Source organism: Serinus canaria, chromosome 5 (genome assembly GCF_022539315.1).
Source record: "Serinus canaria isolate serCan28SL12 chromosome 5, serCan2020, whole genome shotgun sequence".
NCBI classification, from domain to species: Eukaryota; Metazoa; Chordata; class Aves; order Passeriformes; family Fringillidae; genus Serinus; species Serinus canaria.
In genome coordinates this window covers 48,399,175-48,471,263 of record NC_066319.1, presented here as the reverse complement: position 1 = coordinate 48,471,263, position 72,089 = coordinate 48,399,175, and the positions used below count along the sequence as shown (strand labels likewise).

The 72,089-nt window shown below is 37.8% G+C and overlaps 1 protein-coding gene across 5 annotated transcripts; it reads right to left on the bottom strand.

The window, feature by feature from the left end:
- Nucleotides 1-33,273: 33,273 nt before the first annotated feature.
- On the bottom strand, nt 33,274-64,216 carry VRK1 (VRK serine/threonine kinase 1). 5 transcript variants are annotated; one of them, XM_050975172.1, is made up of 14 exons: nt 64,063-64,164; nt 63,555-63,682; nt 58,676-58,831; nt 57,140-57,195; nt 52,728-52,797; nt 52,243-52,330; nt 50,724-50,832; nt 50,490-50,582; nt 49,355-49,487; nt 48,136-48,256; nt 47,091-47,149; nt 46,072-46,250; nt 42,071-42,164; nt 33,274-34,919 (listed from the first exon to the last, which is right to left on the bottom strand). In XM_050975172.1, exons 3-14 carry the CDS (start codon nt 58,824-58,826, stop codon nt 34,843-34,845), a joined length of 1,230 nt encoding a protein of 409 aa, XP_050831129.1. In that variant the 5' UTR covers nt 58,827-58,831; nt 63,555-63,682; nt 64,063-64,164; the 3' UTR covers nt 33,274-34,842. The 5 variants fall into 5 exon arrangements, with proteins under 5 accessions (XP_050831129.1, XP_050831130.1, XP_009100010.2 ...); XM_050975173.1 differs by having other exon boundaries at nt 64,099-64,138; XM_009101762.4 differs by lacking the exon at nt 63,555-63,682 and having other exon boundaries at nt 64,099-64,216.
- Nucleotides 64,217-72,089: the final 7,873 nt, after the last annotated feature.

The following is a 72,089-nucleotide window of genomic DNA, read 5'->3' as shown; positions in this document are numbered from 1 at the left end:
TTCTCCTCATCTGGAAATTCTATTCAAATATAACAGTATTTCCTAACCATTCTGCTGCTTTCAGTTGATATTTAGTGCAAACTGACTTTTTTAAAAAAATCATAAAATCATTAAGGTTGGAAAATATCTGAGAGACAATCTATAGAGATGCTTTGAACAAAAAATGCTCTGAACATAGAGCTTGGAAAAAGGGGCAGCCTTAAAAGGAGTGGTTAGCTTGATCAGGCTTAGAATATGACCTGACACAGCCTTCCCAAAGCACCCCATGTCTGTACCCTGTGTTTTACCTTAACTTTCTAAGGAAAGCTGCTGTGAGCTTTTAATGCACCACAAAGGTAGTTAACAGTGAGCAGTAGTTCCAGAAAATATTGTCCTACCTAGGAGTCAGTCTGTGATGGGTGGCCTGCCACGGTCATCTGAGTTCAGGAGAGAACATACCAATCATCTGAATTTAGTTCTTTTATAAGGCCTAAATTTTCAAAGTCTTAGGGACGTTAATCCTATAAAACTACAACTAAATTTATAAGTTTTCTCATGTTCCTTCAAAAAACTTATTCTGTTTTAATTAATTAAGGCACTCAGAAATAAAACATTGTACAGCAGAAATAAAATGGCACAAAAGCCTCAACAAAGACATGCCCATACAGGGAGCTCAAATGAAAAGGAAGATAAAGAAAAGATTTGCTGGGGCAAAGGGGGTAATAAAGAGAAAAATGATGAGATGACCATAGGCCTCCATGGTCTGATGTGAATGTTACACAGAGCTCCTGCCCTATGAAACAGCTCTGACCCAAAATACAGCAAATATTATTATTAAGATTACAAAAAACACTGGAGAGATACAGATATACTTTAGTCAAACAATAAAGATTTTTTTTTTTAGCAAATATAGCTAAAAAATACAGCACACATTTTGTATACCACTGGCTGCTTCAGTTTTTCTGAATATCATAAAGGTACTTCTCACTCTACAAAATACTTTTTTAGGAGAATTGATATGTAAATACTGGTAAATGTTCTTTTGTTCAAGATTTTCTATTTTCCATAGCTCAGTTGATTTACAAGTAGAGAATTAATGATGAGCCTCACAGAGAATGCCCCAGAGATTTCCTTAAGCCAGGTGACAGTTTACCTGTAGTGTTTAGCAATGATAAAGGATGCATCCCTTCTTTGTTGAGGAGTGGCATTTAAAATCAGGTGATTTAGTATTTTTTTTTATTAGCAGAGTTTTATTCATGTGAACTACCCTAAAAGTGAAGTTCATATTAATAAAGCTGGTTATTTCTGGTTAACAAAGATGGTTATTTCTTCTTAGACCTGACCTAGTTCTAATAATTTGCCATTCAAAAGATGCAGAACTTAGATCTTTGCAGGAAGTTGTTACAATTCACTGTGAACAGTGGCCTAAAAGGCTTGCTGTACGCAGTCAAATACATTGGCACAGTAGGGAAATGTGATCTTTTCTAAGGCTATTATTCTAATCATTTCATCTAGTCCCTTGTCCAAATATGATATGCACTAGCACAAAGTTAATTTAATTTTTTTTTAATCCCTGCAACAGTACAAAAACCCATGACAAAGCAGGGTGTCAAACATGTGCTTTTAGGAAGTCCTTCATTGCCTGTTAATTGTGGATTGCAATTGTGTCAAAGTGATCTAGATGACATTGCTCTGCTGACTGTTTTGTGGTGGTGCTTAATAGCTGGAAGGCCAAATGCAGTACCTGGCATTCACTTAAAATATGCCTTAGTGCTGAGTACAGCTTCACACCATGAAACACATCTCAGTCATGAACAGCTGATTGTACCTTTATACACACTCTTTTTTCCTGTTTTTTTTTAAATAATGTCTTGGCCCTGATCCTGACAACAAACTTCACCCTGGCTCTGCACGAGTCCCTAATGCAGTAGTGAGCATTTCAGCTGGAAAGCTTACCAGGGTGCCTTCTCAGGCTTGAATCCACTGCAGCACAATGGCCCCAGAACCAACTAATGAGATTGCTGGGCAGATTCTAAAAGTAGTGTCTAAATCCCCCAGGCCAAACTCTGCCCTGGTCTCACATCAGCAACCACAGAAGAGAACACAACTGGCTGTCCTCTCCTTCCTCTGCTGCTGCTCATGAAGAAAAGGAACAAAGCTTTAGTCTTCTAGCCTCTCCAGAAGGTCTGATATAAGAGACCCACAAGGGCAGGATGAACCAGTGCTCCTCTTTCTCCATCCTTAGCTGGTGACTAACACTAATGCTGAGAGCCCCAGGATGTGCATGTGCTCAGCAGCCGTTTCAGTGGGACTCAGGCACTCAGAGACACCAGCAGTCCTGGCCCATGTACTCACCCAGCATTGTCTTCAAGGCTCCTGGCAAACTCCTCACACATTCCTGACAGGTATCCCTACCTGTATTGTCCTGAAGGGAAAACAAAGGGAGGTAATTAGAGCCTTGTAATGAAGTAACATCTGAGACCTGCAGCCCAATCTGCTATCTGGGTCAATAGATAGATTATGTCCTTAGACTGACTAATTGTAGGCACCTAATTGTATTAACACAGAAGCAGTGATTCAGGCAGTGGCAAAGAAGTGTTCACCCAGCAGTCCTTCCCTCTTGGAAAATTACGTCACCCCAGGGCTCTGATTCATGATCTCTGTCAAATTTAACTGTGCCAACTAAAGAAACAACTGCTGCTCCTGTCACAGCTAAGTCTGAACACCCCTACTAAGGAATGAGACAGCAAATATTCTCCCTTATTAAGGACAAAATATAGCATTGCACATTATCTTGGAAAAACATTGTAAGCACAAAAAAATGGGTAATACGTTACTTTCATTATGTGCAAGAAGATGGAACCAATCACTGCCCATTTCTGCCTCAGTTTCTCTCTTTATTGAAGAAATTGTTAAAATAGGACTTAAAGGATCAATAAATGTTCAACCCCATCCTGAGCTGGTGGACTGAACATTGATTGGCTGGACACACAGAGCAGCTTGGGAATTCCAGCCTTGAAGTCAATAAATGTTTGGGGGAAAAGGAAATTCCACTATCATGCTTCAGACTTACTACTGTGAGAACTGGTCTAAATAACTTCAGCTCAGATAAGCAGATTTTAATTTAGGGATTCTATCAGAATTTATTTCTTTGCTGATATTTTTAGCCAAAAAATATCTATTTTATGAATGGAAAAATTCTAATATTTTTGAGGCAAATGTCAACAAATTAAAATATTGGCCAAATAAGAAGGTTCTGAAATTGAAGTCCACAGAAATGTGTATTGTGATTTTTTTTGAATCATTGTGTTGTGTGGAGAAAGATTGCAATTGCCTGAAGGACTAAACTTCACCAAATAGCTCTTGACAATAACTAAATGCATTCTCCTATAGGGAAGATTGGTTCCATTACTATGCACTTTATGCTGGAAAAAGTCTTTTCAGCCTCAAGTGTTTAGGACTTAGCTTTTTTAATTATTTCCCCTTCCTCCCCAACTTATTATTGCAGTCTTAGAAGTCCATGTGTCTTTTACTGACTTTGAAACAATGTTTAGGGACACAAAGGAATAAAAAAAATCACCCACCAAAACAAAACCAAACCTCAGGTATTACTATCTGTCTCATAGGCTGAAATGCAAAGCAAGAGCATTCCATCAGAAATACATGCTTTCCCTCCTCTCTTACAGCCACTCCTCAGAATAAAAATTCTGTTGGTAAAATTTAGACAAGCACTACATTCTGCAGACCTGAGCTTTAACAGGGTAACACGATGAATTTCAGAAGCATCAGCATAAACATGAGTGCAGATTGCCTGGGTTTCTATGCAGCTACATCCATCCTTCAAACTTTTTTTTTAACCTACCTTGTGGCTAATGACCTCAGGTGGGAATATGAGAGTATTGCATTTAAAAACCAGGAAACTTACAGGCACAAGCCAAATATAGGTTTTCTGCAGTTCGATATGCTCTGAAGGGACAGACCAAAATCAGAAACCTAATCAGGACACCTTCCACTTATTTTTGCTGGAGCTGAAGTCAGCAGAACAACAATTGCATTTTTGATTTTCCATCACAGAAGTCTGACAAAAGCAAAATACAGTGTTGGACACTGACTTCTAAAGCACTGTAGAGGGTGAACATTCTGCAGTTGATCTTTGCTCTTTTAGAGAGGGCTTTGACACCACAGCCCTGTGAGAGACAGCTGGAGAAGGATCCACACTCTGCTTTAGCAACACCTTTCATCCCAGGGGCCCACTCCAACCTCAGGAGGACCTGGAGCCTCTGAAGAATGCCAGCTCCCACCAGGAAGCTCATGGCCAACAGCTACTAATGAACAGATTCATCAGCTTTTTCTTTTCTGCTAAACTTTGCCAACCCAAGAAACAATGGTTTTCAAGTTGCTTTGAGATCAACTATCTTTAAGCACTGGGAAATAATTCTCTGACTGAGAGTTCACCATTAAAGATAGTAAATTGATATTATATTAAAAATAGTAATAAAAGCCCCTTACATAATTTTGCATTTTTATACACTTAAAGAATGTCAATTTATTGGGAAAAAAAAAAAACAGTCCACTTACATCCAGCAGAGTGAGCCAATAATAATGATGTATTTTACAATGTATGAACTTTGCCATGTGCTGTAGAGGTATCCAAAAATCAATACAACTAAATTGACAAGTTTGTCAATGATTGAAATTAATTTCCTTTTTTGTGGTACTTCACTAGACTGAATTCCACAGTGTCATATTAATTAACATCCCACTCAGATGGTCTGTCTAGATGGAAAATGACTAGGTTATCTCTGGGCAATTTCAGTGACAATTTTGTATTATAAGCACAATAAAACAGTGGAAGATATTCATACAGAGACACAAATTATTTTTTTACTAATGTAATTGCTAAAGCAATTGAAGCAATCAAGGTTAAAATTTCTAGAAGATGCCAGTCAGTTTCAGCTGGACTCTAAGGACCCAGTGTTTTCTGAAAATGTATATTTATGACAGTCCAGAAAATCCATGTCTATCTGAGGCAGAATCACAGTCTTTGACCAGAAGAAGGCTGTAAGACCCAGTAATTAATTTCTAAAGTTACCAGCACACTGACTAAACTGGGCAGCTGTGTTTCATGGAACTCAGAGAATTAAAAACAAACAAAAAAAACAAACCCCCCCCAAAACAGAAACAAAACTTAAACAGGGTCACAGAGGAAAGCCCTTTGCAGTTTCTGAATACAAACTTGTGGAGGTGTTCAGTGTAAGATTAAAAATGTGTAAGATGAAGTTTAGAGTGCTGGACTGCAACTGGTTTGAAATCCTATGAAGATAAAAGGGATCAGAACTGTTAGCTGTGATATGAGGTTGTCGTTTTGTTTTAGGGAATTTGGAGAATTTAATTTGAAAGACGCTTTGGTTTTTCTCCTTTTTTCCTGTTTACATTCCAGACAACAAGAAGTATGGGGTTTTTTTTCAGAGTAAATATTTGTTATTTGCAGTTATGTTTCTGCAGCTGAAATCAAGCAGCTGGGTCAGAGTTCCTCTGAGACAGATGCTAAGGACCATGTTCTTCACCTTGGTCTTTTGGGCCATGCCCCTAATTGGAGCTTAGTGTCCCATTAATGTTTGTGCCTCCTGGGATTTTTATGACCATTTCAGGAGTGCAGTTTCTGCCTAATGTACTGCTGAACAACAAAGAGTCCTTGTAGTCATATCCCAAATGCCCCCCTATTAAATATACAGCAGTTCTCAATTAACCTGAGGTTTTAAACCACAATAGCTCTAAAGGCTATCTGCTTTGCAAAGCCCCTGGTCTAAACTGATAGCATTTAATTTTCCCCTAATGCAATTCTGTCCATATGCAAAGACCAGCTTGCAAGTGACACTAATATTTGACTTTGTGCTCTGTTGTGACCAGGAGAAGGGATTTCTGTGTCCATGAGTATCAGTTTCAAGGCATTAGGATACTGAAATTAACCTTGATTGGATCTCAGAGTTCAAAGTAGCTGCAGGTTTAAAGAATAACCACAAGTTCCTATAAAGTTTAAGCCACTGCAAGAACTGTGTAACAGCTCTTTCTGAGATTGGGAAAGTGGATTTTAAAAAAGGGATAAATTCACTAATTTTAGCAGCAGTGTGAAAAGACAGGGCTGAAATGATTCCTTTCTTAGGAAAATGAATTCTACTGTCTGAAACACTGTGACAAGTCAAATATTAACCAATTATTTAACCACAAAAATACACAGACAACTATGTTAAAAAGTCAGCTTCCTAAGGTAAAAGTAGGTTTTAAGTAAGGAAATTTATGCAAGCTGTTATTAGTTTTACATGCTCAAAAAATGTATTTTCTGAGCTTTCTAAAACACTTGCTACAACTTCAGTTTCAAAAAGGTCTGATGACATAGACACAAAGAAGTGCATTTAGCTGCTGATCCTCTGAATTTACTGTAGCAAGTAGAGATAAAATACATAAAGTCTGCACAGGCTCAAAGTAAATGGATCAGCAATAGATATATATTTGCACATGTCTAGGACAGGAAATTAAACTCTTTCCCTTGTTTCTTACCTGAATTTCTGAGATTTAGGCTCCTAGCATGCTCCTAGAATGCTTCTAGGATTCCTTCCTTGCTGACTGATTCTCTATTTCAACTGGAAAACCATATTAATGGGAAGAAAAATCTGGTTTCCTGCAAAACACAGAGAAAAGTCTGCAAAGTTATGGGAGAGGAAAAAAAACACAAAGAAAAAACAGACATGAAAGCAAACAGTGTCCATTCTTCATCTACAACCCCACCATTCAGCAGTACCTGAGATTTCTCTCTACCCGCTGCTGAAAAACTTCTCCTGAGCTTTCAAAAAGTCAAAGTAAAATTTTAAAAACTGGAAGTTTAAATAAAAGAAAGCCAAAGAAGCAAAACAAACAAAAAAAATCTGTGAAAATTTTTCTGTAATAATGCAATTTGCTCCCAGAGAGAAAGCTTTTAGCAAAAGGAAAACAGCTACCAAGTACTCAGCCAAGGGAGAGACAGGCATAGTGGCCTCAGCATTGAATTAAGTCTCTGGAGATACCAGTTCAGAGCAACAGGTTTTTTGTGTGAGCCCAATGTCAAAAACAGCAGCTACTAGGAGAACATGAAGATCAGAGGCTTTGATTTCCTTAAATATCTAAATTTAGTTCCTGCTACTAAAGTATAAGTCTAAAGGAATATGCTAAGGGAAGCAGATATTGAAGGGGGTGAGAGGGAGCAGAAATTACATTAGTTTTGGGCTGTGATTTGCTACATTTCTATGAATAGATTAACTCTGAAATTCATTCCACTAAATAATTCCCTCCAGCCAACAGCTTTCTGGTTCTGATTCATCATCCCAAAGCTATAACAAATGATAAGGCTAATTTGAGGTCCTTCTCCATAAATAAGGTCCAGCTGAGCACAGAGAGGTACAATTTGTTGCAGAGAAGGAACGACTGAGCCTGGCCATACAGAATGGAATGTTACTCATCACTGATGGCTGGAAAGTGCCTCCTTAGGAGAAGGGGAGTCCGGGTAAAGGTTATCAACATCTCCAAGATGTTAAGAATACATTGCTCTGGTTCTTAACACTTTTTTTCTGGTTCCTTAACTGTTGTTTGAGCACTGCTCAAAATAAGCCCAGTCAAACAACAACAGCCCAAAACCACAAATACTTCCCTCTTTCTTTTTCTTTGCCGCTCCTTCTGCTACAAGTCATCTAACATTTTTCTATATGTTTACAGCTTGCTGACTTAATTCATCGACCCGGCAAGGAGATATGCCATTAACATCTCTGTTGGTGCCATGGACAGTGGGATCAAATGCACCTTTAGCAAGTTTGCCAATGACACCAAGCTGTGGTGCCATTGATTCAATGGAGAGAAGGGATTCCATCCAGAGGGACCTGGACAGGCTTGAGAGAGCTGGGTCTGTGCAAACCTCATGAAGTCCAACCAGGCCAAGTGCAAGATCTTGCACCTGGGTCAGGGCAATCCCAAGCACAAACACAGGCTGGGCAGTAGTGAATTGAGAGCAGCCTTGAGGAGAAGGTCTGGACATGGACAGGACATGAGAGGTTGGACATGACCCAGAAATGGTGCTTGGAGCCCAGAAAGTCAATTGTACCCTGGGCTGCAGCAACATGAGTGTGACCAGCAGGTTGAGGCAGGTGATTCTTCCCCTCTGCTCCTCCTTTGGGACCCCATCTGCAGTACTGGGTCTATCTCTGGAGCCCCAACATAAGGAGGAGGTGGACCTGTTGGAGTGAGTCCAGAGGAGAGAAATGCAGAGAGAAACCAACTCAGCAAAGAAATACTTACTTTGTTATTGTTGTTGTTTTCATTTCTGGCCTAGTTTCTGAATTTGAGTGAGCTAAACTCAAACACCCAAAGACTTGAGCCAAACCCATCCCAAACTAAGAAATACATGTGCAGTTCTAAGCTGGACTAGGAGTTAGGGTACAGGAGAGTTAAGCCCCACTCCTTGACCATGATGATCTAATACATTGGCTCAGATGTCCTGAAAATATGCCTTGCAACACACGAAACTGAAATTACTCCAATGAAAACTTTGGTGAAATTATACCTCACCATCATCAAAGGGAGGTCCCACTAAGCCAACTAAATTGATGATTCAACAGGAGGCAAACCATGAGAAGAAAAATGGATTTACCTAGAATAAAGAGATGACTTAGCACAACAAAATAAAGAATAATTGTCAAGTTAGTCCATGGGAGAGGACCGGAGTCCTCACACAGCATGAAAAAAAGAGGTGACAAAAAAAGCAAAAGTTACTAGTCATGGTTTAGAGATTCACCTGGTGCTTTCATGCTCGCCCACCTCTTATCTGGATGCCTGCAGCCACCCCAATGCATTTCATTAACTTCTCTGTGAAGTAGCTAAGATTTCCTATGTCTTGCAGATGGTGAATCAAAACAGAGTACTCAAAAAAAATAAAAATCTTCCTGGAATGTGAACTAAAGATCTACCATGTTCTCTGTTTTTAACAAATAAGGACAAGTTTCTCCTGGTTCTGAAGACAATAAATGAAGAAGATAAATAATAGAACTTACATCAAAAATCCACACTCACCACACTCCTTACAGAAGCCTTGATTATTCAAGGCATACTGTGTTCCTTCACAATGTTTGTATTATTAAAAAAAAATTGTAATGTTAAAGATTTTAAAGAAAAAAACTTCAGTTAGGTACATTGAGAAAGCAGCAAATGCACTTCAAGCAGAAAGCTGCCTTTATCATTATAATAATAGTGTGGAAGAGCTTTATGGAAAAAAAAATTAAAAAAATAAAAAATCAAGTGTACAAATTATCCGACATTCATTCCATGACATCCTGAGAGCTATGTTAGTCCTGATAAAAATATCCAGGAGGATGGCACATTGCAGATGGCACTTCATAATGCGCTCACTTAAAAGCAGTCATTCCCTACCTCAGAGAGAGCGCAGCTTGATGGAGGCCATAGGACACTTGGTTCAGCCAGTAAAAGCTGCTTGATGAGGCATCTTTAGTTAGTTAGTTAGTAACTTATTCATTCATTCATCTTATGCAGAAAAATTTGATGAAACTTGAAGAAAAAATCATAGCCTTGCACCTTCTTTGTGAAATTCAGAATCCAGAATCTTGTTCAAATAATGTCTGCTTCTCTGAAAATTACAAGTGTGAAAAATGGGTTAAATTGCCCTAGACTTTCACCTCTGGAAGCATGAGCTCAAACCTTACTTCCTATAGGATACCACTGGAATGACTGACTATTTGTCAGTGCCACAAAGCCAATAAATTACTGGGCAACCTGATAGGATTGATTGTCAAAAGATGCCCAAGAATGGAATATCCTGTCCAGGATGAGGTGCCTAAGCAAAACCTTGTAAGTGACCTTCAGGAGCAGTCCATCTCACAGCCCACCCTGCTCTTATCTCCATTCTGCTTTTCAAAAGAAAACCAGTTTGCCTACAATATCATACAGAAGAAGATGTTAATAAATACCAAATATAAAATATAATTTTCTTTGTAAACAAGATGTCAACTCAACAGCACAAATGTCATATTTACATTCATCTTATTAAGATTTATACCATTTAATGCTGGGCTTTAAGAATTACACTATAAATGGAATATAATTTTCATATAAAAGGGACAGTATATTTTTAAATCAAGCCTGTAGAAACTCACTCATCAGTGGTTTATGAAACTTGAGTACACTGATGCTTCAGTACTCAATTAATGTCAGGCAATATGGATTTCAATCTGGCTTGAAATATATTTAAACAAATGAAGTAGATACAAATGCTGGCTCTTTGGCCAGCCAGAGCTAAAAATCCATTTTCTATCCCATTTATAATAAGAAGTAATCTGAATGTAATTTATCTAAAGCACAATATGTTTCCCTAATTTTTACACGTAACCATTACTTATAGTTTAAGTAATAGTTATATCCACAGATCTTAGTGCACTTAATTGAAAATGCATGGTATTAAAACATAAGGCTCCATCCTTCAAAAATAAAAGCATTATCCTAAGGAATAATTGAAGTGGGGGAGCAGGGGCTGGGGAAAGGCGAAGGAAGGGAACCTTAACAAAAATCCTTAAATGAAAACATTTCTTCCCATTTATGTTATATTAGGATTGGTTTTGAATAAAATTAGTCTCTCTCAGCCCCGTATTTCAGTTTAGATTACAAAATCCTCTCATCTGATTGTCACATTTTACGCTGAAGTCAAATCCTTCTGCAGCAGAGTGACATGTCAAGGGTGACAATGACAAATTGTCACTAAGTAAGGAATAACACATGACAGGGCGTTCGGCCATAATGAGATATATGCATGCCTTGAGAGCCTTTGCAGGCATGGGGCTGAAGGGCGATTGCTCCCAGCACTCATCATGTTGCTGGGTCTCATTAAGACTTTACATGCACTGGAATGGATTTCCAGTGATTAAAAGAAAAAAAAAATCTTTATGAATGAGTAAATCATGGCAACAAGTTTTGGTTTTATTCACACTTCCCTAGAAGTGTACATGGTTTATAAGGCTGGGTTGAAAAAGGAGAAAGGGTCTTTTTTCCCTCCTTTAAATTTTTTAAGCTACTGTCCATCATGGCAACACACAAGCTCCATCCCCTCTAAATGAATGGCAACAGTGAAATCTTTGGCCTAATGGACTTGATGGTGCTCCCTGACACGTATTCATTTGTAGCCATAAACTTTACATGGGCTAAGGTGTTGCTCTTCAAATATATAATGATTTTATTAATGTCTCTTTTTGTTGGTGTGGGTTTAGATGTAATACAGGGGCATGTCAAAGTTCACAGAAAGGTTTTTAACTTGTCCTTTGTGATTTGATTTCTAATGACTTTTTAAACTTAGTACCTCTTAATTAATAATAAGCACAACCAGTAAATCCTGACAAGACTATCATAACATAGAAACTTTTATGAAGAAGGTCAGACCTGTGGTTAAAAGGACATAGGAAGTCATATATTCAGCACAGTCTGTGTCTCTCACCACCAGAGAAGGAAGATGGGAAGATGTTCTTATGGGGTTTATTGCAATCCTCATGCTATAGATCTGTTTGACCCAGGATTCAGGGCAAGATGTAGGATATTGTTTGTGCAGGAAAAAAAAAATTAGTCAGATAACAAGAAGTGTGCAGTACTTATGGTCCCCCCACTGTCAAGAGCAGGTTGACTGACCTTTCCATGCCCCATTTTCCTTGATTAAAAAAAGCTGCCATGAAATTTAATTTCTCCACCATCTGTAGAACACACAGAGCTTTTGGGACTAAGAATAGTGCCAATTCAGATTGCAAAACCTCTTGGTATTAATTTATGAGAAGTTTGTCACCATAAGCAATAGCAGTCAGTGATTTTCTCCCACTCAAGATGAAAAAAAACCAATTTTTTTCTAAATGTGAAAACCAAAGCCTCATCCCATTCTCTCCTAAAATACTTTGTTTTCTCATTTTATTTTAAAAAATGAAGAGATACAAGCAACTTTGTGGATACATGTCAGATGTCTCAATATTTACAAAACTGAAGTGTTACTCTCAGATTTTACCACTGCAGTAAGCAAGTTGTTGATAGTATGTTGTACCTTTTATGGTATCCAATCTATGCAACATTAGGAGCATCTTATTCTAAACAGAACTTCACGTGTCTGAAAGAAAGGAAAAGCTGTCATGACAGACAGTAAAATGGAAGAAAAGGTGACTGCTTTGGAGGAGGGAAACAAAGTCAATCCCAGAGTACAGATGCTGAGATTGTGTCCCTGCTTTGATACCTCACACAAGAGCACAGGCTTGTTAAAACAAACCTTTGTGTCAAATAATTTAATTAACCACAGTAATACTTAGTATTTCTAGAGTATCCCTCACTTAAGAGTTTCAAAGACCCGTCACAGAAAAAACTCTTTCCATTTTGCTACCAGATATGCCTCTTCACAAGTTCTCAGGTAATTATGACCTCAGCTCAATCCAAGACAGCAGCAAGGAAAACAGATCTCCCAGATGTAATGAATTTTTCCAGCATAATATTCTTCTGGGTATCCCAAACTTGCTTCCCAAATCTCAGTCACAATAATGCATAAAACCAGAACTGACCTTGAGAGCCTCTAAGTTTGAATAGAAATTGAAAAGAAGTTTGGATTGAAATAGAAAAGAATCTGTGAGTGCTACTGCACTGCTAGGAATGAGGCAAATCAGAGACTTTCCATTTGGGAAAACAGAGCCTATCAGATTGGCCCCAGGCCCTGGATTCAAACCCCTGCCCACTTACACCATTCCTGCTGAGGTATTTTTCTTCCTGCCAAGGAGAGCAGTTTGTGCCCTTACCTCTCATCCAGCGTGTTCCCAGCCATACACTGCAGCCTCTGAACTGCAGTGCCAGTTTCCAGCCTCAGCTCTCCCATTCAAACAATAAAGTCACAGGCCTCTTGGATCAGGGAACAACCCCCATGGCTGGAGCTCACAACCCTGGATTCGCTGCTCTCACGGCAATAAATGAGTTATGCAAGTACATAAATTTCAATTACTCACTGCTTTGGAAAGGGATTTCTGGATTGTATTATCTGTGGTTATATCCTTGGCAGTGGGGCCACCCAGGCATTTTTCAAACAAGAGCGACACCTGCGTTGTAGCATTCACTGGAATGGGCTGGTTTATGCTTGCAACCCTTAACTGTCCCACAGAAATATGTTTCACAGATGGGATGGTCATTGAAACAAACTGGGAAGTGAACATGATGATGGCAGTTTTATGCATTGGCAACTTGTCTGTTTTAATTTTAGACTTTCTTGATGGCTGTGTTGGCCCTTGACAGCCATGGCCCCTGGATATTGCAGAACAGATTTTTTTTTTTTTTAAGTGTACCATTTATACTTATTATATCCTAGCCTTTTACAAAATAATGCAATTGCTGCTGCTATTTATGGAGAAAAATTACAACAACCAGCCTCAATTTCAATTTGCACCCATGAACTCTAATCTGCTTTAATATATGGACATTATTGCTTGCATGAGGCCCATCCCAGAGCAAAGACACGAGGAGCAACCCATGCTGAGCACAATGGGGACATGCCCCAGAGACACTCACAAGTGTTAGGGTGTTACACCTTTCTGACCTGCACACCCCTCTCCCTACAAGGGCAATATCTTCCTCTGCATCACAGGAAGCACAGCAGGCTCTAGGAATTATCCAGGTCCCTTAAGAGGACACATTAATGTCCAAGAGAAATGTTGTGGGCAGAGTGGATTTAGGAAACATGCCCAAATGGGTCTATATGCAGTTCTGGGGGATGGCCAGCTTGGGTTCAAGTGAAGAGAAGGATCTCCAGAGAACTTTCCAGCTTCAGGAGTGTGGGACCTGGTGGATCCTCAAAGGGAAACATTAACACTAGATGTGGGAGGCCAAGTGCTTCTAGAGGTCCAATTTGCTGAATATTTACTTCAAAAAAATCCAAGAATACTAACCAAAGCCTCAGGGAGCTGATTGAACTGAAATAAATGAAGCTGCAGTAGCCAGGGAATTTTAAAACCAAGGAAGGTGTGAATCCCTCCTCAAAAGAATAAGCAGAGAGGAAAATAGAGGAAAAAGGGGAAAATGAAATTACGGCAGGAACCTCCATGAAGGACCTCAAACCATGTATAGATTATCATATTTTGAACACATTTGGATACCAAAATATACTGAGCAAGTGAAGTTTGCTTTTAAATATTTACATTCCTTTATGTTGCCAAGTATAAGGAAGGCTTTTTCTTGTTCAAGTAGCAAGTACAGACATGGGTCTTAGTTAAGGTAAGCGTTATAAAGGCTAATCAAAAAGAAAGTAGAAAAGACCAAGATTCTGAAATGAAAATGTTTTGCTTCTTCTGAGTGACTTTAAAATATGTATGGAAAGTAGATCATAGACTCTTTCCACCTAGTGTGATAGTTTTCCATTTCTGTAGTCTATGTGAATAGTGTAAAGCTTACACTGAGGTGAGAAAAGGCTCACAGAAATGGTCAACAAGTTTCTAATGGCTAATTTCTGCACTCACTCCATCCCTGTTCCCTGAATTGGATACAGCTACCTGGCAGAATGGGTGAGGAAAAGTCCTGTCAGCATAGATGATTTTTCCAGATTTAGCAGTCTTGTAGCTGAAGCTTGAAGCTAAAAACTTTTGTACTACGGCAGTGCAGAACATTGTGGGTGTCTAAAGAAGGAGGCCTGTGTGGGGCTGTGCTGTGCCTTGTCCCTCCACTGCCACCAGAGCCTGCCTGTCACTCTGCCCAGAGGCTGCTAGGTCAGAGCAGGAAAGCAGGAAGCAAGGGGAGAAGGGAGCACAGCAAAGGATCCTGCAGACCAGACAGCACCACATTTGAGCCCTGAAGTTCAGCAGTACTCAGGGAGCTGCAGCATTCCTTGTGACAGGCAGGAGGAAGGCCACAGCCTTGTTACAGCAGTAGTTTCAGCCAGATCAATTCCAGGGAACAGGAAAAATGGTATGAAGTGATTTTCCCAGCACCTCCAGCCAAGCTTAAAATTTTGTTTAATGGGAATTGAGTCCTGAGCCTTCAGACAGAAACCTCTTTGAGCTGAGAGTGAACCAGAAACAGTTCTAGGGTTGTCTCTTTTTTCAGTTTGGATGTGTTACTAACACAGTATAACGCTACAGTCAGCTACACATCATCCCAACTGTAAAAATTAAGAAGAGCTGTTGAATGTCAAGTGATGAAGCACAAAGTGTCACAACTTCAAAAGTCCTGTTTTTCTGGCAATATTTACTTATTCACATGACACATTAACATATGTAATAAGTACATAAAAGAACAAATGTCATATGGAGAAGTCAATGTGTACTCATAATATACTGAAGAGTATTAGAAAAACCTTAGATAATTTTAATTTCATGATTTATATACCTGAAAAATAATTCTAACGCTGCAATAGCAGCCTTTCTACCTGTGACTATAGAGAACTTTGCACTGTCAGGATCCATGACTATTGCTCCTCTTTTCTGCCTGAACATACCTATAGAAAAGAGTTTCCTTTTCACTGAATTTCTAAAGGATTTATGGGGATGAAAAAAAAGTAGAGCTATAAAGAAGAGCTGTTCTTTAGGAAGTTATTTTGAGCATTTTTAGGTCTAGCTTTGCTTGCAAAGGCTCATCCCATCAGTCCTTAACTTATATAAACCATGCACTTTCTTAAACCCTGAGGTTGACACAGAAATATTGTGCAAGATTATGAAAGTTTATTTTGTCTCAGCTCGTTCACTGGCACACGCTTAACTGCTTGCTTCCAAATTATGTCTAATGTCCATTGCATGTGTCATATGGCAAACATCAGCCAGTTCTGCAAAAGCTGTTTCTAAACATGTTTGGTTTGATTGTTTTTAAGGCAAGTTCATTTCCTCTGCCAAATCTGAAGAATAGACAGCCTGACATGTATGCAGCATTTCAGCTTCACGGTCAATAGTCTTCATTCATTATTTGGGTGCGAAAATAAAGTGTAAGAAATGAAATGCTGCCACAGGCTTCCCTACATCTGATCCTAGTAATCAGTTTCTCCAATGAGAATATTTTGGACTTGGTGCATATGAAAAGAAAATAGAAGCACAAAGGCAAATGATGCAATTATATGAGCTAAAATATACTGCAATTAATTTTAATTTTTTGTTTTATTTTATATACAAAAACAAAACAAAAAATTAAAATAAATTGCAGTATATTTTAGGCTGGTGCATCTTAAATCTGAACTCTTTTCTCCTCCAAAAGAATAAAGATTTTATTTCTATTCATAGTATCTAAATTACAAGAGATACATTTGCCATATTAAACTTCTAAGGACTGTGGAGACCCTTGGGTAAATAAATCTCCCAATTCTTAAACTAGCAGAACAGTAGCAAAGATGCTGACTATGTGGTATTTGTTAAATAAACTAATACATTTCACAACTGAGCTGAGGCACCCACTGTTACCCCTCAGTCTTGAACTTCGACTTGACCTAATCCCATATCAACTGATAACAGTTTACCATCTGTCCTTGGTCAGCCCAATGGAAGACTTCAAAGGATAGATTTAATAGCATATACTTTGGCCTTGACATACAGACTGTATCTGTTCTTACTTAAAGAACAATAAAACCTTGTATTTAATTTCTTTTTTTCTTTCTTTCTTCTTTTTTTTAACAGATGGAGGGCTGGTGTCTTATTCCATTCTGTCACCCCATCTGGACGCCTTAAATGTGATACTAAGGGAAGCATGGGGTGAGCCCACCAAAAGCTCAATTCAAGTTGAGATACAGTAAGAAAGGAAAGAAAATAGACTGATACCAATCTTGCATCGTGGCAAAATAAAGGCATTTAAGGCTGCCACAGGGGAATGTGGAGAAGAAGTCAGCACTGACTTCTGAAGATAACAATGCAGGATTGGAGTTCACTTTAAGTTCTCAAAGAAGTATGGATGCTTCATCAGCAACACCAAATAGAAAACAAACATTTTTGTCCACCAATATTTGTGTCACATTGCAAAGCAGCAAACCACAAGCCTAAACATCACAGGAATCATTTCCTGCTTACTATTCCTCCTGAAGCCTCACCACAGGAAAACTTGCCTTGGGGAGTTCAAAGAATATGTTTTACTCTCACTGCAAAATTAACTGGTTTGCTGTTTTCTATATGATCTCTTCATTATAATCTAGAGTTCAAAAGGTGGTCTGTTTTAGGTTTTTTTGTGAAACACTCCAACGCCTTAATACAACAATGGCATTTTTTAACTCAGAGTGTTAAATTTAGGTAACATTCTTTAAGGGATGAAGGACCCCTAAAATCTGAGCTACTATCTGCTTACCAATAAGCAAAGGACTGAACACAGGAATTCCTACAGGAGAATATATTTTCCTTACTATGAAAACGTAGCAGAGCACTGCATGATTATAAATATCCTACCAGTGCTTGCTGGGTCCTTGGTCTGTGAATGCTCTGCACAGACAACTAAGGATGTCTTCTCTTCCCACAAATCTGAAGTGGAAAGAGTTATTCAGCTATAAAATAATACACATTCAGCTAGAAAATAATAAATAGTAAATGGGTTTAATTTTAGTGGTCATTCAGAGCTTACATTGGTCCTTTACACAGGTGGACCACAAAGTTCCCTTGAATTGCAGAGCAGTGAAAAAAACATTACTAATGGTGGGACACTTTCATGTAAAAGTGATGTCCCTGATCCTAGAAGCAAGAGTTTCAGTCCCAAGTACCTCTAAACTACTACTTCCATACCAGTATGTCCTGACATTAGGAAACTTGGTGGAAGAAATGAAGGATGGCAGGATAATACAAAGACAAATTATTAACGAGTATCAGGAATTTAACTCTATCCTTTCCTGGTGTCTGCATCTATCTGTAGATATGAAAAAAAGGATATAATCCCCTTTCATATTAGCAAAGGATGTTGGGTTATTCACCATGGACAAAAATTCATCATAAACTTGTCATGTTAATCAAAGCTTTGACAGACAATGCCAGATCCAGTGATCAAAGCACTGTAAAAGTATGAACAGGTTTCTGCTCAATGAATCTCTGCATAGACCCCTACCAGCATATTTAAGAATATTTTGCAGTAAAATAAAAGAAGGAACTAAAATTTATCCAGCCAAAAAATATTTTTGTTTTTCTGTCCTTGTATTTTATTTGGATAGAAAAAAAATTATTTGTGTAACTTTTGGGTTTTTTTTTAAGAGAAAGTGCAAATCTAAATAGTTTCAAAGCTGCTGATATCCACTTTCTTTCCCTTTTTTCACCTCTGACTTTTGTTCACAAATTTCCATGTTTAGGGAGATCACTTGGAACAGAACAGCCCTATTTTCAGTCTCCCAGGACAGCACCCCAGCCCCAAAGCAATATTTGAAGTATGAATATTTCCTATTGACACTGTTCCACTTTGGGAAATAAGCATTTCTTAGACTAAAGACAGAAACTTGAGGGTGTATCTTAAACACAAGACTGTGCAATTACTTTATATAAAATATATCTAGGTTGAAAGCTCCAGTGTAATCCCAGCTTCAAAATGCACTCTGGCTGGGGAGTTATGTACTCTTTTGACATACAGGAAGGGCTTGATTTAAATCCCTGTCATCAGTTCCTCTGTGAGAGACTACAGGATAGCGCTTCTATGGAGAGCAGCCCCAAGGAGACAATTTTTCAGGAAATAATAAATGAACGTGGATCTGTGCATGTGCTGCAACTTCTGTGAAGTCAGGAACTGGGAAAGGAGGATTTTAATGTGAAAGTATCTGTCCTCTGACAGCACCTTGGGCACTCAGCATGAGGCAGACCAACCAGCACCTAAAACACACAACCTCCAACCCCCAACGGAGCCATGTGGGAAGAGCACCTGCCAACATTACTACAAAGTGGAAATCTTCAGAAATGGTTTTGTTCACTGGTGCAGGGTGTTCCTCCCTTGTTTCCTCTAATGGACACTTCTCCTGTTCACTAGCAAGCCTATCTGCTTTGAGATAAAGCCTGCCATGATGCTGGGAGCAGCACCAGCCTGGGAGGGAGGAAGCATTTCACAGCCCTTTACCAAAGCCTCCGTTTGCCTCTGACAGTCTGCACCTCTGCCAAAGGAGCCAGGCCAGGGGATCTGTTTGAAGGCACCAATAACATAGTGGTCCTGTCTCCTTAATGATCTGTCCTTTCTCCACTGCAGAGGAAAAGCAAGCCAAGTGTGTCTTTATACACCACTTTAGTAAAATGGATGTGCAGTACACACTTCATTACAACCACCACGGGAATTAAAAGTAACTTGAGCAAATGGCCCCAGCTCCATTGTAATTATCTTTTGAAGACACTCGAAGACAAAAGGAAAAACTCGCCGAACCAGCTCAAGAGCAGCAGATTTTGCCGAGGGGCAGGTGAGCGGCTGGGGCTGACCTTGACCCCGGCTCTCTGCAGTGTCCCGGGCTGAGCAGGTCCCATGGGACCGGGAGCGTGCAGGGCTCTCAGAGGAGAAGCCCTTGCAGGGATGAGTGCAGGACAAGGCTGGAAGGCGCCGGGCTGTGTGTCTGAGCAATGCTGCCCTCCCATGGCACTCGCTCAGCCTCTCTCTGCTGAACCCGCACCCCTCCAATGCTTCAGCGGGCCCGACCCCACCGAAAGGGCAACAGCAGGGCGGGGGTGATGAGCCCCCGGTTACTGAGAAGTCTAACTGAGAGCATAAATATTCTTTTAAAAACAAGCCTTCAAATAATGACAAGTACAAGTCTGTGAGAGGCTCCTTGTGGTGACATCCAAGGGGACTGCAGCCCAAGCCCTGGCCTTGGGCAAGCCCAGCACTGAGCCTTCCTTCTTCTGATGGAACAGCAAGACCTCCCTTCCTTGAAGGATGCTCTTCTTTTGAAAGTAGTTTCTAGCTCCTTTTTCACCTACTTAGTTTGTTACCACAGAGTGATAAAACACCTGTACTTCTAAGTGGCTGCAAGTCCTGGCTTTAAAACCTAAGAATGGGCAAAGATTTTTTTAAATAAACACATCACTTGTCTGAAATGGGGCAGGCACAGAAGGCTCAAAGGCCAGCAAGTAGTTCAATAACAGCAGAGGCACCCACAGTTGTTTGTGTGGACAAAAGCCCACAGCTACATTGTGACTGCTCTTTGTGGAGAAGACAGCTTGAACTGGGTATGGCTCCCAGGTTTACAAGCAGCTGCAGAACATGAAAGTATAAGGAAAAATAAATTGTAAATTGAAGAGATTTAGCATGGCAGGAGAAAATGACAATCCATTGACTCTGCTCAGATCCAGCTGTACCCTGGATGACAACTGCATATATTGGGCACTTAGTGTAGTTGGCTCCATAAGGCAGTCAGAGGTATAGAGATGCTTTTAGCTAAAGAGGAACACTACTTCTCCCTCAAATCCTTGGGAAATCACTTCTTCAACCCAGAAATAGGTCTGACTGAAGCCACACCAGCCAGCTCTCCAAATCCACTGTGGTCAGAACTCTGCAGTTCTAAAGCAAACCAGTAGCTTCCATGTTATATAAAAGTTACTGACTTTGTGTTTACCACGTGCCTTCTCAGATGCTTCTTGAATCTGGATTGTTTCCAGTGTACATATATAGTTTATATATGTTTATAACTTTATAAAGTTTTGAAAGCTTTGGCAGTCTGTCAGCCAGAGCTGTGGTGTAGGTCTAGTGTGTTTATGGAGCATGAACTGGGAACTTTCAAGTGTCTTTATGGACTTGCAGGTGGAGGTAAGTCAAAGCTGTATCCCACATGAAGAGGTTTTTTTCTGTGTATTAAAAACAAAGTTTTCCTCCAACCACAAATTCCTGACTGAGCTTCACTGTAATCATTCAAATCACCAGATCCCAGGAAGTGCACTCCTCTGGGGACCTGCAGAGCCTCACAGCTCTCTGACTGGACACACAAGCTGTCATCCCTCAGTGCCACCCCAGGTCTCACAAACCCCTGGCCTTCCTGCAGCCCACACTGCCTTGCATATGATGACAAACCTGAGCTGCAGGCTTGGCCCACCCTCCAGCTTCCAGCATGCCTTGTGTGCCATGGCCATGGTCTTCTTCTTCTTCTTCTTCCAGGAAGGATGGCCCCTTGCAAGACTTAACTCTGGCCTTGCTGTGCATGAATTGTGGCAAAACCCGCTGAGGAGTTGAGAATGGAATACCAGAAAGTCCACTACTACCTCTGGATGAAAAATTTATCCTTAGGTTTAGTCTTTAACCCCAGATCCCACCCCCAAACTTCCCCAGGCTTCTTCTCATGAGTCCTCCTGTTCCCAACTTTGCTCTGTCCTTGAGCAAAACCATAGGCAGGAATACACCCCAATCTGTGAGTACCTGGCAGCTGGGTCTTAGAAGCCTATTTCTGAAAAAAATTATTCTTATCTTGCATGATTGCCCCTTTCTATGGGTTACCACACAGAGTAATATGTGGCTCCACTGGTTTTACCACCCCACTCTGACTTGCCCTTGAAACCTGACACAGCTTTTGCTGGCAGGCCACAGCTGGCTTCCAGCAGGAAACCCAACAAGCAGTGGAGATTTTGCATATAGAGCCATTAAAACACAAGGTAATGTGGAGTGTCAACTTCCTTCTGGGCTGCTGTAGCAAGTACTAAGAAGAGGAAGACAGAACCCATTTCTGTAATGACCTAATTACACTCTATACAAAAAAAGCATGGAATGTCATCTTGGAGAGGCTGCATTCAACAAAAATGGATCTAGGAGTGCTGGACTCTCTTGTGTGCATTCCTTACATTACTTGAGCATCTGTTTCAAACTAATCATCCTGACAAACAAAATTTCCCCCTCAAAATTTCAGAATATGGAGGCACCACTTTTGTTTCCCCTCATTATCCTCAGAAAGTGAAGCATGGCTATTTTTACTAGCCTTACAAAACACCTTACATTTAAACCAAACTTGTAAAGACAGTGGAAGACTTTTACTGCTCTAATACAGTAGGTAGTGCATTGTTATTTCCTTTTCTGAGAAAATGCCCTCTATGAATATATATTTAGAATTCTTCCTACAAACTGATGACCTGATTGCAATCATGGAATTACTACAGAAAGGAGAAATTGTAAATAATTATTTCAAAAGGAAAATATACCTGTTCTTTTACTAATGATGTACTAGAAGCTTCCTTTAAAAATAGTATCTACCATTTGGAAAAGATCTGATCCTCAAAATGCAAAGTTATGCCTGTTTAGTGTGCCCACTTGTATGAAGTGGAAGGTTTCAAGAAAGTAGTGGGGGAGTTCACATAAGATGTTGCAAATACTCAAGCAATCAGAATTTGCTTTTGCATATGATTTTTTTTTTCTAAAATGCAAAGAACTTCTCAGAAGCAGCCTATGAGTTTTATTATTTCTCAAAGAGAAGTGAGAAAAGCTCAAAGACTAATCCAGTCTCAGCAACAGAGACAGGCACTGAACCCAGCAGCAAGTTGACTTCCCTGCAGGAAGCATTAGGAAGCTCCCCTCAGATAAAAAGGCAGAAATGTGCTAACTTCTGCCCTCCACAACACCTACGGAGTACTAGCATTATAATTATGTTGATGATATAACCTACCCAGTCAACCATCTCATGTCCACATAGGTAATTATATTTTAACTGCTAAAGGGCTTTGGGAAGTTGGCAGCCACATGAATGTTTGGCTGGTGCAGCACATACATTTGCCATCTTAAGGTGATTAATGTAATTCCCAGCCCAGGACTGGCCAGATGATTGGTTCAGTGCTACCCTTCATATTTAAAAGCAAATGGATGGACAAGAGAAACAATCCAGAACATACACTACTCCTCGTTTGTGACTTATAAAGGAGTTTAGAGAAGAACCTGTATAGTTTCCACTGCAGATGGATAGATAGCTCCTTGAATTTGACTGAATACACTGAGGCTGGTTTACTTCACAAGGCCTCCACAGGACATTAACATTGGACCTAAATAATTTAGCTTGACAATTAATCAAGAACAAACACTTTTCAGGGCTTGTATGAGACACCAGGAGATGAAGTGACATGTGCTGTCTGGGAATTTTATATGCAATTTAGTACCTGACTTAGCATGTGATGCTGAGCAAGCTGAACTGTGTTTCTGGTCCCCTGTTTCCCTTTAAAGGGAAGAGGGTACCTAGATATGAGCTTCTCCTACTGATGCTCAGTTCTTGTCCAATAACTTAGCATCTTTGGAAAAAAGATGTACAAAAACATTATTGATCCCAAATGTTTAGCATACTCTGTTGTTGCACTCAATGAAACAAATATAGAACATGTTCCTGCAAAGCCAGCATGCAGAAAATTCTCTATTGTCTCTTTCTGCTTTATCAAGCAGCCCACAGAATTCTTTAGAGGCCCTAGTCAATACTATTTAAAACATCAAGACTCATTTTACACTCCACGTTCTTTGTAATTTCTCTTTGTCTCAAACAGGTAATATACTACTGGGAAGAATGCCTTCCCTTTACAATTACACCACACAAAGCTTCAGACATGCACATTTCAGGTGAGTGCCTGAAATTTTGAAGGCTCTCATTATCCTTCTAATACAAAGAGACTTTCTGGGGGCCATTGCTTTTGGGAGAAAGGATGTGTGTTTTGTTTCCACTCAATGTTACAGTGAAATATAATGTCATGACCACCTCATAGACTTTCTGGTAATCCATTTCATGAAAAATCAAATCCACCTATTGTATATGCATGGCTTTATGATAATGCAACAACCCATACAGGACAGCCTAGCAGCAACTGGTTCCAGCTCGTCCCTGCCAATCATTCAGCTTCCACTGCAGTCACAGGGCTAGCATGTGCATCTTGACAGCCCTGGAAATTACTCTAAACCATTTCATCACATTCCAAACCAACACTTATTCTGATTACAAAGTTAATAGCTTGAAATGGACATTCTAGAATTAACCCTGTGACCTGCTAGATTGGTGACAAGGAGACAGCAAAATGTGATGCAGGCACCAGGCTGAGTGACAATGCCTGGTGATGCCTGAGGCTCCACTATGAGAAGCAATGTTGGAAAATAGAGGTAATTGTAGATTTTTCATTTCTTCAGTGGCCTCCAAAAGTTTGTTTTTCCTAATTGATTTTGACATGTGACTTAATGTGTGACTTAATGTGACTTACTGCATGATATATATATTCCATAAGAATATATATATGTGCCTGATTCCCAATAAGAAAATATCAGTGATGAGGCATAATGATGCAGCTTGATTGGATACTTGGCTAATTCTCCACTGTTTGAAGGTAAAAAGGAATTTCTCAGGAAGGTATGTGGAACTCCTGGGACAGTACAGGTATTTAGAGCTGTTAACAACTACTTTTGGCCAGTACCTGAATGATTTACATCCAGCCCAGTAATGGATGATATTAAAGTATTATGAGCCAGGGAAATATAATTATTTCTTAGTTAAAAAGGGGCTTTAGACTCTACCTCAGAAAACAAAAGAAGAAAAGTTCCAAGCCCTAATTCAACAAAGGGTTGTACACCCAGCAGGTTTAGGTAGTTCACTGCAATGAGCAACAATATTAGCACTGCAAAGGGGGCAGGAACACATAACCAGGGAACAGCAAAAGAAAATGGGACTGTGCTACTGACCCCAGGTGCCCACGGGATTGGCTTAGCTGAAATGTGAATCTATTCTCTGACTGATATCAAGCCCATCCATAGAAACATGTAAGACAGGAATGAACCAAATGAGTATCATTCTCTAAGACTTAACAGTTCTGAATGCGGATTTTAAATGTCTGTACAAGGAAGAAAAGAGATTCTGGAGATGGAAACTTTGCAGAACAAAAATATTCTAACCTGAATCCACACAGTATAAAGCATGAAGGACATTTTTTTATCTTTGGAAATTATTTTACAGTTAACTGACTAACAACTCTGAAAAGAAAGCCTCTTTTAATTCTCTCTCCTTGGATTTGCTATGGGAAGGATTTAAAGAACTATATTTGATCCATTAGGTTGAAGTACTCACAGTACTGTACATTGTTTTAGTGTACTATATTTAGTTGACTTCTGTCTCTTTCAATTACCCTTCTAAAAAGGATAGGTGAAAAATAATGTCTCTCTTTATATAATTTGGTTTGCTGTTGATTAGTTTTCCTCTTCTAGTGCTTGTTCATGTTTTGCAGGGTAGGAAGGACAAAATAGCTTAGGGGGAGAAAAAAAGCTCTTTTTCTGAGTTTGAGCTTGTAGATTCTTCCCTTCTATATTTTTATCTCATCAATATAATGTCAGGATCATTGATAAGGACAAAAAAGTCTAACAGAGAATGGACTGAATCTTAACCTTGGTAAAATCGACCAACAGTAAGAAATCTTGAAAGTAAAACTAAATTTCTACACATGCTAACCTCATCATTAGTATGAAAAAAAACTTAATACAAGTTTTACATAAATAATCCACTGACTAGTCCTCTTTTGGCACAGCAAAGAACTGTAGAGGAATAACATGCCCTAATTCTTAAAAGAGCCGTGCTCTGCATCAGAGGTACTTCTCAACATTTCAGAAATAGTTCAATTCCATTTGGTATCACTTATGTGTATGCCCTCTGTAAGCTATGTACAGCTCTTAACACCACTCAACCTCTCAAAAGGAGGTAGAAACCAGGCATGAACACTGGGGCAGGTCCTGAACTCAGCTGCTGCTTTGCAAAGGATGCAGCAGTGAGAGCCAAAGGGTTTCTGACTGTGATGTCCTCCAACCATCAAATAGTAATCAAATACTTTGATGAGGAGAAAGCAAAAAAAAAAAGATTAAGGTATCTTAGTGATCCGTTGAAATTTCAAATATAGTAATTGCTGAACTTGACTGCTCTAAAAACCTTTGTTCTGAAAACAGAACTAGGCAGCAATGACTTGCCCTGAATTTCTGCAGAGTCTGAATGATCAAAGACCTGTTGAAGTTTTATTCACCCACCTTGTTTCAGTGTTTAGACTGGGCTGATAGTCTACAAAGACAAAAAAATACCCTAGGCCTTCAAAAAGGAAGGAAATGCTCAATTCAGAGAGACACTAATTCTTTCTAATATTCTTTTCTAACTTTTCCAACCTTCTCATTGGACTTATCAAAGTCTCCATGACTATATTTGATAGTGCTTCATTAATTGTCCAGATTAATCTACCACTAAAATTTAATGCAGAAAATCAGAAGTCATCACATATGTTTGATTGTGTCCTTCAGAGAAACACAAAGCAAACAATCCAGATCCTGAAAGAAGACCTGGAAGAACTTATGACAGAACGGAAAATCTTTCTAGAGCATTCTGTGACAATAAATGACAGCAAATGGGGTAATACACTATGGTATTAAAGGCAGAAGTGATGGTTATAAAGTGTACATGGAACTGGGACTTATGACTTCCTAGAGACAAGTGTTTCTGGAGCAGCTTTCCTAAAATTCCTCCTTCCCATCCATCCATCAGATGTTCTCTACCCTTTCTCTTGACCAATGTCTCCTTCAGATATAGGGATGACACCAGGAGGAGCGGAAAAACAGACCACACCTGCACCATAGCCTGTACAAACATAGTTAACTGGCAGTGCTCACAAATTCTGTTATAAGGTGTGTAGTTATGCAAGTTTGATACCTTTTGTGGGCTGATGGCTTAAATAATTTGCCAGCAGATCATTCACTAGAAACGTGTCCTTGCTTGTGATACAAGAGCAGGTGTGTTCTTGCCCATTACTGGAATGCACCTACTGGGGCAGGGTTTGAAATTTACCACTTCACACAAACATATCATCTTTAGGTTGCAACAAAGGAAACAAAAGAATGGAAATCTCTTAGTAGACATTAATTTTTTAAATTCTGGGTATTTATTTAATGAATGCTGTTCCTGTTAAAGTTCCACTTTTTGAACAGGCAGACAATCATAAGACAGAAAATGATGTCATGCCCTTTGTCACCAGAGGTTTGGATCCCAGTTTGACTGGTGTTCTAGAATGAATGATCATTCACTAGAATGATAAGATGTTGGGCACATAATATCCCCTGGCACTTGTCTGAAGAAGCCCTGCAGTAGAAATATAACTTGCAATTTTTAGTTGGACACTCCATTGCTTGCTGCTGACCTATATGGACTATCCATCCATTCAGGCAGGTTTCCTCAGGGAAAAAAACTCCCAGTGGAATGTGATATGACTTGCAAAATTTTTTGTCCATCTTTCATTCTAGATACTTGAGTTGAGACTTCAAGAGATAAGTAGGGTCTCTCCCTTGGGGACTGACTATTAATATATTAAGAAACTCAAGCGCTCCTGAAAAGCCATACCTAGATGAGACATACACAGAAAACTATCATGCCTATAAGTAAAGGAATACTCTGGTGGCTGAACATCATCCAAGTGGATAAAACTGTTTTCTAGGAGAAATGGCTTCTTTGGTACATTTCATTCCCAGTTTAATGGTCTTTCAGAAAATCTAGTAGGATTGTCAAAGGTAAAATGATAATGTGGAAATGCAGTGAGTGTAGGCTTCTCTGACGAGTCGTCAGATGTTTCTGTAGGAGAGTAGAGTGAAAATGGATAGAAGGGAGAGAGCAACATCTGTAGAACCTATAAAGATCTGAGGAGATGTTAAAGTGGAGAAAAGAAATAAAAGGAGGGAGTTTAGGGGAGAACAGAGAGGAAACTCTCAGGCACTGTTTGCATCTCCTTCAAAGCTCCATGTAATATTAGAGCCTCTGCCAAGCTGTGAAACTCAGGTGACCCACAGCGATCTAGTGGGTCCCCTAGTAGCTGTGCAGGGCTCAGACTTCTGGTCCCAGGGCTCTGAACATTGCAAGAGTGATTGATTAGAACAGCGCAGCAAGTGGCATTGTCTGTGCTGAAATGGGGAAGAAATCAGAGGCATAGGATTGAAAGAGACAGCTGAAGGAAAGAGCCAAGGCAGATGGCTCTGTCCTGCTTATACCAGGCAGATGTGATGATATGAGGAAGCAGCAAGGCAGCCATGCTTGTAAGCAAGGCCCACATCTTGAATCATCAGCCTGGGGCAAGAGAGCCTGTCCAGAACAGCCATTCCATTTCCTCAGCTGTAAGCACAATGTTGTGCCCTGGCCTGCTCCAATGCCTACCAGTGCCCCAGGTCTCCTGCACCTCCCCTCATTTTCTTACTCTACAGGGCAACATAAATTTAATTAAGGCTAATAATTAATCTAATGAGGCTAAATGATTAGTCTAATAAAGCTAACATACTTGTTGAATAATCAAAATACTCCCTTGAAAGACAGAAGGAAGAAGTATTTTACCATGAAATAAACAAAATAACTAATAAAAGGAAATTTATTTTATCACAGACACTGAACTTCTCACCTTCTAGTACAGCAGGTATTATGCAGAGGGGTAAGAAGACAACCACATCTTGAAAGAGCTTATAACAGACATTATGAAAAAAACCTGTGAAGAATGCAGCAAAAACACATACACATTTAAATACTTTTTTTCTCACTCCTCCAGCTCCTCATTACCTTGGACACAGTACCCATAGTTAATCAAGGAATGTCAAGTTCAAGCACAATTTCTGTGGTTCAGCTCAAGTTACTGGTTTGCAGAATGCAGTTTCACTTCTGAATTACTCATTCCTTGTTAGGGTCTCTCTTGCAATTTTGCTCCTACCTCTAATCTTTAAAGATAATTCAGCAGTGTGCTTGACAGCCAAAAATGTCATTATCTTCCTAGCAGGCAAAGGATATACTTTCAGAGGCACATAAACTTGATTTTCAGAGTGAGTGGTTACCTGCAGCCCTTACTGACTTCAAATAATATTTTGGGCACTACTACCTCTGAAAGGTCAAGCTTTTAATATAAATAACTGGAATTCACGCCCAAAATGGAATAGTTTCCATGCACTGAAAGAAAAGTATTCTGGTCAGATTAGAGAAAATCTTGGGCAGTGCTTTCACCAGAAATGAATGACAAATTTCAAAATTGTTTTCAAGGGGGCTTTGCCATGAGGGAGGGAAACAAGCAATCAGTGACACAACTCACTGCCACACATAAACCATCTCACATATGAGAATAATAAAGGCAAAAACTGTTGTCAGTCTCCAAAGAGATTTATCAGGTGATACCTGGTCTAGATGAGAGATAGCTTCAAATTCTGCCTCCTTCCACATTTGACCACACCAATTAAAAAGCCCAAAGCCTACAAATTACTGATGATCAGCTCTCTCAGTGACACAGGAAACCAGTTGTTACGCCACACCCAGATATTTTCAGCACTACATTGTCTTCTAAATGTGGTGCTCTTTGCTGTATATTTTTTGCTGTGGCTATCACCAAGTATTGTTAGAAGTGAGTCAGGGACTGCACATTTACTACTGCAGATCCACCCTCACCAATCCAAAGGAAACAGCTCCACAATGAGAGATTAGTGAGAATGTAAGAATGAAGGCATTATTATTTTTTATAGATATATCTCTTTTCAGAAAGGAATTAAATTTATTACTTACACTGTTTTTGTTCAGGTTTAGCAGCAGATAGACAAAATTAGCTGGAGGGTTACTTACTTTCAAGTAGATCCAGTGTTCCACTCCTTTCCTGGCAGAAAGTACCTTCAGGTTTTCAAGGCACAGATCGTGTATTAGTTGTGGTACGAAGTAATTTCTTTTAACATTAAGCTGTGCAATTCACCAATTCCCAGAACTGCATCTTAGAGTTTGCATTCTGAACAAAGCTAAGTACCATCCCTTCCAGGGCTCTTTTGTCTTTTAAATGCATCCTCCTTGGTTGTATCTCATGTTATTGTGTTCTCACTGCTTCTGTATAAATGAACATATTAATCCTTAATTTTCTGGGTTTCTAGCTCCATTTGCCAAGGAAGAGTCTTTCTTCTCTCAGAAGCTGCAGATGCAGATTCCCACTGTCTGGAGTGGTCTGGCAAAAGGAATTAGTTCAGGAAAGTTCATAATTTTTTTTTTTTACTTTTACTATACTTCACAGCTGTCTCACTGTGTTCTCATCACTTTTCTTTTGAGTATACTTATGAAAACCCATCACAGCAGCTGAGGTCTGCAGGGTTAGAAAGCTGAACTTCCACAACAAGGGGTAGAAATATGGGAGTCATTTTTTCTCTTTTCAAATGACAGCTCCTCCACAGCTCTTTTACCCTTAGGGGTACTCCTGAGAAAATGCAAAACCTCAGTTTTAACTTGTTGCAGCATTCTCAATGGGGAAGAAAAAGCTTCACGTATAGCAGCTTAGGAAGTTGTGAAATTTGAGGGCCATTTCACAATTTCAGGTATTTGTATGCAGAACTAAATGCAAGGACATTAAAATCAGGCATGGAAGACTACACAGGCAAGGTATGCAACAGTCTGGAAGAAGCCAGGTTTTGGTAGGATAAGATGAAACACGGACCCCAGAAGGAAGTAGCAGTGCAATACTGTCTGTGATTTCATATTTAAAAACATGGCACATCTATGTAGAGAAAAGTAGTCTCATTGTAGCAGCCATGCATGTTGCTCTTTCTAAACCCCAAACTGGTGCTATAGAGGTACCAGTCACGGAGATAAAGAACTTAAATGAAGCAACAAATTCATGGAATCAACTTTGTAAATCTTCAGCTGCTGAATCTTGATAATATGAGAGAAGAAAACTGAAATGCCTATGAGTTAGCAAGCAGTTGCATAAAGCTATCTGAGATCCCAACTAGGACTCCAGACCTTTCAAAAGAGTTGATTGATCCTACCACATCTGCTTTTTCTCTGCCTTTGAGAAAGGACATAACAAAAGTCACTTCTCACAAAGAACAGATTCCTTGTCCCTTTGAGTATCTCATCATTGCAAAGAGCCCAGCACCCCAAAAAACAACAAGAGAGGTTAAGGAATTGGTATTTACTCCCACAGAGCTTTCCCAGTCAGTCTGATGTTGCAGCGCCACTATAGGCAATGGCATCTGACTCTTGTTCAAAGAGCACCAGCTCTGTGCTCTGTTTTGCAGTGGAATTGTAAAACTTGGAAACTCTAATGGAGATGTCCCACGACATATGCTGGCAAAAGCAGATATATTCTGGTTATTAAGACACAATCTGGAGTCTGCCTCACACCTCCTACAATGAAGCTACTGCTACTCACCTATCATCACCTATACAGGGCACTGCAAACCATCCTCGAAACAGCTCATCAGCAACTGGTAGACTCTCTGTTAAAGCCATAGCAGCATTAATATCTGATGTCTTCCCAAAAGTAAAAATTTATTTTTTTAAGCAGAAAAGTCTGAGAAAGGCATTATTAGTCACAGGATGAACCAAAGGCAGTTAATCTCCTGTCTACACCTTAAGAAAGAAAAAAAGGAGAAAAAGCTAATTTAAACAAATGCTACAAGGGATAAAAAATTCAGACTGTTGCTACATTAAATTACATGGGAAGCTGAGGTATCCAGCCATGATCTTGAGTAAAAAAGAAAATTATAGGGTCTATCAATTAGAGAAGTGGTGCTCTGAGCCTATGTGCTGGCATGCTTACAGTTTTTTTTAATGTCTGGCAGGATGTTTTACAAACTAAACTCAGCAAGATGACAATTCCACCAGAAGGTGCTTCAGATGGTTTTGCTAATAATTTTGATCAGCTGAAATGGAGAAAAACATCATTTCATTTATTTGGCTTTTCCAGAACCTGTCAAATCTGAGCAGAACCATTAATTGCCCCTTTCTACATCTCCCCCTGTCATCTTTCCCACCTTCTTCCAGAAAGGACACACTTCAATTTATTTACTTTTTCTACGAGTATTCTGCATATCAGCCTTTGTTGCCAAAACAAACTTTGGTCATCCTTCGTGCACTTCCTTTCTAGAAGGAAGTGCCATTTCTTGAGAATATTCATTGGAGGCTGGTACTGCTACTGCTGCAAAGATCTAAGTGCTAACCACCATATATTGGCTTTTGTTTTAATAGCCTTTTAACCAACTTTGTTAATGGACTGAATGCAATTTAGATATGGAACTTGGCTAAAATGTAGCTTCAATTGGCTATTAAAATTTAAGAGCCAACTAAGATAGCTAATTACAAAAAAGCTCCAGTGATAATGCTAAGCAGAATTAGTAATAGCAAATGACAGTCTGTCTAGTCTTATTCCCAAAGGGAAAGAAACTCTTAACTGAGAAGTCAACCAGACAATGTGCAGAAAACCTAATTGCATTACTGGTATTATGGCATCCCAAATCTGGCAGCTCACTGGGACCAAACAGTGAGAAAAGTCTGTCAAACTACAGGAAAGCAACTGACCCCCTTCTTAACGCTAGCTGCAGCAAATATTGGGAATTATTATTTTATATTAACTTATTGGAAAATAATCCCGTAAAAATTATCAAACCATCACCATCTAAAAAATGTTTTATATCCATCCTGAATTTGACTGTCTCTCCAGATATATTAGGGGAAAATATAAACAATCTGTCTGCAAAATGTTCAAGCACTAAAAGAAGCAGTCTGTGCTTCATTATCAATATCCTCATTACACCATCAGCTGAAGGGCTGACTAGTTCTCCTATGAAGATTTATCAGGTATGGTGGCCACTTTGAAACATAGGTAGCAGAGTCTTTAACATTCCCTTCTCAAGCGTCTCCCTGCTGTGCCTGTAAATGTCAGTCCAGTTTTTTCACGGCTGCACGCACAGATTAGAAACAGCAGGAGAGCTTGGGAGTATGACTACAATACTAGTAAGGACACTTGTCTTCATGGCACTGCTCAAGTGATTCTTAGAATGCAGGACCCTGCTGTTTTCTAATATTTACACACAACTGGAGTCATCAAGAGCAGTAAATGCAGTCTAAAGGCAGCTTGCTTCTTTTGTGTTAGGGGCTTTACTTTCAAACGGGGATGTCAACAAAACCCGACTGCACCCTCTGCCTCTCGTGAAGTGCTGTATTTCCCCACCAGTGCTTTGCAAAGCAGAGGGAACACGTGTGTGCAAGCACACACTGTATGTGATCCATACGGCAGCGCTGCGGGTATGATCACAGCCTTCCCCTGCGCTCCTCCTGCCCGTCCCATGCGTTAAACACCACTGCAGTTACTGCGAGCTGGAGCCTGCGGCTTTGCAGTGCCTTGTGAGCAGAGACAAGCCCTGAAACAACATTCACCTTGAATAAAAAGCACCCTTTTCCTTCACAGAACACCTGCCAGGACATCTTTTCCCAGGACATTTTTGGGAGGAAGTAAGGGTGGCTTATGAAATTCACACCTCAAAACATTCTTTTCAAATACATGGAAATTACTGTTTGTTCCATTTGGCTTTGGTGGTGTCAAAAGAAAACACACTGCTTGAAAACTTGGAAAGTAATCAAAGGAAGTTTACTGGTAAATAAGTTACTAAAAAAACCAAAATGTCAGACAACTGAAGTACAAAAGAATGACATTAACTTTGAGTATGTGACAAGGAAGAGAATACAGTATGCTTTCCTGACAATAGCTATTCAGAACAGTGTAACACACTTTCTGAACAAAATGATTAAACGAAGTCATTAAAATGATAGTTTGATTTGAGGAGTTTTAAACATGAGAGAGGCTTTAGCAAACCTATTTTTACATCTGAAATTAAGAGAATGCTATACCTAAAGTTGTCAGCCACACTTTGCTAATACCCAGGAAAACAGTCAACAGAAATGAGAAAGCACCTCTTAAATATGGTATTCCAGTTTTATTTCAAAACAATGGATTCCCTTGTTCCAAACCATAACCTCATCATTCATTTATTCAACATTTCATGCTACAACATATTTATTTAATCTCATGAGTTGCTACTCAGACATTATACAATCAAGCAAGCTGGACATCCACACGAATACACTCTCACTTTCGGTTGCCCTGATAAGAATGATGTTCATGCCTTATCATGTGTATGTTGCAGTAGATATATGAAAAGTAGCAGTGTTTCATGCAGGAATCCAACAGGCTGTTTCTGACTAACAACTCTGAAGAGAGGACTCAAAGCTAACCAAGGAAGTACTTGTATAAAAGCATTTGGAAGATGACATGCTCCTCAAGTAAAGGTAAACCATTACTGCTGAGAGAAGCAGACGTGAGACAATATTCCACTGGAACTAGATCCTGCACAAAGTTACTCGCAATTACATTCTAGTCTTTTCACTAATATAAAAAGAAAACCTGAGGGGGTGGTTGAGAATAGGCATTGGTTTTTGGTCAGTTCTTTTCTTTGCCCTGGGCCCTTTGTCTGAATTTCTGCTCTCTTTCTTTCCAGAGATACTGTGATTAATTAGAAAAGTGATAGAAACACAAATACTATGCAAAAAAAAAGGCTAAAATTCAGTACCTGTCTTCCAAAGAATTAAATGCATTTTATACAAACTAGAATGGAAGGACATGATTTTTGCCTTATGTTCTGTTTTTAATTCAAACACTTGTAACATATTTAAAAGCTATTTATGCTTTTTCAAATTTCATCTCAGTGTGCATTTAAGTGACCATCAATATGACTTTACTCAGAACTGTGAGAAATCAGATGCAACACTGCTGTTTCTTATACACTATCGATAATTAAACTATTAAATAAGGCTTTATCTCTACATTACAAAGCAGGAAAAAACCACTCTTTTTTAGTTTGCCTTAAAGACATGAATTCATGTATATAAAGAATAAAAATGCATCCCCAGTTCAGAAGTTGGCAAAACTTTGCATTAGTATTTACGTGTATATAAATTATGCAAATATTTTAATAAAACATTTATTCTTCAAAAACAGGTACAAACAGCAGTCCATGTTTTTACAGGATTCATCATTTAGAAAGGAAAGAAAAAGATTCCAGTGCTACCAACAACAACAAAAAAAAATTGGAAATGAGCCACCGAGCAACTTAATTTGTTGCTCCATATATTATTTACTTCTTGACTCTCTTTCTGGTTGCTGTGCTTTTCTTTGGTGAGGTCATCTTCTGGGTTCTGGCAGCAATTGCATCTGCAATTCAAACAAAACAAAAAGACCGACTGTGTGTTAAATAAAATAACAAAAACAGATCACAAGAAAAAAACTTTAGTTTTTAAAAGTATAGCTCAAATCAAATCATTCATTGAGCTTTAAGTGGGGATGGGAATATGCCACGGACAGAGGAGAATATTCAACTATTTCTGGACACTGACCTTCCCTAAAAAAACATGTTGTTCAGCTCAACTTCTCCAAGAGTATCATCACATGGAGTTGAGTCATTTTTTAGCTCATCTTCACCAAAAGAATTAGATCCTCTACAAAATCTACACTCCTCCTTCCTCCCCATGTGCCAATTTTTAGTTTTACAATGCTTTCCAGTATTAAGCTATTTTTTGGACCTTGTGCTAAGCTCATCCAGCCCTGGGATCACAATTTAACCTGACAGTAACTATCTACCATGCAGAGTTCATTCACTCACTCCCCCTCCCTTCCCAGTGGGAAGTGGAGGAGAATTGGAAAAAGGAAAAAAATCCCATGGGTTGAAATAGAAACAGTTTTATAATTACAATAAAGTAAAATATAATAATAACAAAAGTAAAAAGAAAGAGATTAATTACCATACATGTAAAGAAACCCCAACCCACAAGTGATGCACAATACAAGAGCTAATCACTCACTGACTGACTCCCAGCAGTAACTGGCCCCAGCAAAACTCCCCCAATTTATATACTGGGTATAATATTCCATGGTATGGAATATCCCTCTGGCCAGTCTGGATCAGCTGGCCTTGGCTGTGCTCCCTCCTGACTTCTTGAGAAGCTCCTCACTGGCAGAGCATGGGAAACTGGAAAGTCCTTGACTTAGGGTAAGCACTGCTCAGCAACAACCAAAACATCTGTGTTATCCACATTATGCTCATACTGAATCCAAAACACAGCACTTCATCAGCCACTACAAAGAAAGTTAACTCTATCCCAGCTGAAAATAGGATACTTAGCAACAAAATCTGGTCTGGTATTCTCACACTTTAGTGAAATGTGACATCTTAGAGCATTCTGACTGGAATTTATAATGGAGTTTATACAAGGGGAGGTAGAAGAAAAAGAAGTGAAAAAGAAAGGAAGATTTGTGTTTGACCATGCCAGCTGTTAAATCAGCTCAGCTATCAGTGCAACTGTGCCTACAGATTCAGGCTATCACTTGACAATATTATATTAACAAAGGTAAGGAATAATCCCATCTAAATAAGATTCCTAATAAACCTGGCAGGCAGGCTGTTCAAAGAGACCATACCTAAAAGCAATAATAAAAACCTCCCTGCACTTTGATTCATGCCTGCCTACTGCCAGGGAAAAGGAAGAAAACAAAACATCACTGCTCATTTCTGTGAATCGTATTCAACTGCAATCACTTTGACAAAAAAATATTACACACAAAAATTTCTACCTTTTTGCATGTACAGTAACATGAAATATTTTTCATCTCTTAGTCATGTAATTTTTTTTGTTCTTAATCCTAAATTCCTCCTTGAAGATAGCATGCCTAACTACGTCAGTTCTTGCTTGTAAAACTATATATAATTCCACAATTCACGTCAAGCGCACAGTAAAGAAAAGCAAAACTGAATTTCATGGAAGTCCTGAAGAAAGAAGCTGCTTGCTTAAGACAAGAGCCTATGAGCAGTGGGAGTCACTGATTATTGAAGCTCAATGAGTAAACTTGGGTGAATCAAGGAGGCAGAGAACAATGCAAAACAAAGCTTTACAAAAGAAACCCAGCAGTACTGTGGGCAGTTCTGGGCTCTGTCCTACAAAAAAGGTCTGAGAAAAATGGGGAGAAAAGTGGTTTCCAGTTCTCTAACAAAAACAAGAAAACATTGAATTTAACTAGTTTATCTGAAGACAGTAAAAAAAGGAAAAAAGGGAGACATATGATGCGCAAAAGGTTGCTGCATAAAATGAGTGTGATTTTCATGCCCACATTGGCTAGAACAACTACTAAGCTTAAGGGAAATTAGTATTAGGTAATAAAAATATTAAAATGCACCCCCTTATTAAATCCTTTATAATAGTAAGCACAGTTAAGTATTACAAGTGGTGTTGTCCAAGGAAGTTTTAGAATAATCATACAGGTTTTAAGATAAAATATTAGCATCTCTCAAGATTAATACCAACATAAATTAATTAGACTGGTGTATAGAGCAGATCTCTTCTAGGTAACACTTCTCATATTCCAATTCTATGTACAGTTTTAGAACCACACATGGCTTATGACTAAGAAATAAAACTGTGCTCAAGTCAAAAAATTAAAGTTTTTGCAAAATTACAGAAGGTCCTTTGGTAAAAACAAAGCCACTACTTGCCTGTTTAAATTGCCTTCTTTGATGAAAAAGAGGACAGGGAGAGATTTGGAAACATGAAAACACAACGACTGAGCAGATAAAATCAGGTAGGATTTAGGTGCCTTCTAAGTAACACCATAGGTTAGAATATCTGAAAACAGAGCAAACATCAAATGGGAACTCAGGCCAGGATGCAGCATTTAATGAGTTAAACACCAACATTCTCCAATCACTTTGGGCAGTTTGAATACGGAGCCAATGACGAGATATTTTCCTTTTAAGAAGATAAAAGACAAAATCTTCTTTTAAGAAGACTGTAAGAAGATGAAGTCTTCTTTTAAGAAAACCCTTCCTTTAAGGAAGAGTCCTCTGACAAGCTCTTTCCCAGTTCAGCCAGGGAAGCCCTGCCTAACTGAAGAAAACTGGTGAATAACACTTCTCAGACAAGCATTTTTCAGTGCTCTGAAGCTGCTGAAGAAATTGCAAGGGTGACAAATAGTAGTTGTGGTTAGTTGGCTTTTTCTGTTTTCACAGCAGCTCTTTTTCTACAAGAATTCAGAAATAAGACTCAGAAAAAAAAGGAGAGGCCAGAAGAATGAAACATGGACTTGAATTCCAGTAAATACATGACTGTGGGGTGGGGATGAGTGAGAAAAGTCAGTGAAATTGTGGGATGGAGTTTAGCTTTAGCTACTCTGTTCTGCCAAGTACTCCCTTTCCTGCAACAAATAAAGCAAACAGTTTTCATAATATCATAAGAAAAAACATCAGAACACAAGCATCTATTATTTATGACTTTATGCCTGTGTATTTCTTACAGATAACATCAAATATCTGAGTGTTTTTAAAAATTTTCATATAAAATTGTTCAGATGAAACTGAAACTGGTTTACTTCTATTTGCAAAAATTACTTCGCTGAAGATATTTCAAAACACAATTGTACATAAACAGAAATCATTCGGCCCATGCAGCATGTGTCTGAAATTTACCTTCCTCTTTGCCACACAGCAATTTGCACGAGGAAGGCAGTTTAATTCAAAACATTACTTGCAATTTTGCAAAAGGTTAGTAGTTCCCTGTAAAAATCTGAGTCATAGTACAATTTTTCTTTCCTGTAGAAAAATTTCACTTGCAAATTTTATATCTGAGTTTGAATTGCAATACTTGTTCAACATACTGCAATTCATCTTCAGGTCACAGAAAAACAACCAAAAAAGACAAAACTTTTTTCTGAAATTACTTAGTTCTTCATGTAAAGTCATTATACAAAACCTTACACATGGAAAACCTTTGTTACAAGATGTTTTGTTTTAATACTTTTTATTAGCAGCAAACACAAGAAAGTCCCATTAAATGTAAAAAGGGAACATAAATTACTTACATTTTAAATGTGTTTAAGTGCTAGAAATTATCTAAAAATATTGTACAGAAACAAGCCTAAAATATAAACATAGATTAAATAAAGAACTGTGTTCCAAGCACACACAGAAGCACACAGTAACACTCCCATATTTTACATGTTGGACACTAATCTTTTCTCTTTATTATGATGAGTGGCACACGCTCAAAGTAATTCTCACTGAATTTGTCACTTGCAAATTGCAGAAAAAAATCCTACTATTTGTGAAGAACCACAAAGATAAATTAAATGTAAACCAAATCTATTTTAACCTCCCTATCCACAATATTTAAAAATCTTTAACAATAAAAGCACCTCCTAGCACACCTTTTCTAATTTAAATAGCTTTTGAAGATCCTCAAACAATTCTTTCTTCCTCCTCCTCCAAGTCTGGGGGCTCCCCAGCCCCAGCAGACTTCAATACTGGCAGACTTCCTATGGCCACTCAAAATGCCACACAGCTAATCAGGATCTTTTGGAAACAGCTAATCTTTTGGACTGGACAAGACAAACTGCAAAGTCAGATGTGGTTAATGTTGATGAGCTGAACAGCAAGAGAAGAGGCTGCAAAGCTCTTGCTACTGCTTTTTGTTGAAACATTTATGAGATGTTGTTTGAATACCTGAAGAGCAACCACCATTCCACCATATTTATGCCCCTTAGAAACCAATAATACAGAATTCTGATGACTTTTAAAGCATTCCTCTATGACTCAACCTCAAATTGTACAACTAAGATGTATCAAGAAAATATCCATTTTACTGAACTTCAGGATTTTTTTTAAGTCACAGGAAAAACCATTTAATGGAGAAACAAGTCCATGGTAACACAAAACTAGTCAGATTTGGAAACACAGTTTTAAGTATTTCTATAATAATCAGCCCTTTTCAAACTATAAAAGCATCAGAATCAGAAAGGATTATGAAACAGTTGCCCTTTCCTTCAACAGAGGTTTATGAATCATGTAATAGTTGGTAAAGTTTTTAATTCCAAATTTGGAGAGAACCAAATGAGTAAGTACATGTATCACATTTTACCTGAAAGCATTTTATATACTCCCTCTACCTGGTATTCATTAAATTGACTAGTGTAAAAAGGTGAAATTAGAGCCATTTCATCTGTAACTTTATTGAATTAGCAAGTTTTTCTCATTTAAGCTTATGTTGAAAATCTATACAGCCTCCCAAATACCTTTACTTAGTCTCAAAAAAACTCATTATTTACAAAAAGCTGATGTTGCCACCTGGATTGCAATTCTTCAAGTACTTTTCCATTTCCTTCTATAAGAACTTCAATCTACAGTCCCAGGAAAAACTAGTATAATATAGGAAAAGAAAGTATGTTCTGCACATGTGTATCAAATCACAACCAGAAAATAGTCAACTGTATTAAGTATTTTGTTAAAAAGTCTTAAATTATATCTAAAATGCTAAAGCTGTGTCAGCATGATAAAACCATAAATGCTAAAACTGTGTCAGCATCATTCTATTGCTTTGAAAGTATAATCCAATTAATACTTTTTCAGCCACTGACCAACTAGAGAATTTATAATAAATTGAAATCAATAAGTAAATACACATTCAAAAAACAGAAATAATAATTGGCCTTAATGATTAAAATTCTGTAACATGAACAGCTGAAAATGACCAAAGCAAAGCAGAGGCACCTCCTGGAATAACATTAGCTTCATTCCTTGTACTTTGTGCCACACAGTTTGAATAAGTATTCCAGGGTAAATCCAGAACTCACCAATATTATTACTGTCTTTGAAAGCTTACAGTTTCTCATCCTGCAATACTCCATCAAACCATTTTTAAACAAGGACATTTTTTTGGGGGTAGACTTCAGTCCTACTGTTTTATTTTTAGACTATTTGACTACAGACAACATCTGGTATTTTACTTAAAATTATAAATCAAAAATTCTTAGGAAAAATATCTTTGCTATTCAGTTCACATTTACATAAAGACACTACAAGGTTGGATCCATAAAGCAGTTTAACTGGACACTCACCACTAGCTTTCCCTATACAGATCTAGTGAAGATTTCTCCCATTGGATTTTCAATAATCCTACTTTATCTGTCCATGATTTTTTCCATACTGCACTGAAACTATGCCAAATTATGTTGAAATAATAGCTTCAGCATTTTCTATCCTTACAGATAATCCTTTCCTTGACTTTAAACATGCTTGCTTTTGGAAGCTGCTGCTGTTAGCCCTTGGCTTTAACACTCTGTGCAGAGGAATCTTGAGGAGTCAGCATGTTCTAACAGTGAACTGGACAAGACAGGAGGACAAAAATGAGAATGAGCAGAGAATGAACAATGGCAAAATGAAAATAAATTGGTTCAGCTACCTATTTTTATCACCAGCAATTCCACCAGCTTTGGGCACTACTTAACTGGAGCATAATCCTTTCTTACAGAGAAAGTTGAAATATTTAAACTTTACTTAACGAAGTTAATCTAAAAAGAAATTCCAAAAGATCAAAAGCACTTGAACTGCTAAAGGTTCTGTTGGGTATTTTATGTGGCTGGGTTTTGGTAAGCTGAGGTCAGCTTCAGGGCTGGTCTCTGTGGGGAGAGGCCAGCTGCTCTCCTGTGCCTGACAGAGCTCTTTCCAGCTGGCTCCAGTACAAACCCACTGCAGGCCAAAGCTTCAAAACAAGCCCACTGTAGGCCAAAACTGAGCCACATTTGTTTGTGGCATCTCTGTGGAAAGATTTAAGAAAGGATAAAAAAAAAATAAATCACTGGACAGGTAGAAAGGGAGCAGCAGTGCAGGGAGAAGAGTGGGAAACAGCAGACAGAACACCAAAGTCAGAGGTGGAAGTGGTACACCATTGTCCCAGAAAAGATATTCTCTGCAACTCAGGAAGGACCCAGAATGGAGGAGATATCCCTTGCAACTCATGTGAGAGCCAAACCTGGAAAAAATGGATATTTTCTAAAAAACTGGACCACCTTTTTTTTTTTTTCCCCCTGAAAGACTGCAACCCAAAAGAGAGAGCCCACACAGGAGCAGAGGGAAAATGTAAGGATGAAGGAGCAGCAGAGACCAAAGCACACTTCCCCTTCAGGACCCCTGCAAGAAGAGTGGAAGAGTTTAGGGTGAAGTAGTTAGGTTGAGCTGGGGAGAAGGGGAAGGAAAGACATTGTCTTTATGTTTGTCACTATCCAAATTTATTTAAAATTTGCAATATATTACATTTCTTTTCCCCAAGTTGAGTCTGGGGAAAATAAATGTAATATACTGGTTTGCCCAAAATAGTAAACAGTAAAAGATGTCTTCATCTTTATTTTTATTAATGGGTTTTCTCATCCTATTTTCTCCTTCTGTCCCACTGAGGGGAGCAAGTGACTGTGTGAGGGTCTGGACTTTAGCCAAGGTATCATGCCACACCAGTACCCCTGCCTGTCAGAACAATCTTTTGACTTACTTGAAATAGCAGCTTTCTTTTTCTTTGGACTTCCTGTATCTTCCATTTTTGCCTCAGTGCCCTCACTGGCTGCAGCTGCTGCCTTTCTTCTTTTCTGAAAAAAAAAAATTACAAAATATTAGCAGTTGAACTCAAGAGCAAGAAAGAGCATGTAAAGCAGACAACATCCTCACAAGGTATTCCCCTATTTTATATTATATGTTATAAAATGTCTCCAGTCATAGAAAATATATATTCCTGTATTAACACAAGAATACTGGTACTAATCCATACACAATTTGAAACAACAGTTACCCAGTTGCAGAGTACTTTAGCAGTTGAAATTTTGATTCAGGAAAACATGAGGTGTTGTGACCAAAACCACTGATAAATGTTACAAAAGGAACAATCTGAAAAACTTACACATAACATTTTATCTTACACATAACATTTTATCCCAAGTTCATATTGATTGGATTTGCTGAAAAAATTATACCGCATTAAAGTCAAGTTTGTTTGGATCCTTGCTTCTTAAGGCTTTCTTTGCACAGTTCAAAAGCAGCTAATATTCACTGACTGTACTTCTTTTTTAATAGCAACCATGGGTTCTGTTCCAAAGAGAGGTATTTCGAAAATCTGAACTCTATTCAAGATACATTATCTTAAAATCTCTAAATGGACAGAACTCTGATTATCTGTGTATTACAATTAATCTTACTATTGCAAACTATTCCTGAAGTAGTTATGGAAAATTATTGCTTTAAAGCCATGATTTTTGGAAAAGATGAAGTGACCTGCATTGGGCATACATGAAAAGCATTGAACACTGGAGGAGTTTTACTTTTCTTTCTTCTTAATTTATTTATTTTTTAATTGTGTGAGACTAGAGCTTTACTAATACAGCTTTAAAAGTGGCTACAACTTCACACAGCTCACGAGAGAAGGGGAGAGTGCATTACATCTTTCCTTTCCAAAGTGTTGCTTCATGATTACCATCTAAACCCTGCTGGGCTGAACAGATTGGTTCGATAATTACATACAATAACTGCAGTGGGCAGGTAACCCTCAGCTGGCACAGGGCAGCTCCCCTGTGAGAACTTCCATATGCAAACTGCACTGATGGAGTGCATTAGGTACATCTTTCCTGCCGGTGCACAGGCCTGATTACCGCCAGCCAAGACTCCAAGGTTAGCATGTCAGCAGATTTGTGATGCATTAGGCAGGAATAAACACAGACACTTTTGTTCATTCTGACCAAAATTAAGGAGGACTATTTCAGCACTGTACTGCTTTTATATGAGAGATAATGCATTCCTCCCAATTGTACTAGGAAACATTTTAAATGCTCATCAGAAAAACAGATATTCAATACGTATTACAGAAAAGCAAAATACATTTATCTTGTTTCCAAGCTTATTTAATAAAAAGTGGTTTCTTAATCTTGATGCAGGTGAATTACATAGCAGTAGAAATCAGGCAGCATTCATCTGACAAAAGCAACACCTGCACATCTGAACCTGAACATTAGAAGGAACCACAAATCACTAAGATCTGTATTTTTCCAGGCTACTTCACCCCCAATATTTCCCAGACACTCTTCAGCACTGAACAACAGTAAAATGTGGTCCTTGCTCTAAATAATTTAGTCAAGAGTTTGAAATGCTTCCTTCAATACATGGTACTACTAGCTTCTTGTTTGTCTAGAACTACTAGAGAATACCACACTTACAAACTAGCATGTTTACTATAGAAATAAAAAAAAAAAAAAAAAAAAAAGGAAAAACCTCAAGCACATCTGTGGACTATGTTTCATTTACTCATACAGCTGGGGAAACTTGAGACATGATATAGAAAATAAAACACTAACTTTTAATATAGCAGACATCTGTGACTTTTACCCAGATACCAATACTGGAGAATGACTGAGATTCCATAACAACCATGTTTATATGTAACATGTAAATGCCCACCATGGCTCAATTAGCTGATAGCACAGGAGACTCCTACAGTCTAAGAAGGTATTTACAAAGATGCTAGAAATATTATCTCCTAGCTATGAAACACCATAACTTCAGACTGCCAAAGAAAACTGTTTTGAGAAAACATTATGGTAGATTGCACCAAAGAAATGAAGAATAGGTGTTTTAAGACCTGCTGTGATTAAAAGATAGTAGAACAAAAATGTCACAAATATTTTGTGTTAGAGGTCACAGTCTTCTCAAGGGTAGATGCCAGACTGCATTTTTCTTTTTCAAATTTGGCATTAAGTATATCAAACAAAATTCAGCATGTGATAGAAGATCCTGGCTTTCAGAGGCAAAATGCTATTGATCAATGGCAAATTATATTTATGGAGAATAGTTTTTAATGAAGTTTGGAATTTGGAGCTTATTTTTAAAACACTAAGTCATCTTCTACCCTAGCCTGTATGGCAACTGTTACAAGGCCTACAAAACTCAATACAGGAGGAAGAGTCATCTGTCCTGATGTTTGGTCAAAAGCAAGAATGTTATGTTGTCCATCAATCTTATTCTGTCCAGACACTCTAGCAGTAGCTGGCATGAAGTAGCATCAAATATGAAGCTGACAGCTGAAAACACTTACTCAAGTGGGCCAGTAGCACTCCCAGTTTTATCTAAGTGCTTCATATTTGTGACAACTGAGTAAGCTGACCATGCACATGGTTCTCAAAGTATATTAAAAAAAAAAAAAAAAAACAATGAAAAGGCTTACTTCTTTTTGCTTGGAGGTAAGAACCTATGGAAAAGGATTATCCCACCCTTTGGGTATGGTCTTGGCTGATACAGGCTAAAAAACCAAGATTTTTAAAGTTTTTATTCTATTGCAAATGTGCACCAGACATCTCTGCTGGACAAGGACATTAAAGGTCACAGATGTTGGCTCTGCAGCAGGCCAACTTACTCAGCAAAGAAACCAGCCAACCATTAAAGACAGATTATTTTTTCCCCAAAACACAGGTCACAAGCCATATCAAACCACAAGGGGAACAGAACTTATGCTATCAAACTCTCCTTTTGGAGGGACCTTTACACTCAGTTCAGCAGAAAATATTAGTGTAGAGATCACAGCTGTAGATTTTAGCCAAAATATTTACTGGGCAAATAGATCTAAAAAATGCTGAACATATATCTTCAGAAGACTTCAGAATCCTACAGGTTTGGTTTTCTTTCCTGCTTTTCCCCCATCTTTAACACACTGCTGATCATGTCAACAAGCAAGCAACATACTTGTACTATTATCCTGTATTATAAGTCTCAGTTCCCTAGTTCATGCTAAAGGAGCCAGTAAACTGCCCACCTGCTATTAACAAATGTAAATAAAGAAGTAATAAATGCAGTTTGAAGTAGAAGATGATAATTACTGTCCCATTATGTGACCACCTTTTTATGGGTATAAGCTGTCTTAACATATACTTTCCCTAAAGCTTAAAAACTCCTTAATGCTGTATTCAAATTGGAATTCAAGTCCAGAGTTTAGGGCCTCTTAAACGCAAGGAAGAAAACACCCCTAGCCCACAATGCAGTTAAGAACTCAAAAATAACATATTAGATTAGGGAAATCAACATGTGAATTCCAGAATCAAATACTTGCCATGAAGATGTATACTTAAAACTAAGCTTTGAACTAGTCATGGGAAGGAAACTAATACAAAACAAAAACTAGGCTAATCTTACATGTACTTTGATCCATCTGGAGTTTTACCAATTTAAAGAAAAAAGTAAATTAACCAAATTAATGTTCAAGCATCATTATATCTAAGTATATAAATTTTGTTATCCAAGGTACTATCTACTATAAAAGTACCTCTATAAACATCATTCTGTATTAAGTTTTGTTAACAATTAGTTAAGATTTAGAGAAATAACATGTGCAACTAGGACTTAAACATTTCACTATTTAATTATTTGCTACTGGATTAAGTTATGACGCCTACTTCCAACATCACTAACTCTTACTCAACCAAATGCAATAAAAGATGACATGAATTTTGAGAGTAAAACCTTTTGCATGGGATTTCTTTGAAAGTCTCCATTCTCTGCCAAGCCAAAGTCAAGCAAACCATCATCTTTTTGTCCAATGGCCTTGAGACCTTGCAGAAGTATTTCTCGGAAATGCTGATAAACAGGTTTCTCTTCATAGCTGAGTACCTTCACCTTTTCCATGTATTTGGCTATTTCATCTAAAGAAATGGCACCTCAAATTAATTTCTATTTGAAAACATTTTAATCATTCACTTTTACTACAAAAGAGACAAATTATGCATGCACTATTTATGCTATTCTTGAGATGGTTATTTATAAGCTCATAATAATTATGTCTTTACTACACATTTTAGAAAAAAATTATACCGAGGTTCATTACCCAGGGATGACAGCATCACTGTTTTTTACATGTTTATTGCAATGAAGAAAACAGTCAGTCGTAAAAACCCTAATAGGCCAATTTTCACCAACAAATGCTTATTTACATAGTATTTCTTATGTCTATATTTTAAAATGTGGAAAAGGAAATTCAATGTTATTTCAAAACTTCATCAGTTCAAGACTGAAACATATACTAAATAATACATGAAACATTAGACCACTGAAAAAACAAACAAGACACACTTGAATGAGAAAACTCTTCTGATCACCAGGAGCAGCTGAAAATAACTAAATAGTAAGATCCCAGGAAAGTGAATTTCTAATAGAGTCAGTATAAAAATAATAAATAATGTACTCAGCAAGTCACCTGTGCCAAATAGGAACAATATATACTTCAAGACTGCACTACTTCTTAAATTTCCATATTTAAAATTCAGTTGTGAAAAATCAATTCGCACATCTCCTGTTTGAAATGAATACTGTGCTTAACCAGAGACAACACAGTGTCCGTAGTGAGCAAAACTGCAGCCAAAATGAAGTCTAGATTTATCTTAAGCAACAGACTAATTCATGTCACTTGTTGATCCTGTTTGAAAGAAATAATTAAAATAGGTAAAAAGTTCAGTAAACAAGTATTTTAAAATAGCTCCTCTTACCTGGTTTATTTTTCCCAGGAAAGCATTTGTCCATCAAAATGGAAATATTATCTCTACATCTGAAAAACAAAATTAGTCAAAACTACTGTTTCTTTTGAATTTTCAATCTTGTCCTGTTCTGATAAACTATTTAAGTACCCATTTTGGGCCACTGTCAGATACAAGATATAAGATATAAGCCTCTGTTATGACTTAGTATAGCCATTTGTAGGTGTGCAGCACATTTCAGAACTGATGAATGCCAGATGGGCCATCTCAAACAGTTTTTGATTCTCAGAAGCAAGTAGAAGACTGAAGAAAAAGAACTGGTTCATTTTCAACCCTCACATACTGATGCTAAGGAAGCCAAATAACAAATATCTGTTAATGAGATAGAAACTGCTGCGCTGGGACAGCTCTCTTTACATTAAATATGTGACAAGAGAAGGCTGAGGGGAAGATGAAGGCATGTTGACATTGAGGCTGAAGGACAAAATAAAAAATAATTTTAAAATCCCGTAACAGTAGTGCTCTAGTAAGAATGATGCTCAAAGACATTTAAGAACTCCCCTTTAACTGAGGGGAAGATGAAGGCATGTTGACATTGAGGCTGAAGGACAAAATAAAAAATAATTTTAAAATCCCGTAACAGTAGTGCTCTAGTAAGAATGATGCTCAAAGACATTTAAGAACTCCCCTTTAACCTTCACCTCTGCCACATGCATGAGAGCATGGTGTTAGAGGGACTCACACTCCACACTTCTCTTCCTGTAAAGCATGACTGATGGTTACCTGCATCCTGCTAAGAGTGCTTTTGGCTTCACCATGGCAATGCTAAAGTGCCAGTACTGCGGTGGAAAAATAAACATCTCAGACACGCAAAAGAAGCCAGAACAGTACAAGTGAAGTTTAATTACATGTCAAGGATACATGAGACACAAAAGGAAAATGGGAGGTATACACAATAAGAGCTGCTTACCAGAAGGGAACATACTCAAAGTACAAAGCATTTCTACAGAAAGACATTTTCATTTTCAAAAGAGAATGAAAACAAATAGTTTCTCACCTGATTTTTGAGTCTCTGACAAAATTTGGATCTTTCAAATTATCTTCCCATGGTAGATGGCCACTAAGCCAATGAATCATACAGTAACCCAAGATCTCCAGATCACCACGTCTTGATGGTGCTAAATATAGATGCACATACGAAAAAACAACCATACCCTTAGTTAATAAAGCACACACAGTTTAACAACAGAAAAAATTTATAAATATGTTAAGACAATGCTAACACTACTTTATCTGTTACTTATGTCTTTATTTTAGCATGAAAGCTAGGAAGGAAAAAAATATTGTTCCTACATCTGGAAGGATCACTTCTTTTTCAAGCCCTTTATCAATTTCTCCTATTCAAAGACATGACATGCTGCAGTTATCCCAATTTGGGAAGCTTTTTAAGTTCTCAGGTTGTGGAAAAAATAGAACAAGTTAGTGAAGTGATTGACTTTCAGTTCAAAATAGTTTTTACTTCCTTTCATCTATAAAAAGGTAAAAGTGCTGAAATCCCCACCTCCCCCAAAAAATATTCTACAATGCTGAATTATTTTATGTGGTCTGAAAATTGAACAAAGGACCATATGAGATCAGATCCCAAAGCCTTCATAAAAAAACCCCACCTAGAAATAAGCAACCACAAAAAACCCCACCAAAACAATTTACATACACAGTGACCACAGACTACACTAGAAATATAAATCAGCAGGTCAAGCTGTCTTTGGTTATGTTCAGCTTAAAGTATCCTCAAGTATATAATCATTTTCAACAACTGTTATTTTTGCATAAAACACTCTTATGTTAATAAAGCAAAATTTAAGAAGTAAGAAAATGAAATTTATATTCACCATAAATCTTCAATGATTAATAAGACATAAACCTGTCCTTTACATATTCAACCCTAAAAGCAGGACCTATTTTTCTATCAAGATCTACCAAGCACTATTCCATTTCTATTTGGTTAATAAAAAGCAATATAATGAACTTCTTATCTTTATAAATTAAGGAGCTCTTAACAAAGTTACATTAAAAATACAATCAGTAAAATTTGGTAAATAGAAAAGAAGAAAAATGCCAGCATAGCACACAAAGAACAAAAATTTAAAAAAAAGGAAAAGCATGTTTTTTAGAATCACAAACCTGGTTTGTTTATTTGCTTCACTGAGTATTATAAATCTTTTACTTATAAAAAGGGATATGCAAATGCCTATTGCAGAGTTTTACATCCTTACCCACACCCTTGTGTGCATCAATACTGGTATATTCCACAGTTCCATCATGGCACTTTTTAGGATTTTCTTTATATACTTTGTGAACTCCATCAGGACAGTACCGGTAGGCAAGTCCATAATCCACCAGGTACACCTAGTAATTCCCACAAAGCATTAGAAGGTTAAAGAACAATAATACAAAAAATACACAAATAATAAACACAACTCCCAACCATTCTCACAACTTCTTTGAAAATATTAAGAATGGCAAGTTGTTCAACTGTGAATGATTCTCGGTACTTTATTAATCTTAACACATATGATTTGAAAACTATGTGTCAGTTAGGTTCCATTGTTTTCTACAAAACAGTCTGATCTGGAAATCACTTCTTGCTGCTACAGAAGGCAAGTACAGTACAATAGTTATTACCAGTAAAATGGGATTTTAAAAAAGAAAAACAAACCCAAGTAACAAGCAAAAAAAGATGTAATGTCCATAGAGTTATAAACACATTCACTGTGCTACCCTCTCTAAAGTCAGTTGACCCATTTGAACAATGCTGCATACTACAACTTCTCAATAACAACACAGTTACTTTAAGAGAACTGAAATTACTTAGTATTTTACTCTTTCACAAGCTAAAACATTTGAGCAAGAACAAATCCATTATTTGAAACTCTAATATGTATTGTTTGAATAGTCAAGAGAGTTAAAAATGCAGAAAAATGAAAGACTTCCTAAATCAAGTGGAACAATCAACACTGTAAAGACCAATTTTTCCAAGTAACAGAACACTTATCTGATGGATTTCTTGAACAAAGCAGAAGTAACAATGCAGACAGGCAAACATAATTTACCAGTGTGTTACATAATTTTAGGCTTCCACCTGCAAATACCTATTTGTGAGTCAATTTTTTTTTAACCTCAAGAATTTCTGTAGAATACTATTTAGGCCAAATAGTCAATTGATAACTGTCCAGCAAAATGTATTTAAAAAATCATAGAATATTAACTACATATAAATGTCAAGCAGAAATAATGTTACCATATACATTCTTAGAAATGAGCTTCTGCTAGATTTTACAGGTTCAAAACACTTTCCTTGGTGTCAAATAGAAGGTTTAAAACACGAGGAGTAAAATATATTATAAATACCTGATTAGGGTTCTTGTAACTCAGAAGGAGGTTTGAGGCCTTGATGTCTGCATGCACATATTCATGCTCATGGACATATTCCAGAATATCAAGCTAACAAAACAAAAGTCATTTAAATGCAGTACCCAGGTCTGCCCACCAGAGGACACGGACTCGGCACAAAAGTGGGACTGAACTGAGACATTTACACAGGGAAGACAGATTGAGAAAACAAAATGTATTTTTTAAACTTACTATTCTCAAGCCTAATTGTAGTACAGTTTTATGGGGAAATTGCTTTGCATTCTCTTCATACATCTTCTGAAGATCTCTGTCAAATCGGTCCATTATCATAAATCGATAGCTAAATTCAAGGAGAAAAAAAAAACGAAGCCAAAAAAACAGCAAAGTTACTGAATTATAATTGGGGAAAATTTTTTATTTGCATGTTAACAGTACTAACTAGTGATTGAATAGGTCTCTCTCAAAAGAAACTGTAGGAAATACTTGAAATACAGCATTCTTTTAACACTGTACATCAATTCTTACCTTTTTCACATCAGCTACTGAAACGTTCATCCATCAAAAGAACTGCTCTATATTCTAGTTATGCAACAAAATAACAAGTACTCACAGAGGAAAGCATCCCTATTGTAACTCACTATAGGCAAAACCAAGCATCATCTACTTACAAAAATACATTTCTTAGATTTTATGAATGTCTAAGTGATTTAACATGTCCATGTACAATGTTCCTTTACCGAAATCTATTGCAAACTTTTTTTGCCTTATTGTTAACAATAAAAACCTCTCATTTGCCAGAGGTGTTTTGATATTCATTGCTATACCCAAACTGGTTCTAGAACTATGAGAGTTCATAGTGGTTATATTAAAGAAATTCATGCACTAAACACTGAATGCAAAGTCACTTTTATTTGCAGAATAAAAAAATTGCTACATTTACTTTTGCTATCAAATGAATTTTTCTTTTACATTTGGTTATTTTTACAATTGAGGATCTACTGAAACTGGTATTTCTGACATACTAAGGCATCCACACTGACTGCTCTATACAGTGAGCAACACAAAGCAGCCTGACCTACTGTAAGCTGCCAGAGAATTACTAAAACTCCCCTGCAGCACAGCTGTTTAGAGAAGGGCCACTAGGAAACAAGGACTATTACATAAGCAGGCGTTATCATCAAAGACCAAGTAACAAAAACCCTTCCTGGCATGGAACAATACTAAAAACTATCCCTAGACTTAAAACATATTTAACATGAGATTAGCAGTTATTCCAGCTCACAGATTAAGCCAGAAAAGGCTCCATCCCTATGGAAAAGAGAGAGATTTGAGAGAGCACTAGGTCCTTAATATCTGTGAGTGAAAATACACTTCAAGTGCACACAACAAGAAGAACTTTAGTTAAATTATTCCAGGACTTTTACATTAGAAATTGACTTTGTTTTAATTACAGTACAAAAAGCTTCTAAACCACATATACATAAAGAGCATCATTGTTTTATGGTAGTGTTCACAACAATTGAAATCTCAGTTATAAACACTGTAACAAACAAATATAGGAGTAAGAAACAGAACACAAACAAAATATATTTATATAGTCCCTGAACACACCCTTGCCATGCACATGAAAATTTGTAGCAGAAATTAACAACATGAAGATAAGCAAAAAATAGACCTTGTTAAATAACTTAGGTTAAAAGAGATAATGTTTGTTTAAATTCCAGTATATGTCAACAAAAGATATATTCACCTGTTTCCATTTCTTTCATGCAAGCCAGAACCCCAATATCTTGGTACACCTAAATACTTCAGTTTATGGGACTTAGTCCACTTCTGAACTGAAAATACAAATAAAGTTAAGTTCATGAATTTACATGAGTAGAGACTTACATAAAAAGGGAGTAGTCACATCACTTATGGTTTCTGCATTCCTGTGAGCTGCTTATTTCATGGAAATGTATATGCAAAAGTATACAGGAAAGTTATCACATATCCATTGTAAGGACAGAGATGCAATTCAAGTTTAAATTTAGACAATACTACCAACAGAACTACAAAGACCTTCTTACCAAAACCCTCTAATTTACTGTATATCTGAATGCAATTTCAATAATTTAAAAATTATTTTGAAAATTACCTAAAGAGATTCTCAAAGTTCAACCTCACTTTACTTCTACAGGCTCTATTTTCATAAACGGTTGTAGGTGATTAAAAACATTTTAATAGACTGCTTACTTTCATCTGGCTTAGCAGCTCGCATGTAGAACTTTAACTCAGTAAAAAGAGGTCCATTCTGGCTGGGTTCCTTTAAGACAATTTAAAATTCATTAAAAACTGCTGTGTTAATACCTAATAATTATTAAAAGTGAAGCATTCACCCTATAAAAGCATACTCTCCCTCAAATGCTCTACCTGAAGGTGATAAACTCACTAGAATATCTTCTTATTATAAAAGAAATTTAGCTCTAAAAGCTGTTTTTATTATAACTGGCTGAACATTAAGGTTATAAAAAATACTGTCCCACAGCAAAAGACTAAAGAAAAAGAAATTAACTGAAATGTATAGAAATATTAACAATTATTGGCAGAAGTTTAGCAGAGAATATTAAACAGTGTTATCTCAGATTCTCCAGATTACAGCTAGATTGCACCAGTTGTAGTAGCCTTTAGTGATTTTAAAATAACACCTGAAATGATCTAATGAAAAAATCTTAACAAAAGTTCTTATTGAATGTAAGACATTTTGTTCCCTTCATACATTAGGTGACCTAGATAAAAATAACAGAGGATTTCAAAATTTCTCAAAATTATAAGAACTACACCTATTTCAATTTCAGAAATACCCTGTATTTAGTACATTTCAGTTCCATTTTTAAGGGACAAAACTATAGGAACCATGTATTACAAGTAAAGTTCAAGAGAGAAATTCCAAAGAAACATGAAATATTTGAAATTCTGCATGAACAGCAGATGGGCAATTATCTTGATTCTACATTTCCAGAACATGGTAAAGAAAAAAGTAAAAAAAAAAATTATCTCAATTCTTGTGATTTTTGAGTAACTGATTTTGAGATGAGCTTAAGCAATTTATTTTTTCTAGTTACTCATATTTATCCAAATTCATTCTATCTCTGTAAAAATACCCATTTTGGAATATCCTACACTTAAAAAATAACAAAACATATGCAATTACTGGCAAAGAAACTCAAGAATAATACAACCACATGACATTAAATACACACCAATCTTAAATGCGTATAACTTTTAAATGCAGATGTGATCCAGCCAATTGCTACAGGCTAGAGTGTAGCCAAGAGAGGCTCACTGCTGTCCAGTCTCACTAGAGCAATGCAGAGCTCAAAGAGACTGTGGGCTCTGCTGGGCTGGAACACGGGACAGGCTGGGAGCAGCTACCCCCAGCTGGAACACGGGACAGGCTGGGAGCAGCTACACCCAGCTGGAACACGGGACAGGCTGGGAGCAGCTACCCCCAGCTGGAACACGGGACAGGCTGGGAGCAGCTACCCCCAGCTGGAACACGGGACAGGCTGGGAGCAGCTACACCCAGCTGGAACATGGGACAGGCTGGGAGCAGATACCCCCACAGCCTGGGCACCACTCTTGGGCCTGGACACTTGATTACAAAGCTACTGGCTGTCTCCACCTCCCCTTCTCCAGCAGCACTGCCCTAATAAACAATGGAGCCAAGACAATATTTTGGCCTCTCTTCATGAGGAGGAACCAGAAAAAACCCGAAAACCAAAGACCAGACAGTTTGTGTGATCAACACACACAAAGTTTGGGTACCTGCAAATTTACTTTCACAGTTAGTTTATTTATCCACAATGGATAACAAATTAGTAATACAGAGATTATATATGCAGAGAAGGGTAAAATAGATTATTCTACTGCAGTTACCTCAAACACACACGTTACTTGACCCATTCACTTGTTCCTGTGTAGCATTATCTACCAATACCCTAACTTATTAGAATATGAATTCTCATATATAATTTTCATTTAATTTACATGGATTTCAACAATGTTGTTTTTCTACTAAAATACTGCCAAAAAAAAGTAGGCATTAAAAGTTCTTACATTATTTATCCATAAATAGGTTATTCCAAAAAAATTTATGTCTCTGTGATGAAAATGTATATCTTTCTCTGGTCAGAAAGAAAAATCTGCTATCTTTTCATACCTGGAGAATGGATAAATGATTCAACCAGATCTTTATGTTGGCTATGAAGGTTTTTCCCACAATACCATTCATTCTACCTACAGATAAATAAATGCATATATGATGCTAAAAAAAGAAAAAAGCTTACACGGCATCCAGTATTTGTCATGATAGTCCAGAAGGAGTGCAAACACAAATTTCTACAGCTTTATGCCCAGGATCATTCTAAATACATGACTTATAAAACTGAAATTAAAGTCTTATTCAAAAAGATAACATAATGAAAGATTATAGAGTGCATGTCAAAACTGAACAAATTTCAAGTAGTGTTTTAAGAATTCTGATCTTTTTCAGTCAGCAATGTAATGAAGTGTAATTAAACCCTGCATCCACTCCTGAACAATGACATCTGAAAAGTCCACATGTTAAAAAGCATTTCTTTTTTAATAAAAACTGTGATTCATTTCATACTGCTCAGACATCAATACTATGAGGATATGTCAAAGACTAAGCCAATTTACATCCTGCTTTAATAGCTTAATTTGAAGAACGTTACTATAGTAGCACATATTTTGTTAAACACTAATAATTGTTCAAAGCTGTTAACCACTTTGCTTCAGCTGATGGAAAAACTAGATTCCACCCAGGCATCAGAAAATGGGCTCTTACCCGAAGTTGTGTTATACCAGAATGCAGAAACATAATGTGTTATGGGTCATTTGTGAGGCTAGCACAAAGACTGGGGCTACTCTTTATTGCCATAAAGACAAAATTATGAAAGTCAAATTAAAATTGAGCAGTCATCTGGGATACTAGCAATGGAGGTATTTACAAAATGCTGCAACAAAGTGAAGCACAGGAGCGACCCAAAAGTTGGGGCAACTCTTACATTAAGAGCCCAAAGTGGAGAGAAGAAGATGGCTTCAAACTTAGGAAAAGAGGGTAACAGCGATTACACACAGCATAAAGTAATGCATATCTAATGGTTTTCCCAGCAAGTCAAACCAGATTCTTCCATGGAAGTGGAATGGCGCTCTGCTTCTTGATCAGTCCAAACTCAGCAGGAGCCAGTAATTAGAAGCCACTGCCTCTCCCAGGCAAGCCACTGCTATTATCTGCCTCTAAAACAGATGCACAATGGACCCCCCCACCCTCAACAGGACAGGCTGGCCACCACACAATTGCAGGCTGGGGCTCCTGGTCTGTCTGGAATTCCTGCCCAAAAACACCTAAGGCAGCAGCAGCAGATCGACATTGAAAGTGTGGCAGTCTAACATTTGCTTAGCAAGCTCTGCTTTTTTTCGGCAAGGGAAAACATTTCAGAGGGAGGGTCATCACAAACTGTACCTTGGGGTGCCTGAACAAATCAAAACCAGTACTCTAGAATTTCCCTTTAGTCAGCAGATATAAATACCAAGATTAAAGGCACATACTAACCAAAATGTATTTTACTCTAATTTAACCTAACCTTATAGTTCCAGGAACAAATGTTAAAAGCATTAACATGTACACAAAGTGGTTAGCTACTGCAGCAAGGTATTTCAGAATCATCATATAGCTTAATAAATAAAATGTTAAAACAGTGCAGTTCTGAACTGCACTGAAAAACTGATCTTCTACACTGTAAAGTTCTTGTACAGTTCTCTGGTATTTACTTTTAATGCAGGAACAGAATCACCATCAAAAAAATGAAGGGTCTGGATCTACTATGACTATTGCCATATTCCTTGTTTTTTACTAAGACTGTGTAAGATTTTACCATATCTATACAGTCTGGCAAAATTTAAGAAAAAATACTTTATACCTTAGGAAGAGCAATATCCAAATCCAAGTAAATAACTCTTTTTTTTTTTTTTTTTTTTACTAAAAACATAATAAAATTCAAGTAATAAGAATAATTTGATTATTTGCTACAATGGGACAAAAATAAACTATCAACAGTGCTTTTTCTTCTCTCTAATCATTAGGTTAAAAAAAATTATGTCAATGTTATTTTAGTTCAATAGAAATTAGAACATGTATGTGGTTTAGGAAAAAACATTTTTATGAAAAAACTTTTTGGAGACCTCAGGAATTAAAGTTTTTCTGTTTCTAGTCATGAGCCATCTGTCAGTTTATCAACATCCAGTGGTGAGCAACAGTTCACAGCGACTCACTGCTGAATTACAGAAATTCTCCAAAAGCTAGACAGATTTCATTCATTTGGTGATATATGTGTTGCTTATAGGAAGCAAATGAAACAGAATCTGATCTATTTCATGGATCCTTTTCAACTCCACTTATGTTCTATCATGATGTTCCTCACACACAGGAGCCCCAGTTCCCAGCAGCATTCCTCTGTATCCCCACACTTTTATTTCAAACAGCACTTTGCAAATGCATTATTTTGAGAAGATGTTTTAAATTACACATTCTATTCTAGAACAAATATTTTCAAGTTGAGAAGTAAAGATTCAAATGCTCTTACCACTTTTGCAACATAAGGGGCATCACTGCCAACCGACTTTGAAGAATTAACATCAGCTGTTAAAAAGGAAGCTTTTATTAGTAGTAGGAGAGGGCAGCCTACACTCACTTGTTATGCAGGATGGACAAACACAACAAGGTAACTAGGTGCTGACATGAACAAAGAGCAGTACCTTAGCCTTTGGTAAGAGAATCACAGTATACATGAAGGCTACTGTATACAGAGATTGCATTCTTGCATTCTCCCTTCTTTTTGAGAAGTACAGACTGTATATTAAATTAAGGCATACTTTTTTTTTAATCCAGTAATTTATTCAATAGTGATTCTTTTGCTTTCTAAGACTATTATAAAAATACTCATTTGTGAACATAAAGAAGAAAAAATAAATTCCATGTTGCCATGTCACGTATCCAAAAAGTGACCTTCTGTTGCGACTAAGTTGTTGGTATTTGTGACAGAAGATACAGATATGAAGCACATCAAGTTAGGCAAGTACAAAGTACAGGAACAGTCAGGGTCACAGCTTTGTGCAAATAATGGGGAAGCAGAGACCAAGCTTTGGCTTGAACAAAGCAGCAATTTGAGTTGGAACTCCAGTAAATTTAGTAGCTCGTTGAGTGAGGCTGAGTAAGAAGTTGAAAGCTTCTTTGGCAAAAAGCCACCCACTGGTCCTGTTTTTTCTCCTTAACCCACTTATGCTGCAGTCTGTTCATTTTAAAAGCAGGACAGATTTTTTTCCTGTTTTCCAACTCAGTATGAATCCAACACAACCTTTTCCCCAAGATGAGGAAGACTATACTATAATGACCACATTAACTTTCATCCCTTCAGAAATGTTTGAAAAATGACTAGGGTAAATGAAGCAGAAGAGTCTCAAGGCCTCTCTTATCTGTTCATCTGTCCAAGTGGAAGAGCTACTAAGTATGGAACACTATTTCACATTTAGAAGTTTTCCTTGAAACAGAATTGCAAAACAAGACCTGAACTGAGGCTCTAAACTGTAAAGTTCAACACTTCAATTTGGTTTTAGCACTGATTACATTTAAAAAAAAAAACTATATGGCATGCCAGAAGTTCAGAAGGCAATGAAAAAATAAAAGCAATACCAAAGTCAAAACCAGTCCAAGTATTGACTGACCAGTAGCCTCCAGATACATGCACTGATAGTTTCAGTTCAGAATTCATCATTATAAAGACAATTATGCAAAAATCCAGTCTTTCAGACAGACTAAAATTCAAATTGAAATAAATACTAAACTATCCTTTCCATGGCTAAACAGTAATAAAGATTTTGATTTTTAAAAAGAATGAACTACCACAGGAAACTCATAAAACTAGTGCTTAAAGCAACCATTTCTCTGTTTCCATCATTTTTCTTCCTACACCATGACCCAAGCTAAGGTTCTAGCAGAAAAGTTCATGTGAAAACACTATTCTATATTCATATTTCTAACTTAGTGTCAGCTTTTCATTGTTTTGAATGGGGAAAACATCTACTCTCCATTTTAAAGAATTATCAAAGATAGCTGCACTTACCAAGGTATAGGCGTCCAAAGCCTCCCTCCCCTACAGGGACACCTAATTTCCATTCTTTTCTTGATGTGTCTGCTAGAACCTCCCCCAGACTAAACAATTCAGCAAGTTTCACTTTTGAAGGGGCTCTTCCAGCCGTTTTCTTATTTGGCATTTTCCCTAGAGAAAGTGAAGGGAAGGAAAAATTTAAAAAAAAAAAAAAAAAAGGTTACATGTTGATCAAACTTATTTTACATAGAAAACTGTTAGAAATACAAAAAAGAATGGGTTGCTTAAGCCCTGATTTCTTACTACAAAGATGCTTGAAATGAAATGCAATAAGCAGTTTCATTGGCATGAATTAAAAGTGAGAAACAACTAATTTTTCCAGGCATCACAAAAAAATTTGACAGCAAAAAAATCTTCACAAGAGAAACTTATTACAAGACTTTGTATAATACACGCTAAAAAGATCTCAGAATCTATCACATTCAATCACAAAAAAAACCACTTTTGTCTAAGTCTAAACTTAGAAAAAAGTAAATTTATGAAATAAAGCTCATCAGTTTTCCTAGAGTTAAACTTGCATACTGAAAACCTCCAAGTTTTCAGTGGTAATATGAGGAATTCCTCGTAGCTGTAAAAAAACACATACTACAGAGACCAGGAATGAGAATTACATCAGTACCATGACTGAACTGTGTATTGCAATTGCTGTATTTTGCCAAGTGTAACTTACCAGTTGTATTGTTTTTAGCATGTTTTATACCACTCTCCTAAATCAGAAATCTCACATAGCATCAACTATCTTCAAAAAAGTAAATTTGATACTAAATATTATATCCTTTATACATGGAACATCTAAAAGAACCTAGTCAGAGAGTAATGGACTCTGGCAGCAAGCAGTCTCCCAACACCACAGTCACTCAATACATGCATAAATACAGAAAAGAAGGTGCACCATTCCAGGCAAAAGCTCTTCTTTTTTAGGGTCCTTGTTAATTTGAGAAGCATTTTTGTGTCATGGAACCATGTCTGAATACATTACTTAAATCTAAATGAGAAACTTCAATAAAACACTTTTATGAAATACACACATCACAGAAAGGTATTTGTATTTATCAATACCTACATTGCATAAGCTTCATCATTATCACAAAACAGGATGTTTTGATTCTGCATTACTTTTCCATATTTCCACTTCCGTGCAGTAACATTCTTCCCTTCTATCAAGACACATCTTACACATAAATTTTATGACTAGCTTTACCCACATCATTATCCACAGTCTCTTCAAGAAACTCCTCTCTACATCCCTTTGTCTTTTTTTTTTTTTTTTAATCTTCAAGGTGATACATAGTTTACTGTCTTGGAGGAAGATCTTTTCTCCAGATTTTCTACAGGAGAAAAATGAGACTTTCAACACCAAAGACAATTCCAGCCAGCTCAGATAAGACCATACCAACGAGAAAGCAATGGTGTCAAAGTGTCAGAAGGAACAGAGCAGTAGAAAAGCCTACGTGTTAGTATCACTTACAAGAGCAGGCCAGAAAGATCACTGCAGACCTTTAAGCAGCTTCACAGGACATCTAAATCAGGAAATGGATTAAAACAAAGGGCAGACTGAAATTATTAGAAGTGCTAATGAAATAAACCAGAAGTCTGGAACCCCAAAGCTGACTCGGATAGGGCAAGAAAGTGCAAAAATCAGCAGCATTGCCCAGTGACTTCTATGTGGAACAAGATCACACACGCTGTCATCTAAAGGATACCAAAACATATCCAAAATGAGCACACTCATCCTCAGGCTAAGAAATAACTTATTGTCAATATAAGAACCATGCAGAGGGCTTGAAGGACTGCACCCCCTTGATCTCTGAGTTATTACAAATAATTTGGGCAAGACTTGGACAGATGCACTTAGGTGCTTGAATGATGGACAGATTGTTCCCTGTAAAATAAAAATTTGTAGCCTCTCTTACAATAAGGTTAGCAAGCCTGTGAAACAAAGCTATTGATACACTCCACATCTTTGACATTCACAGTGAGACTCTTGATGGCAGCTTTGCTTAAAAAGGAATTAAATTTACTTAAAATAGCTCCTCAAGAGTATCAAAGGATGAGCTGGTGCTTCCCTCTTCTTCCACACCCCCACTTATTTTGTTTAACATGGTCAATAATTGTATGCCTGAAGGTATTTATTTTTTTTAAAAAATTGTTAATGACAACTTTCCTTTATCCATAAAAGCAAAAATTCAAAATGGACATAAGTTTGAACGTCCCCAGCTGGGAACCCTGCCCTTAACAAATACACTAGATACACATACATGGTTTCTTGGCTGTCTGTATTCATACCCATCTGTTAACATGGCACTGTGCCTACTTACAAGTTGGTCAAACTATCAGTAGGCCATAGGTGCCAAACACTGCTCGCTTGCAATGGGCAGCATGCACAATACTAAGCACTCAATCTCTTGCAAAAAAGCTGCTACCCAAGGAAATATTTAAGCAATGGCTGCACATGCTTTCACATATATTTGGATAAATCCATTCAAATATCTTCTATTGATTGACACCAAAGACATCTGGACACAGCAGAAATTCTCTACATGAAAAGACAGAACTAGAAAAAAAACACAATATAAAGAAATTTTAAAGACAATTAAAATTGAGTACAAATTCTATCATTCTATATGCTTTTCAAATCATAACACAGTAAACACAAGGGATTTGTCAAGAAACTTATGCACCAACAAACATGACACAGAGCTGTCTACTGTACACTGCAGAATTGGAATAAAGCTATCTACTCCTCCCTAAAATCACTTTAAAAAATTCAGCACCACCATCCCTTCAAAAAGAAAAAAAGATCTTAAACTTTCCTCTCAATACTTCTTTCCATCAACAAAGGAAATATTTTCTATCCACAGGTATTGTGAAGTTTAATTCATTAGTTCCTGCAATCATGCTAAAGTCCTTGGAAACAGTGCCATGGATGTCAAGTACTGTACTATCATTCAAGTGTCAGACCTGACCCTACTTAGCTAAGGTGCCTGACAGGAACAATATTCAAGGTGCATGATTGTAAACAGCAGCATTTTATGTTGCTGCAGTGTCCTCAAAACAAAGATTTTCCTACTAAGAAGTATGAATAACAGAAGTCTATTTGTCTAAACTCTCTCCAGAAGCCTCTTAGTCCTACAAAGGTTTCTACCTAATAAAACATCTTGGAAGAAACAGAATACACTGTACTTGAGATAGCACTATTGACGCAAAATTGTCTGCATTTCAGTGGTGTTATCTTTACAAATGTTGCCTGCTATGATTGCTACTTAAGCGATACTTGAACTCTTAGAATAAATATGAATAGCCACTTCTCAATTCTTGTTGCCATTCATTATCAACAAAACTCTGAAATGAATACAAAACAAATTTATTTTGAAGGAATTTCTGCTGTGTGTCAAGTCATACCAGTTGCTTCCTGATCTTCCTCTTTTATTTTCTGGAAATTGTAATTTTTACAGTTGTTTATCCTAGTAGGATGTATTTGCACTGTCAACCCAGAGAAGGCATGCTGGTGACCTGTGCTCCTAGAGGAGCAGGTAGTTCCAGCAAGACCTGAAATTTATGTATCATTAAAACTGCTCATTAGTCAAAGCAAGAAATCCACATCTGCCTGCCTAAAAAAAGAAAAACAACACTAGGAGAAAACAAAACTAAAATTTTGTTCAAGGAGTAGGGAAGAAAAGACACTTAAAGACTCCTGAAAACTGTAGAGTTGTTTCATGGGAGGGACAACACAAAAAATAACTGATGTGTCAGTGACTTGTCACACCAAGTGAGGAAAACAGTGAACAAAGACTTTCTTGCATAAATTCAGACATTCTGTGACTGGCTGATCCCTGTCTGTGAAAACCCCTACAATCTAAGTTCCTGATTAAGATACTGGACAGTTAATGGCACTTACACAAGAAGGGCACTACAGTTCTCTCCCAAAAAATTTTAAAAAAATTTTCTTTTTTAACAAAATTAATAAATACCATTGGTGGACCACAATTACTGAGAAATATGTAATCACATCAGCACCACAGTTGACTAAGGAAATGTTTTTTTCCTTTTTTTGCTAAACAAACCAAGATGACTTAATATTTCAGAATGCAGCTTGTTCAGAGGTAGGAAACAGTAATTTACAAGTGGAATTACTGTGCTACTATTTTTAAATTGCTTTCTCAAGAATACCTTACTTTTTTTAAAGTTTCTTTTAAGGTTATTTAAGGTTCTCCTGAAAATTTTAATCATCACTCAGTTGTTGCAATAAAAACCAGTGAGCATTGTAAGGTATCAAATCATGTCATTCCAAATCACCTCACCTCTATAACCAACTGCAAAATGTGAGTGAGACACTTAAAGGCTTTTTGATAATTTAGCACACTGTATAAAAATCATCAGCTCTGAAATTCATCAGGAATCCTACCTCATTCAGGGATTATCCCCAAGAATTTAGTGGGCAGCTTATTCCTACAGATGAGAGCACAAGCCCTTCGACATAGTAACAGTTACAGGAAGCTTCACAACAGCTCTTTTATTTTTCTTAGCCGTAAAAAGGGTCCATGGATTCCCTATAAATTCCCAATAAGAGCCTACAGTTCTTAGAGTGCTTAAGCACAAATTGAAAACCAAAGAGAAAAACAGAGTTCACCCTGTCTACAACTGCTGAAGTCTCAAACAAGGAAGTCGAACAGCAAGAAATAGGAAGTGAAGAAAAACCACAACCAATGACAGAAACCAGCTTAGCCCAATTCTTACACACCAGGCCTTTCCTGATTCTAAAATGGCAGATTTTAATGGTGATTTGTAAGCCTGTGTTTAAAAAAAAAAAAAAAAAAGAAAAAAAAAAGTTTACTTTAAAGCAAAACTCAGGAACGTCTCCCAGCCAAGGTGATGCCACACCGAGACAATCCCGAAGGTGACGAACCTCTGAAGTGGCACAGAGCACAGCTTTTACTCAGCCTCCTCCACCTAGCTTTGGTGCTAAAAACCCAAAAAAACAAAAAGCCGGAAGTAAAACAACTCAGGCCGCTGCCACCGAAGGCAGTTTTAGAGCCCACAGCCGGCAAAGGCGGTCCCCAGACCTCACGGGTGAAACTGTGGGAGCTCTGCCCCACTGCCCCCGTTCCCTCCCTGCCGGCCCATGGGCGGGACCGGGAGAGGAAAGGAAAGGGAAGGCGCCTTCCCTGCCCTTGCGGAGGGACAAGGCTCGGTTGGGCCCCGCGGTCGCACCGGCCTCCTCCGCGAGGGAAGAGGGGAAAACCGCCCGCAAGCCGCCAGAAGGGCCGGGGATGCTCGGCACGGCGAAACGGATGCGAAGCAGTGCCCCAAAATTCGCCTCCTAAAAAAAATAAAACCCAAACCTCTGCAGCCCAGAGGCAGCCGCTGGCTCCAAGTACCTCCTGCGCGAGCGGGCCCGGCGCCGCTCCTTCCTCCCGGTCCGAAATTCCCGCACTGCCCGCGGCCCCCGGCGGCCCGCCCGCCCCGGCGCCACCTCCCAGCATCGCCCCTGCCCATTGGTCCGCCGAGCGCGACCCTCCGCCTCCGTCCCTCCCCGGTCGCAGTGCCTACTGGGAAGTATAGTCCGTGGCCGCAGCAAGTGACCGGAGGCGGGCCCTACACGGACTACACTTCCCAACAGGCACCGCGGCCCGAGACGGACCAAGAGTGGCGTCTTTTACGGTCGTGTAGTCGGTTGGCTTGGGGAAGACCTTTAAAACCCGTGTTCACCGCAAAACCGTGCCTAAGTGTCACATCCCCTCGTTTGTGGAACATTTCTAGGGGTGTTTCCATCACTGTCATTTCCACCACCGTCCTGGGCAGCTTGTTCTAGTGCTTCATAGCTCTTTTCAGTGAAACAGTTTTGAGAGTTAGGAGAAACCTTGGTTTCTTACGGTGCAGTGAGTTTGGGAAGGCCTTTGTCAAGCTGATACCACAGGATCAGTTAGGTTAGAAAAGATCATCGAATCTCGAATCCAGCCCATGGCCAAACACCACCAGGTGAACTAGAGCAGGGCACTAAGCCCAGCCTTTCCTTAAACGCCTCCAGGGAGGGTGATTCCCCCTCCTTCCATTGTCGGGTACAAACATCGGCGCATCCACCCCTGATTCTGCCGAGCTGTGAAGTGAGAGAAAGGAGCAGAAGATGAAAGACATAGCAAACCAGGGGATTTAGGGGATGAGGCAGGAAAATAAAAGGACAATGATTTTGTTTTGTTAATTTACCGGGTGTTTCAAACTGTTAAAAAGGCATTATGACATGGCCACTGTCTTGACATGCTGCAGTTTTAGAGGTACTAAATAGAACCAAACTATTATCTTTGTTCAAGCAAAGAGCTATCATTCTGTGGTAAGTTCATCATGACAATACTGACATAGATCTCCTTGACCACCTGGGCTACATTAAGAATACTAGAAATGTATTTTTGAAGTACTAGGTGCTGTTAGAGATGTTCAAGAACTGTTCTGTATGTTCTAGGGTATTACTGCTCACATGAAAGACCAAAAGTTTGTTTACTAGGTGAAGAACACTACCAGACACGATAGCATTTCACTTGCAGTACCATCCTCTTTAGTATTGAATTACTGGGATCATGAAGCCATTTTAAGATGCTGATAGATACTGTAAATCAAAGGCGACTCCGACATTGGTGAGGGAGAGAGAATGATGCATCTGACTCCACCATCAGAAGGTGAATGAATTACTTTATTATACCATACTATGCTCATTTCATCTAAACTCAATCTGCCAGGCACTCCCTCTTGCTCACCTGCTCACCCTTCACTCATCTCTGATTCTCCCGTGACTGTCCTGTGACAGTCCCACACACACACGCTGCTTGGCCCTGCTAGGCCAAGGGAACAAACCATCCTCACTTTGGGTAAACAGTCTCCATATTGCATTCTACTTTGGCACAACACAGGCACAGCAAGCGAGATAAGAATTGTGTTTTCCTTCTTTGCTTGTCTCACAGCTTCTGTCTGTTCAGAGGGCGTGTGAACACCGCAGATAGAGAAAATTAAATGAGAAATTTCTACATATGAATCACATTTTTATTTAATAGAAGGTAGTGCTCAAGTTCTAAAGTAAATTATTTTCTTCGCATTGCTGTTCTTCCAAAAATAATAAAATTAAATGTCTTATAATTCCAGTATGTGTTCTCTTTCTGCAATCTTCGAAAAATGTATATACATTGCTAAAACACCATGTCATACTACACACAATGCATTAAAACCCCAAAAAATATTTTAAAAAAAATTTAGTAGACAATTCCCAAATGAATGGGGAGACTGTGCCACCACAGATACTTGATAAAAGAGTACACATGCACTACACTCAGCTGTGGTCTCTCAACCTAACTGGGGGTTGGGGATCACAGATGGGAGTAGAGATTAAGGTTACTGTATCAAAAATAATCTCAGTATTTTCTTCAAATTGTAGACCTCATGAATGGCTAGACCACAGAAGATTTTGCTAAAAACCTTGTGGTCAGAGTCCATAAACAGTCTGAAAAAGAGCAGTGGTGTGATAACTTTCTGAGGAGCAAGTTTTTGATTCAGAAACTTTTGTTGCCATGCACCCACTGTGCACCTTCTGTGGTGCACAAGGAATTATACTTCCCATCACATCCCCTTGTTATCCTGCAGTGGGAATATACTGACACTAAGGGAAAAATGTGTTCACTGCAAACTTACTTTTTGTCCTCCCATTCACATTTCACACTATTTTTCTCAGAGGAAAGAGGATATATAAATTCAATTAAGGCTGTGGTTTTTTTCATCTAATGTGCTTTTATTAAGCTTTTAAAGAGTAATCACTATTCTTTAAGAATGTCAGTATGGCACTCCAGAGTTGTCCTGTTTATCCATTAATATACATTTAAAGAGAATTTAATGTGATCTACCCAGTAACCTCAGAGATTGTGTGTATTTTAGGAGACCAGTACATCTAATTGTGTCTGAGTGCTGTTAAAAGGTATATAGGAACAGAACTGGTTTTGCCAATCTTTCCAGGTGTGTTTACAAGTTAGACTAATTTTCATATTTTTGGGAAGGAAAATAAATTTTTGTTTATTAATTCCTTCAGAATGCAGTGAATAGAAACTGTTACTTTGAGTACTTAATCAACTTGATGAGACTATTTATTTACTCAGTGAAATTACTACACATCTGTCTAAAAAGTTCCCCATGAGATAAGGCCATCATGTAAGTTTTCCTCACCAAATAAAGAGACAATACTGGCTTTTGTTAGGGTCAGCTTCCTAAAGAACTTAATAAATATTCACTTCAGCAAAATAAGTAACTACCCCTTATTACAAATGAAGAATCAGACACAGAGATGCTGGGTAAAGTTTGCTTAACTTGAACTGATAAAGAAAATTTGTAACAAATCTCAAAGACCTGGTTTACTTGACTCTCAATTCCAAGTTATGAATAATAAGACATTATTGATTGTACTTTTCAAAACATTTTAAATTCAAAATTAAGATGCTGAGGCAGGAAAAATATTTTTAAATCTTGTAGCTCTTTTAAAATATCATCTGTATTCATTCCCCAAGTAGTTAATTTGTTAAAGAGAGGAATGGAATATGGGGTAGAAGAGATCCAGTTTCTACAGTGTAACTAATAATTCAACAGAAAGGGGATGAACTATTAGAAGAATTTATGAAAACACTGTGAAAGAAAAGCTACACAGTGAGATCCATTGGAAGTTTCACTTTTTTCCTGGCAGTTTTGTGATGCTAACAGACATGTGATTTTAAGGGAAATAATTTGAAATAAGTTGAAGCTTCTAAGATGAGAGCTGGTTGAAGTGCATTAAATTAATCCAAATTAAAGGACTTTTTAGCGTTTCTAAAGCATTTCTGTGTTTTCTTTGGTCAAGGTCCAAACTCATATGCATAGGCAGTTTTCCTCTACTTAAACGACTGAATTGTCTTGACTGTGAAGTGTCTCCTCCCATCCCAGTTAGAGTGATATTTATAGGTACAAATGCATTTTATCTGGGGGCGCTGTATAGCCTACACTGTAGATTCACTCACAAGCACACAAACAGCAGTGCATAGGATCCAACTGCAACGATGCAAAGAACTTCTGTTTATCATCAAACATTTCATACATTCCATTACATGTGAAAGAATTATTATCTGTCCTGTTGCAGTGCAATGCTTTTTCCTGTAATGGAATTTTACTCTGCAAATTTATTTTGGTATTAAAAGGTTCCACTTTATAATGTCTATGGTTCAATCAGTGATCTAAAAGGCACTTAAATACTTTGAACAAGATACATAAAACGCTTTTATTGCAAAGCTTTGCTGTATCTACCAATTTTACCATTGATCTCTTTCCATGTAAGGCAGTTCTGGAAGCTGCCCATGCTGTATAAAATCACATGGTGGCTTTTGATCTCCAGCTGGTGATTAAAGCACATTATGGAGGTTTGAAATTTTCTTGTGGTCATTAGCATACCTCCAAACACTTCTCTGCTAAATAGTGTTGTCACTATATGCTATTTAAATAAAAAAACAGAATTCTAGAAACTTACTATTTGCTATTCTTTGTAGCTCAGAGGATATAGATCTCTTGGATGAGGTGAGCTTATACTTAGCTGTGGACTTACTGATCAAATAGTGATTTCTTAAGGTGATTTGGCTCCAGCAAAATGCACGAAAAAATGAGGTTATATTTTTTAAAACCCTTTTTTGATGCAAACAGGAAGAGCTCTGTGCCTTGTGCTCCCTATCTACAGTTCCCTATTTCCCACTGCTTAAAAACATCACTATCAATTCCAAGGTCACCAAGCTGTCATATGTTTTCTACAGTGGATTTTTAAGCAACACAGTATTAACTCTTTTGCTTGAAAATAGAAGAAATAACATCTTTCTGCACAGTTTTTGAAAATGTATTTGTGTGTTGGGAAAAATAAAGAATCACCATGTACTTGTTACTTCCTCTAGCAATCTCTTCAATTCTTTTCACAGAAAATAAATGAGTATGCCAGCTTTATATATATTTTATCTTTCACTTTATTATATTAGATTGCATCTTGTTTGTATATTTTACCAACTATACCTTGCCAAGAAGCAAAGTTTATTGAATGTTACCCAGATACAGAGGAAAACATAGCACATGTTCAAAGAAATTACAGTCAGAAAATACCAAATAAATTCAAAGCCTTGTTAGTTGTTCTACCCTGTCTCCTCACTCCCCAAAATAGAACAAATATAGGTAACCTGGTTTCTGACAAGTCAGTGGTTACAGATGGTTAAAAGGGAATAAAATCTGGGTCGAGGGAAAAATATTGGCCTGAAATGGATTTTGCTGTTGTAAGGGAGACATTTGAAAAGACAGCAAAACTTGTGGAAGAGATGTGCAGGCAAAATATCAAGGTTACCAGATATCAGCAGACCCATGAAGGAATACAGTTTTGAGTCAATTATACTGTGTGGCACCTTGAATTATTTAAATCTAGGAAATAATAATTTCTTGTCTCTGCATTTATCCATCAGTTTCATGAGAGACAGCACTACAAATTTATCATTTGGGTAATATTTTTACCTATAAACTACATGCTAAAGCACCTAAGATTTTTTTAAAAATTGGAGGCAGCAGTTTTTGTTTGAGGAGCATGTTGTTCAGAGAAAAAAAACCAGCAAAAAGCTAATGAAAATTAGCACATTTCATCCTTTTAAATATCAAAAGTTAATCCATATTAATATAAATAGGTTTTTTTTGGTGAATTAATTGTCTCATACAAACTTCTTTGAGGAAGTAAAAGGGGCAGAAATCATTGACTGTTTCCTTGGAAGGAGACGTAATACAATGAAAATTAAAAATAAACCACTGCAATTCATTATAATTCATACTTGTCTGTCTTCTGGCAAGCTTTATTATACAGAAATAGCTGTCTGGAGAAGAAAAAGTACTTACAGATCTGCTATTCTATACTTTAGCATGCCATGGAATCCTTCCTGTCATGCCACTGCACTGCATTGTGTTGGTGTTCATGACTATGCTGGTCTACATCATATTTCCATGACATGTAACAAGATACATGATTTGGATAAGAACTGGTTTTCCCCAATCTAATGGCGCTAAGAAACTCTAAAAAACTGTTACCACTAGGTGTCTCGTTGGTTTCAATGTACTACAACCCAAGAGCAAGAAATGCTCCACAAAATTTAACAAAAATACAGTTGATTACCAATGACATTCCCTCCTTCATTACACCAGCACACCCTGAATTTAGTCACATGCATTATTGTGATCAAGCTGTCAATCAGATTTTGGAATATTTCTTTTTTTGACATAATTACAGCAGAATCCCTACAGCCCGTCTAGAACATGGGTATGGCAAGATTGATATTGTGTTACAAAATGTGATCTGACAAAAAAAAAAATGATGCTTCTGTGCAAAAATTAAACACTGAACTGCTAATGTATTTACCCTGGAAATGTGTTGCATAAGGTAGATTGTCAAGAGTCAATATATCTGCCTGCTCATTCACTGTGCTTTAAATGTTGTCTGTGTCATTTTTACTTTTGCTTACAAATATATAGCTTTAATTTTCTTAATTGGAACCCACTGTACAGAGAACTTTTTTGCTTTTAGACTTACAGCAAAAGATTTAGAGAAACAATCAGAGGAGAAAGGGGATGCCAAGGAGAGACTTGGGCTGATGTTGATACCCCTCTGAGACAACCCCATCTATGAAGAGCCACAAAGCCAATGGGCCTTTTCATTGGCATTTGTAAACAGCTCACTGATAAGACATTCAGAGTATATATTGATACCTTTTTCAAGAATTTAATATTCCTGGTTCTGATGTATAGTAGAGAAGGTCATTTTTATTGTTAATATTTCAAAACATGAGAGATGCAAGTAGAGGTAGAAGGCTCTTTAGATGGAGATCCATCTGTCAGCAATTACAAGGGTTCCCCTGAACACATATGTTACAAACTTCAGCCTGGCTCAGGTGAGCGTTAGTCAGAGAGAGTCTCTCTCAGTTTTGGGACAGCAGTTTGTGTTTTAACCAAGAAGGTAATTTTTACCATCTGATGACTATTTCATGTCCTCTGTGAATGAGTTTGTAGATCCCAGCATCATTTTATGTAGACAGATGTCCCCCTTCACAAAAACAACTGTCACAATTGGCAATGGTTGTCACATGTGCTGGCAGCAGCACAGGCTCAGGATGAATGGGAGAGAGGCAGGAGAGCATCCTCTGGCTGCAAGGGAGGCAGGTGAGGATGATGCATGTTTGCAGTCCCACTGACAGTGCTGCATTTCAGTGTGCAGGGCTGTTAGTGCAGGGATCTTCTGTGTGACCAGTGCTCTTTGCTTTAAAGGCCACTTGTTTGGATATTTGTAGACAGGTATTCCACTAGAATAGCTTAATGCAAATATGTGTAGATAGCTTAGGACAGTTTCTTGTCTGATAATAAATTAATAATTGCTTTCTTTCTGATGGTAGGTGGGGAAAATTGCAAACACATTTTTCACTGAAGAGTTATGCAAGGCTTTAAGAAGCTGCAGAAACACACATGTAGCTTCACACACAATCTCAGCACTTTTCCAACCTCGACTTCAGGAGACACACTGTAACTCTGCTCCTTCTCTCCATCTTCTTTCTGTCCTCAGGGTCTCATTTGCTTATTTTCCATATCACAGGCACTGGCCCTGTTATTCAGAGAACTACTGTTTTACTTGAGTATTATCTCACCTCCTAAGACCTCTGTTTTTAAGATCTGTTTTTTCAAGTTGAGTCGCCGTATTTTCATGCAGACATCTGCTGAAAGCATTGAATTAATTAATATAGTAGTAGCAACTAGGAAAACATGATAATCAGTTTTGTCCTCTGCCACAGTGAAATTACCAGGGCAGAGAAAAATTGTGTAGAATCTGATGGGCTCTCTGTTTTATGATTTGTTACTGAGACAATAGGCTAAATTTCTGGCTTTTCCTTCCATTCCTCCAGCTCCTTTCCCTTCAAATGATTGAACCTGACTCCATCCACACATAGTAATGATGACCTTGCATATCTCATGGTGGAGGTGGTGAGTTCCACATTCTCTGCAGACTGGCTGCTTTCTGACAGGAGATTCTAAGCTTTGTCCCTCTCCAGCTGCCTATAACTCATATTGTGTTGAAGTATACTAGGAAGAAAGTCTTTACCATCTATTGTTAAAACAGCTAATTTTTTCAGTAATGACGTGGCTTTGAAGATATTTAAATGGTATGAAACCAACATCAATGATATAAATAAAGAAGCAACTTCAGCAGTTTTTATGACACTGTATACTGACAGTATTCTAAACTGTCCACTAAACATTTTTCATTCTCCCAGGAATATCAACATACTGACTGCAGTATTTCCATCAATGTTCTTTT

Excerpts from the sequence above, each read along its gene's own strand:
- VRK1 (XM_009101762.4), bottom strand. The coding sequence starts at position 64,216 with ATGGGCAGGGGCGATGCTGGGAGGTGGCGCCGGGGCGGGCGGGCCGCC. Across the intron at positions 42,165-46,071 it reads AAAGAAATCCCATGCAAAAG|AAAAGAAGAAAGGCAGCAGC; the intron begins GTTTTACTCTCA and ends TTTTTTTTTCAG. Across the intron at positions 34,920-42,070 it reads AAAGAAAGCTGCTATTTCAA|ATGCAATTGCTGCCAGAACC; the intron begins GTAAGTCAAAAG and ends TTTGAATTGCAG.